Source organism: Gigantopelta aegis, chromosome 5 (genome assembly GCF_016097555.1).
Source record: "Gigantopelta aegis isolate Gae_Host chromosome 5, Gae_host_genome, whole genome shotgun sequence".
NCBI classification, from domain to species: Eukaryota; Metazoa; Mollusca; class Gastropoda; order Neomphalida; family Peltospiridae; genus Gigantopelta; species Gigantopelta aegis.
This window is the reverse complement of record NC_054703.1, coordinates 25,259,740-25,331,828: the sequence shown is the minus strand read 5'-3', so window position 1 is coordinate 25,331,828 and position 72,089 is coordinate 25,259,740. Positions and strand designations below refer to the sequence as shown.

The 72,089-nt window shown below is 39.9% G+C and overlaps 1 protein-coding gene across 3 annotated transcripts; it reads left to right on the top strand.

The window, feature by feature from the left end:
- Positions 1-23,311: 23,311 nt before the first annotated feature.
- Positions 23,312-52,600, top strand: LOC121373567 (galactoside alpha-(1,2)-fucosyltransferase 2-like). Of its 3 annotated transcripts, none has more exons than XM_041500250.1 (2): positions 23,312-23,754; positions 50,592-52,600. In XM_041500250.1, exon 2 carries the CDS (start codon positions 51,051-51,053, stop codon positions 52,449-52,451), a length of 1,401 nt encoding a protein of 466 aa, XP_041356184.1. In that variant the 5' UTR covers positions 23,312-23,754; positions 50,592-51,050; the 3' UTR covers positions 52,452-52,600. The 3 variants fall into 3 exon arrangements, with proteins under 3 accessions (XP_041356184.1, XP_041356182.1, XP_041356185.1); XM_041500248.1 differs by lacking the exon at positions 23,312-23,754 and adding an exon at positions 39,373-39,598; XM_041500251.1 differs by lacking the exon at positions 23,312-23,754 and adding an exon at positions 39,837-39,848.
- The last annotated feature ends 19,489 nt before the right edge of the window (positions 52,601-72,089 follow it).

The window sequence follows — 72,089 nt, the reverse complement described above, 5'->3', positions numbered from 1 at the left end:
TCATTACTGTTACAATATGTGAAGGACTGTTTTACTTATGTCGCTTTACCCCCCTATCCCTCTCCAAAACAAAATATTTGTAGACATTTATAAGTAACTTTTGAGCAAAACTGTCAAGAACTGTCAAGAGTTTCTGATCTAGTATACCGGTATTAAAGGTGCTATTTCAAAGTTGCATAATGACAGCTATTGCAAATCATGTTTTTATAAAATTTTGCTTTAACATTTAAAGACTACACCTTTAACTATATGCCCATAAATGATTATAGGAAATAATTTTATTTACTAGTAGAAAATACGTTTTTATTGAAGAATTTTTATCACAAACAGATGCAGACATATAACTTCTAATATAGCACCTTTAAGTGTTACAAGATAGTGTAAATTTCTAATGTACTTATATTGAATTTATATTCACTAAATATGCTGGTCATAATTAATAATTTATGCTGCAATTCAAAATAATCAGTTAACTTGCAGTTTTAAATTAAAAGTTTGTTTAAAGGTAAATGAAACTGACATATCATCAAAATTTGTTATAGTCTGTTCCAATAAAGGTCACAAATCACCTGTTTACTGACATTTTTCTTTCAATTTCAAGAGTACACCACCATGTACATCAATGAGAGCCCAAACAAGTAAATGCTAAATTAGGTAGACTATCATTAAATAGGTATTTACAAAATATTTACTTGTCAGTTTAATATGAAAGAAGACAATTTATGAACATCATTTTTATTCTATTTTCCGGACACTACTTTAGTGTAATACTGGCGTGACGTGAGAGTGACGTAGACCACTTGCTGGCCCAGTTTGTAAACAGATAATGTGTATAGGTCTCGACATCTGCTTACTGATAACTGCGTTGCGGCTTGTTTGTAATACATAAAATACATGTGTACTGATCTAGCTTGCCTTTCATATCAAAAAAGAAAGAAATGTTTCATTTAACGACGCACTCAACACATTTTATTTACGGTAATATGGCGTCAGACATATGGTTAAGGACCACACAGATTTTGAGAGGAAACCCGCTGTCGCCACTACATGGGCTACTCTTTCCGATTAGCAGCAAGGGATCTTTTATTTGCGCTTCCCACAGGCAGGATAGCACAAACCATGGCCTTTGTTGAACCAGTTATGGATCACTGGTCAGTGCAAGCGGTTTACACCTACCCATTGAGCCTTGCAGAGCACTCACTCAGGTTTGGAGTCGTATCTGGATTAAAAATCCCATGCCTCGACTGGGACCGAACCCAGTACCTGCCAGCCTGTAGACCGATGTCCTAACCACGACGCCGCCGAGGCAGTTGTTGTTGGTGTCTGAGATTCTAATAGACCAAATCCTATTGCCGATAATGCTAACGTTTACAAATGAAACTGATATAAGCAGCGTATCAACACACCCAGGAAGTACAGCAATAAAATGTGTGGCACCTCACATCTAATCTATCTGCAGGAAAATGGGGGGGGGGGGGGGGGGGTGTGTGTGTGTGTGTGGGGGGGTGTGTCACATACCATTTAAGAGATTTAATTAATGTGTTTAATAGCAACCGTCATTTATGCTGAAAATTGCAGTTCCATTTTTGGTGGTACCCCTCATTAGTTTCAACCTCTGGTATATATTGCATAACAACTGTATAACAAATAAAAGTGTATTTCGCTCGTCATATACCAAAACTGTTCACTCATTTCATAAAACTGGTATGACAGGCAAGCTCGTTTAGTATTCTATATTTATCACTTTAACTATCATCCTGCATTAACCGATCTCTAATTGTATTAGCCGTAGCCCAGTGGTAAAGCGCTCGCGTGATGCGCAGTCGGACTGGTATCGGTGGGCCCATTAGGCTGTTTCTTACTCTGGCCAGTGCACCACGACTGGTATATCAGAGGCCGTGGTATGTGCTATTCCTATCCGCCTGCTACCGATTCAATCGGACTGCTGGTGCTCCCTTGCACCTGCCAGTGCAGACGGTCCCTCCTCCTTCCCCCCCCCCCACCTTTCCTGTCTTGGCACCTGTGCCCACGACAGGCGTGCGCTACAACAGCTTGCTCTGAACGTGCACGTAAAACCCTTTGACCTTGACCTTGACCTTGCTATTCCTATCTGTGGGATGGTGCATATAAAAGGACAATATTAGGAACAATGAAGCGAGTTTCCTCTGATGACTATGTGTCAGAATTACCAAATGTTTGACACCCAATAGACGATGATTAGTAGATCAATGTGCTCTAGTGGTGTCGTTAAACAAAACAAATTTATTTTTTGTGCCATAGTAAGACTAATCAGACTACACGAACAAAGACGACGATTACGAACCAAGGGCTTTCCTATGCCGTTAATTAACACGGCATTAAACCGCTTATAATCAATACCCATTTATGAATTATTGCTTTTATTATATAACATAATTAATTGGTATATAACATAAATTGTAAATAGTACACTGCAGCTATATATATATATATATATAATATATATATATATATAATATATATATATATATATATATATATATATATATATATATATATATATATATATATCTGTTTCGTAAACCACCTCAGTGTATCACCGTGTGGTGATCTGAGACAATAAAGTTCTGTTTTTGGAAATAGTACTTCCAAATTAAACAATAAAAGAAAGAAAGAAATGTTTTATTTAACGACACACTCAACACATTTTATTTACGGTTATATGGCGCCAGACATATGGTTAAGGACCACACATGAGTTTGTCAGTGACCCTTTGTTTCAAAGTCATTAATATACACGGAGAATAAAAGAAGGGCTAAATCGTCACCTTGCAACACGCCAACAGACATGAGTTTGTCAGTGACCCTTTGTTTCAAAGTCATTAATATACACGGAGAATAAAAGAAGGGCTAAATCGTCACCTTGCAACACGCCAACAGACACGACACAGGCTTTGAAATTTAAATAAAGACTTTTGTTTATTCTTTAAATTCTTCCATCCAAGAACCGGCCTCGGTGGCGTCGTGGTAGGCCATCGGTCTACAGACTGGTAGGTACTGGGTTCGGATCCCAGTCGAGGCATGGGATTTTTAATCCAGATACCGACTCCAAACCCTGAGTGAGTGCTCCGCAAGGCTCAGTGGGTAGGTGTAAATGACTTGCACCGACCAGTGATCCATAACTGGTTCAACAAAGGCCATGGTTTGTGCTATCCTGCCTGTGGAAAGCGCAAATAAAAGATCCCTTGCTGCTAATCGGAAGAGTAGCCCATGTAGTGGCGACAGCGGGTTTCCTCTCAAAATCTGTGTGGTCCTTAACCATATGTCTGACGCCATATAACCGTAAATAAAATGTATTGAGTGCGTCGTTAAATAAAACATTTCTTTCTTTCTTTCTTCCATCCATACCAGATTTAGAGTGACATTCCTGAGTTTGCTGCACGTATTAAGATGTTACCGACTAACAAAGACTTTTTAACGATTGTAATTACATATCAAATATATTTTTCTGCATAAAATATTAGTGGCTGTATACTAAACATGTTTCTGATCGTGCTAATATTTGTACTAGGTTAAATTTCATTGTATTTCCAAAAATATAATATTTTCGTACGTACGAAATTATTTGAAGACAAATCCAGTTTGGGCTTCTTACAAATATTAAGACGACAAAAAACACGTTGAATATACAGACACTGATATTCTAAACAACAAAATCTATTTAATATGTAAGTTTAATCGGAAACATCTTACAAAAAGTAAAGTTTGTTTTACGAAGAGCACATTGATGCTTATCATCGCTATTGGACGTCAAACATATGGTCATTCTGACACTGTTTTTAGAGGAAACCCGCTGTCGCCACATAGGCTACTTTTTTACGACAGGCAGTTTTTATTTGCGCTTCCCACAAGGATAACAAACCATAACCAGTTATGGATCACTGGTCCAAGTGGTTTACATACCCATTGTTGCGGAAAGGTTTTCTCGATTAAAAATCCCATGCGTGTACCTACCAGCCTGTAGACCGATGGCCTGCCACGTACCGAGGCCGGTAGAAACATCTTACAATGCAGCAAACTCAGGGATGTCCTTTTAATCAGTTTTGACCATAAACTAAGTGTGCCCATACTGTTAAAGGCACGTGTGTAATCAATGAAACAGCAGCATGCACGTATCTTGTTGGAGATTAGGATAGATATTATTCCATGTAGAGCAAATATTGCATCACGTGTCCCCCTTCCGGGTTTGAAACCAAACTGTGCGTCTTGCCCAGTTCATGAGTCTTTTATTCATTATTGACGCAAATAATTTGGCAAAGTTGCTAACAAGAGATACACCTCTATATTTCATTTCATTCCAACTTATGTTCGTGCTTATAGCCAATTAAGGTTCAAGCACGCTGTCCAGGACAGTGTGTTAGTTGTTAGTTGGTTAGTGGTTAGTGAGAGAGAAGATGATGTAGTGGCCTTACACCTACCCATTGAGCTCTTAAGAACTCGCTTTGGGTTTGAGCCGGTACCGGGCTGCGAACCCTGTACCTACCAGCCTGTTGTCCACTGCGTCACCGAGTCCGGATAAATGTATGGTGATACCTGTAAACAAAAGTACTCACATTCTGTACGAAATTAGGGGTGTTGTGAAAACATCTTGTTATACCAAAAATTATTCATGAAAGGTACCATTTTCTTCAGTTAATACTTTGAGGTTGGGGTTGTATTACTGATATTTATGGGTCATAGTTTGGTTGATATATTGCATATAGTGGTTCTTAAACGCGAACATTAACATTTTATTTTGTATAGTGCAACCTGAAAAGATCGTATATCCGATATTGCTGCATGCGTGCAGTCATTTGAAAAAAACATAATCGTACTTACAATATGTCCACGTGCAGACAGCGAGTTTGATACAAACACGTGACAGGTGTGTTTGTATAGATGCTTATCTTTTTATTATTATTAAAAAAATTTTAATTCATATTACAATACTATCAGATGCAGGTTGTATAATAAAACATGTTATTACTGCAGTCCATTCTTATATAAGCTACTACAATCATTATTCGGCAGTACTATTGCTAGCAGCTGTTGACATTGTCCCAGTACAAATATTAGAACGATCAGACACATGTTTAATATACAGCCACTAATACGTTATGCAGAAAAAAATATATTTGATATTGAATTGCAATCGTTAAAAAGTCTCTGTTAGTTGATAACATCTTAAAGGCATATTCTCACAGACCACTGACCTATTACATGGCTTAACGAAGTCTTACCTGAACAAAAATAATTCGATTTGTCCCTAAGTGTACTTTATTCAACTATCTTCATAACCACCATACTCCATTTATTAATGATATTTTGTAAAAATAATTGAATTATGGCAATGGTCCATAATTCAAAAACTAAAATTGCCGAGAGGGATGACATGGATTTCACTCCATCATGGTTCAGTTAAGGTGATGCAATAGCTAGATTTGGTTTCCAACAACTGATTTTTATTTATTATCCATTTTTAGAGAAATAAGGTCCGTGACAGTATGCATTTAAACATTGCAGCAAACTCAGGAATGTCCCTTTAAGGACATAATAGACATGCATTAAGACTCATCTAGATTGCATGCGGCGCGTGCGTGCGGGTCTGGGAAAATGTTTTGAAAAGCATCAGTTTCAGTCAGAGCGTCTATTCTGAATGTATGCGATGAAAATGAATAAATGAATGAATGTTTAACGACACCCCAGCACGAAAAATACATCGGCTATTGGGTGTCAGACTATGGTAGATGGTGTGTGATGCGTGCGTCTGCATGGCGCATGCGGCCAGCCGCAATGAAATAATCGTATGTGGCCTCGGTGGCGTAGTGGTTAAGCCATCGGTCTACATGCTGGTAGGTACAAGGTTCGCAGCCCGGTACCGGCTTCAACCCAGAGCGAGTTCTTAAGGGCTCAATGGGTAGTGGTACGGCTACTGCACCTCTTCTCTCTCACTAACCAACTAACAACTAACCCACTGTCCTGGACATACAGCCCAGATAGCTGAGGTGTGTGCCCAGGACAGCGTGCTTGAACCGTAATTGGATATAAGCACGAACATAAGTTGAAATGAAATGAATGTGGAGTATATGCCCCAAAACGCTAGCCGCAGATGCATATGACGCAATAGTCAGATCGCACGAACGCGCCGCATGCAGCCTTATCTACATTCTTACAATGGTACCTAGGAGACAAACGTAAAGTTTCTAGAGCGCATTGATTTTTATCTTATCATCGACTTTTGGAACGAAGGAGGAAGAAGGCTTTTCTTTTATTTAACGACGCACTCAACACATTTTATTTACGGTTATATGGTGTCAGACATATGGTTAAGGACCACTCAGATATAGACAGAGGAAACCCGCTGTCGCCACTTCATGGGCTACTCTTTTCGATTAGCAGCAAGGGATCTTTTATATGCACCATCCCACAGACAGGATAGTACATCCCACGGCCTTTGTTACACCAGTTGTGGAGCACTGGTTGGAACGAGAAATAGCCCAATGGGGCCACCGACGGGGATCGATCCTAAACCGACCGCGCATCAAGCGAGCGCTCTACCACTGGGCTACGTCCCGCCCAGGCTGTTGGACGTCAGACATATGATCATTCTGATATATTTCTTTAGAGGAAACCCGCTACCGCCACATAGGGAGACAGGATTTTTGTACATTTATTTTTAACTGATTTGTCATACCTTCATGCGGTGGTTGGTAGGTGGGCGTAAAACCAGTGGTAAAGCGCTCGCATGGTGCGCGGTCGGTCTAGGATCGATTACCGTCGGTGGGCCCGTTGGGGTATTACTCAATCTAGCCAGTGCAGCACGACTGGTATATCAAAGGCCGTGGTATTTTTTCGTCCTGTCTGTGGAATGGGGCATATAAAAGATCCCTTGCTGCTGAAGGAAAAATGTTGTGAGTTTCCTCTCTAAGACTATCTCAAATAGCCGATGATTAATAAAGAAGAGTGCTCTAGCAGTGTCGTTAAATATAACAAACTTTAACTTTAAGTTTCCTCTCTACGACTAAGAGTGAAAATGTTTTACATCCAATAGCCGATGATTAATAAATCAGAGTGCTCTAGTGGTGTCGTTAAACAAAACAAACTTTAACTTTGAATTACCTCTGTAGGTAGTACTAAACCAAATAACTTCCGGCTGGGTCAAAGTTCGAGGTGCACCCAACTTTTGATAGATAAGTGAACACCACAAGTCCTGTGATTGGTTATAAATGTGAGTGTGTTGGTTGTAAAAAAAATAAGCAATTTTATTTCATCTAGTACCAATGTGTCAAGTTGCCTTGTGCTTGAAACATGTATGGGGTACCTGTGAAAAAAAGTACTCGAATTTTGTGCGGAACTAGGGTAGTCATAGACGCTACCCGTTATCTCAGAAACGAGCAGCTTGGCCCCCATTTTTTTCTGATTCACTTTAAGTGTGAGGGGTGGTAGTATTTATATCCGTGGCGTTTATGTCGGTTGATACGTTGCAGGTAGGAGTTTTAGCCACATATGTTACTATTGTCGTCTATGGGATTTGATTTGGTACTATACCCCTGTAAGACCAAAAGTAAAAAATCACCAAATGTTTAACATCCAATAGCCGATAATTAATAAATCAGTTTTAACTATAACTTTGAGAATTCGCCTTCAAGAACATTAGCGTCGTGGTTAGGCCATCGCTCAACAGGCTGGTAGGTACTGGGTTCGGATGGCAGTCGAGGCATGGGATTTTAAATCCAGAAACCGACTCAAAACCCTGAGTGAGTGCTCCACAAGGCTCAATGTGTAGGTGTAAACCACTTACACCGACCAGTGATCTATAACTGGTTCAACAAAGGCCATGGTTTGTGCTATCCTGCCTGTGGGAAGCGCAAATAAAAGATCCCTTGCTGCTAATCGGAAAGAGTAGCCCATGAAGTGGGGACAGCGGGTTTCCTCTCAAAATATGTGTAGTTCTTAACCATATGTCTGACGCCATATAACCGTAAATAAAATGTGTTGAGTGCGTCGTTAAATAAAAACATTTCTTTCTTTCTTTCTGTAGAGTAAAACTTCATTCATTCATTTATTTCAACTTATTTTTGTGCTTATATCCAATTACGGTTCAAGCACGCTGGTCTGGGCACACACTTCACCTATCTGGGTTGTCTGTCCAGGACAGTGGGTTAGTTGTTAGTGTTTAGTCAGAGAGAAGAGGGTGTAGTGGTCTTACACCTACCCATTGAGTCGTTAAAACAAGCTCTGCGAACCCTGTACCTACCAGCCTTATGTCCGATTGACCATAGTTTAACACCCAATAGCCGATGTATTTTTCGTGCTGGGGTGTCGTTAAACATCTATTCTATTCTATTCTATTCTATTCTATTCTATTCTATGTCCGATGGCTTAACCACGATACCATCATTTTTGCTTTTCTTTTTTTAAATCTTTAAAATTTCATATCCTTTTTTAGCTCCGTTATGACGTTAGTCAGCGCAGCTTTTCTAATGCCGATTTGTGGGGCATCCGTCCGTCAACTTTTCCTTTGAAAACAAAGAGTTTGTTTTGTTTAACGACACCACTGGAGCACATCGATTAATTAATCATCGGCTATTGACGTCCAATAGCCGATGATAAGATAAAAAAAAATCAATGTGCTCTAGTGGCGTCGTTAAATAAAACAAACTTTACTTTTTTCATCGGCTATTGGGTGTCAAACATTTGGTATTTCTGACTCGTAGTCATCAGAGGAAACCCGCTGCATTTTCTCAAATGAAGCAAAGGATCTTTTATATGCACTTTCCCAGAGACAGGAAAACACATACCACGACCTTTGTCCAGTTGTGATGCACTGGTTGGAACGAGAAAAAAACCCCAATCAGCTGAATGGATCCACAGAGGTGGTTCGATCCTGCGACGCAAGCACCTCAAGCGAGCACTCAACTGACTGAGCTAAATCCCGCCCCCTTTTTTTCCTTTGAAGTCTAACCTTTGTACAGTTTGAATTTAATATTTCTGAAACTTGATACAATGACCCTTTTTTTTATTAAATATAATTTTTTTTTTTAAATCTTGTTAACACAAACTGTCGAATAATAACAATTTTCACGTTTGGTTTTGATTTCCACCTAAAATAAACGGTCAACGTGGTTCTCAAAGCTCAACCATGTGTAAATATGGTTTTAAACTCAAGAAAAACTACAATTATTGTTGTGTTATATATTATGGCCCTATTATACACACTGTTTTGTCCATAATCAGGGGCGTAGCGTGAGCTGGACCTGGGGGGGGGGGGGGGGGTCGAATATGAACCAAGTGGACCTTTTCTATTTTGTTTTTGCACCACCAGAAACTCCATATGCATAAACCTGTATGTTTTAGTTATGAAAGCGGACCATTTTCTTCAGCGGGGGGTGGGGCGGGGGTGTGGGTGGGGGTGTGGGGGTGGACCCTCTCCCTACGCCCCGCTGTTCTCTCCTCAGAATTCACAGACCGACCCATATTCCATTCGTCTACGACGCGAAATCACTGATATTAATTCCTGTAGCTGGCCATTTTAACGATGACGTCACGTCGAGACTGTTTTATTTACCCGCACACGGCCAACAAAAGTCTGCCGTGTGCGGTAGTTCACCAAGGTAAACATCTACGGTCCGGTTTTTTAACATTTTGACATTTATTGGACCGATGTTTACAACTTGAACAGCAAAAACAAGCGTGCAGTTTCCGCCCAGATTTCAGGCGGAATCGATACAACCATGGAATTAATTATTTCGTGGCGAAATATGAGATGTACCAATAAATATAAACACTTACTGTATAAACAAAAATTCCCGAGTCACGTTTTACGCATAAATAGAAAGTTTGTCCAAATAGTAATCCTGCATTAATCCAATTTTCAGTTACGAACAAAATCTCGAATATTCCCGCCGGCCATTGTGAGCATATTTAAAATGTGATTGAAAACTGTTGGTGGAATCGGATTATTTTTATTATTATTCGTCTCGGGTTCACGAGTTTATTCCACGATAATGAATAATATTGTTTAAAAATCAGTTAATTGATAATAAATTAATAATAACAATTAAATTTAACTGAATAAAACTCCTAAAATAACTAATGACCAGTAATTATAGCTAAAAAAAATAAATGAAATTAAAACAAAAAAGAAGAGAAAAAAAAAGAAAAAACCCTTTGAAACACATGTAAGCAATGGCCTGTAATAATAATATTTAAAAACAATTACTAAAGGAAATAATAATTTTGGAAAAAGTAAATAAATGAAGGCCTTAAAATAAGTAATGACCTGTACTAACAATCATTATTTTTTTAATAATAATAAAAAAGAATAATACACCCCAAAACTTTAATGTGATAATATTATTAACAATGCATATAATGCAACCCACACAAAGCACATATGTAGAAACAAAAATAACAAAATAAATAAATTTAATAATCAATTCCATTCAGTTCCGCAATATTTCTTTTTACTGGGTGTACGTAAAATGCTTGATACGAATAATTCTCGTTCCGCAAAATTTTCATTCCGCATTTTCGATGTGCCAGGATAAAAATAGCTTTCAAATGTTTAAATGTGTCATCTTCAAACATCTAATCCTGGAAAGGTTACCAAAGGTATTGTACTTAATATTTTTGTCTAAAATTTATTAAAATATGTTGTTGTACGTGTTGAGGCTCTTAAATAAAGCACATCTGGCTGATTTTATTAAATCGTGATTGCAAATGGAAAATTCGATCCAATGGATAAACGTTACGGCACAGCAATAAACATCACAATAATAAATATCGTGCCGGAGACGTTTATCTTGATGAACTACCGTGTGCGGGTACAATAATTAGTATAAACCAGTTTGATAACAATGTTGGCAACAACTGTCGGCCGTGTGCGCTAGGCATCCATAAACCACTTGCATCGACTAGTGATCCATGTCTCTATGGTTATGGCCCGGGAAGTAGATAAACTGGTATAAATGGTCCCGTGTACTCGTAGGGTTAAATTATCCCTCTCTAACAATGGGACGTGAGATATATAATTTATGTGCATTTATTTTTTAACTCGGGGTGAGTCAGATTGCATCTATGCATATATAGGGTGAAACGATGCTAAAAGAAGGCTTAGATTTTCATACCCGACTGCCTTCCATCCCCTTTCTCGAGTAAAAGGGGCTTAGGGCCCGCCACTATTTATGTGCTCCGTGCTTATATCCAATTTAAAGGGACATTCCCGAGTTTGCTGCATTGTAAGATGTTTCCGACTAATCAAATATTTCTTCGACTAAACTTTTATATTAAATATATTTTCTTGTTTAGAATATCAGTGTCTGTATATTTAATGCGTTTCTGTTCGTCTTAATATTTGTAGGAAGCCCAAATAAATTCGTACGTACGAAAACATGATGTTTGAGGAAATAAAATGAAATTTAGCCTAGTACAAATATTAGAACGATCAGAAACACGTTTAGTATACAGTCACTAATGTTTTATGCAGAATTTTTTTTATTTGATATGTAATTATAATCGTTAAAAAGTCTGTTAGTCGATAACATCTTAAAATTGCAGCAAACTCAGGAATATCCCTTTAAGCTTCAAGCACACTGTCCTGGGCACACACCTCAGCTATTTGGACCGTCTGTCCAGGACAGTGGTTAGGTGTCTAGCTATTTGTGGTTCGTGTGTTTCTATTTTTTTTAGCGCATCTACCGGAAATGTGTTACATCCTGATGAAATCCCCCCCCCCCCCCCCCCCCCCCCCCGAGTTTATAGGTCACACTGTTCCGCATATACAATAGGTCTGTATGTTATTAGTATAGGTAATACTAAACCAAATAACTTCCGGCTGGGTCAAAATTCTAGGTGCAGCGAACTTTTGATAGAGAAGTGAACACCACAAGTCCTGTGATTGATGACAAATATGAGTCTGTTAGTTATAAAAAGAATTAGTTTCATCTGGTACCACTGTGTCAAGTAGCCTTGTGCTTGAAACATGCAAGGGGTACCTGTAAAAAAATAAAATCAAAAAAAATCAAATTTTGTGCGGAACTAGGGTAGTCATAGACGCAACACGTTATCTCTGAAATAAGTAGCTTCACCCCCCATTTTATTTTTTTGATTCACTTTAAGAGTGACGGGTGATTATATCAGTTGTGTTTATGTTGATTGAATCGCTGCAGGTAGGAGTTTTAGCCACATATGTTACTATTGTTGTCTATGGGATTTGATTTGGTGGTATATACCCTTTAGATCTAATGTTGATCCTTCCTCGGAAGGAGGAAATGGTTTATTTAACGACGTACTCCTCACATCTTATTTACGGTTATATGGCGTCTTACATACGGTTAAGGACCACACAGATATTGAGGGAAGAAACCCGCTGTCGCCACTTCTTGGGCTACTCTTTTCGATTAGCAGCAAGGGATCTTTTATATGCACCATCCCATAGAAAGGATAGCACATACCACGGCCTTTGATGTACCAGTCGTGGTGCACTGGACCACACATATTTTGAGAGCAAATCTGCTGTCGCCACTACATGGGCTACTCTTTCTGATTAGCAGCAAGGGATCTTTTATTTGCTCTTCCCACAGGCAGGACAGCGCAAACCATGGCCTTTGTTGAACCAGTTATTGATCACTGCTTGGTGCAAGTGGTTTACACCTACCCATTGAGCCTTGCGGAGCACTCACTCAGGGTTTGGAGTCTGTATCTGGATTAAAAGTCGCATGCTTCGACTGGGATCCGAACCCAGTACCTACCAGCCTGTAGACCGATGGCCTAACCACGACGCCACCGAGGCCGGTCGTCTTCATAAAAGGGCGAGACGTGGCTCAGTGGTAAAGCGCTCTCTTGATGCGCGGTCGTTTTGGGATCGATCCCCGTCGGTGGGCCCATTGGGCTATTTCTCGCTCCAGACAGTGCACCACGACTGGTACAGCAAAGGCCGTGGCATGTGCTATCCTGTGTATGGGATGGTGCATATAAAAGATCCCATGCTACTATGGAAAATACGAGCTACTCTCGATTCACTAATATCAAAACCTATATTAGCTCGGCCATTTAACTTTCGACCGACCGTTCAAAATTGCGCCAAATTCCCTCGATCAAAATTGCGCACCCTTTTCTCTTTGGCATTTAATTGCTCCATTCAAATTCCATAGCACCACCACCACCCCCACCCGCCTGCTACCGATTTGATCGGGCTGCTGGTGCTCCCTTGCACCTGCCAGTGCAGGCGGTCCCTCCTCTCCCCTCCCCCACCTTTCCTGTCATGGACGGAGGAGCCGGCCAAGGCCGGCTCTTGTGCCCACGACAGGGCGTGCGCTACAACAGCGTGTTCTGAATGTGCACGTAAAACCCTATGACATGACATGACAATGGAAAAAATTTAGCGGGTTTCGTTAAACAAAACAAAGTTTTAAGCTAAGTTAGTTAATAGTCACACAGAAATGTACGGGTTTCCTCTCTAAGACTATGTTAATATTACCAAATGTATGACATCCAACAGCTAACGATTAGTAAACCAATGTGTTGTTACAGTAGTAGTATATTTATGTAATATGGTATTTGTATATATTAATTAACTTTTGAACTGGGGCAATGTATTATTGGGGCATTGTTGGCCTGGACCCCCTTCTCCCCGTCTGTCGTCTGTTCGCTCACAAATGGCTCACTTTCGCAGAACTTTCATCGTCACCCATTATATTGTCGTAAAAGCGAAATCGATGGACGAACATGAAAACCCACTTCCACGTCAAATCGACGTACAGGCAGCCACACTTAATTAACTGGTTGTGTCGGTTGCAATTAATGACAAGTTAAAGTTGGAGTAATGTTTTTTTAACGACACTTTCAGAGCACATTGATTCCTTAATCATTGGCTATTCCGCAAATGCTGTACTGTTCTGTACTGCACTGCACTCTTCTATTTTGTACCGTACTGTACTGTACTGTACTGTACTGTACTGTTCTGTACTGCACTGCACTCTTCTATAATGTACTGTACTGTACTGTACTGTACTGTACTGTACTGTACTGTAATGTTCTGTTCTGTACTAATCTGTTCTGTTCTGTTGTGTTCTGCACTGTACTTTACTAATCTGTTCTGTTGTACTGTACTGTTCTGTTATTTCCTGTTCTGTACTGCACTGCACTGCCTGCACTGTACTGTACTGTTCTGTTCTGTACTAATCTGTTCTGTTGTGTTGTGTTCTGTACTGTACTTTACTAATCTGTTCTGTTGTACTGTACTGTTCTGTTATTTCCTGTTCTGTTCTGTTCTGGACTGCACTGCACTGCACTGCACTGCACTGCACTGTACTGTTCTGTTCTGTTCATTTCTGTTCTGTACTGTACTGTACTGTACTGTACTGTACTGTACTGTACTGTACTGTACTGTACTGTTCTGTACTGTACTGTGCTGTTCTATACTATACTATACTGTACTTCACTGTACTGTACTGTTCTGTTCTGTACTGTACTGTTCTGTACTGTACTGTTCTATACTATACTATACTATACTGTACTATACTATACTGTACTTCACTGTACTGTACTGTTCTGTTCTGTACTGCACTGTTCTATACTATACTGTACTGTACTCTACTTAACTATTCTGTTCTGTACTGTACTTTTCTTTACTGTATTGTACTGTTCTGTACTGCTCTGTTCTGTCCTTTACTGTACTGTACTGTACTTTTCTGTACTGTACTGTGCTGTTCTATACTATACTATACTGTACTTCACTGTACTGTACAGTTCTGTTCTGTACTGTACTGTTCTGTACTGTACTGTACTGTTCTATACTATACTATACTGTACTGTTCTGTTCTGTACTGTGCTGTTCTATATTATACTATACTGTACTTCACTGTACTGTACTGTTCTGTCCTGTACTGTTCTATACTATACTATACTGTACTTCACTGTACTATACTGTACTGTTCTGTTCTGTACTGTTCTATAATATACTGTACTGAACAATACTGTACTGTTCTGTTCTGTACTGCACTGTTATATACTATACTGTACTGTTCTGTCTTTTACTGTACTGTACTTTTCTTTACTGTATTGTACTGTTCTGTACTGCTCTGTTCTGTCCTTTACTGTACTGTACTGTACTGTACTTTTCTGTACTATACTGTGCTGTTCTATACTATACTATACTGTACTTCACTGTACTGTAATGTTCTGTTCTATTCTGTTCTGTACTGTTCTGTACTGCACTGTTCTACACTATACTGTACTGTACTTAACTGTTCTGTTCTGTACTGTTCTGTCTTTTACTGTACTGTACTTTTCTTTACTGTACTGTAGTGTACTGTACTGTACTGTACTGTACTGTGCTGTTCTATACTATACTATACTACACTGTACTGTACTGTACTGTTCTGTTCTGTTCTGTTCTGTACTGTACTGTTCTATACTATACTGTACTGCACTGTACTTATTTGTACTGTACTGTACTGTTCTGTTCTGTTCTGTACTGCACTGTTCTATACTGTACTGTACTTAACTGTTCTGTTCTGTTATGTACTGTTCTGTCCTTTACTGTACTGTACTTTTCTTTACTGTTCTGTACTGCTCTGTTCTGTCCTTTACTGTACTGTACTGTACTGTACTGTACTGTAATGTACTGTACTGTACTGTACTTTTCTGTTCTGTTCTGTTCTGTTCTGATATAAAATATTTGGTAACTCTTACACGTGGTCTTCAGAGGAGTTTGCTTGTTTTGTTTAACGACACCACTAGAGCACATTGATTTATTAATCATCAGCGATTGGATGTCAAACAGTTTTCGTAATTTTGACATATAGTTTCAGAAAGGAAACCCGCTACATTTTTTTTTCCATACGTATCAAGGGATCTTTTATATATGCACATACCACGGTCTTTGATATACCAGTCGTGGTGCATTGGCTGGAGCAAGAAATAGCCCAATGGGCCCAACGACGGGGATCGATCCGAAACCGACTGCGCATCAGGCGAGCGCTTCACCACTGGGCTACGTCCCGCCTCTTCTTCAGAGCAAACCCACTTCATTTTCCATTAATGGCAAGGAATCTTATTTGCTATTTCCCACATACAGGACAATACATACCACGGCGTATGATATACTAGTCGTGTGTCACTGGTAGGAACTTTATTAGCCCGAGCACTCTGCCATTCGAGGGCTACACGGACATTTGGACGGTTATGATCGCTCTCTCTCTCAGTCAGAGATAACTGTAGAGCTAGTCCGAGTACTCTGCCATTCGAGAGCTACACGGACATCTGGACGGTTATGATCGCTCTCTCTCAGTCAGAGATAACTGTATAGCTAGCCTGAATACTCTGCCATTCGAGAGCTAGACGGACATTTGGACGGTTATGGTCGCTCTCTCTCAGCCAGAGATAACTGTATAGCTAGCCTGAATACTCTGCCATTCGAGAGCTAGACGGACATTTGGACGGTTATGGTCGCTCTCTCAGTCAGAGATAACTGTATAGCTAGCCCGAGTACTCTGCCATTCGAGAGCTACACGGACATCTGGACGGTTATGATCGCTCTCTCAGTCAGAGATAACTGTAGAGCTAGACCGAGTACTCTGCCGTTCGAGAGCTACACGGACATCTGGACGGTTATGGTCGCTCTCTCAGTCAGAGATAACTGTAGAGCTAGACCGAGTACTCCGCCATTCGAGAGCTACACGGACATCTGGACGGTTATGATCGCTCTCTCAGTCAGAGATAACTGTAGAGCTAGACCGAGTACTCTGCCATTCGAGAGCTACACGGACATCTGGACGGTTATGATCGCTCTCTCAGTCAGAGATAACTGTAGAGCTAGTCCGAGTACTCTGCCATTCGAGAGCTACACGGACATCTGGACGGTTATGATCGCTCTCTCAGTCAGAGATAACTGTAGAGCTAGACCGAGTACTCTGCCATTCGAGAGCTACACGGACATCTGGACGGTTATGATCTCTCTCTCAGTCAGAGATAACTGTAGAGCTAGACCGAGCACTCTGCCATTCGAGAGCTACACGGACATCTGGACGGTTATGATGGCTCTCTCTCTCAGTCAGAGATAACTGTAGAGCTAGACCGAGCACTCTGCCATTCGAGAGCTACACGGACATCTGGACGGTTATGGTCGCTCTCTCAGTCAGAGATAACTGTATAGGTAGCCCGAGTACTCTGCCATTCGAGAGCTACACGGACATCTGGACGGTTATGGTCGCTCTCTCTCTCAGTCAGAGATAACTGTAGAGCTAGACCGAGTACTCTGCCATTCGAGAGCTACACGGACATCTGGACGGTTATGATCGCTCTCTCAGCAAGAAAAATCCTATATGTTTGACGCTCAGTACCTTTACACTGATAATTTTCGAGTTCGCCGATTAACAAATGTTAACCACTAATACACACACTACAGGGAGAAACCCGTCAGCACCTAAGTATTTAACCTGAACATTATTGAAATAACGTGTTGTCGGGTTTCTTCCTGTAGTTGTATCCGATGCGTTTGTCGCTTGTGTTTTAGGCACATACATCATTACATATACGATTTTTTTTTTTTAAAGTAAAGGTTTTTTTATTTAACGACGCCACTAGAGCACATTCATTTTTTATCTTATCATCGGCTATTGGACGTCAAACATATGGTCATTCTGACACTGTTTTTTTTTATAGAGGAAACCCGCTGTCGCTACATGGGCTACTCTTTTACGACAGGCAGCAAGGGATCTTTTATTTGCGCTTCCCACAGGCAGGATAGCACAAAACATGGCCTTTGTTAAACCAGTTATGGATCACTGGTCGGTGCAACTGGTTTACACCTACCCACTGAGCCTTGCGGAACACTCACTCAGGGTTTGGAGTCGATATCTGGATTAAAAATCCCATGCCTCGCCTGGGGTCCGAACCCACTACCTACCAGCCTGTAGACCGATGGCCTAGCCATGACGCCACCGAGGCCGGTACGATTATTTCATTGCGACTGACCGCATGCGGTTTGCAGACGCAAGCATCCAGTCCAGATGCTCTCCTTGATACTAATGTATTTCAATTTATTTATTTTTTACCCACGTCACACGCACGCGCCGCATCCAGTCTATATGAGCACCAGACGCTCTCACATAATTATGTGCCTCTGTGGCGCAGTGGTTAAGCCATCGGACTACAGGCTGGTAGGTACGGGGTTCGCAGCCCAGATCGAGTTCTTAAGGGCTCAGTGGGTAGATGTAAGGCCACTATACTCTCACTAACCACTAACAATTAACAACTAACCCACTGTCCTGGACAGACAGCCCAGATAGCTGAGGTGTGTGCCCAGGACAACGTGCTTGAACCTTAACTGGTTGGAACGTCATGTACGCGTGTGTCGGCTTATGTCAAGGACAGGACAAAACATCATGCAACGGCGTCGGTTTGTATTTGTCATACTTTTTTTTTCTTTTTCTTTTTTATTGTCCCAGATCACAAACATAGCAGTGTCAGGGATGGGAGCCCCAAATCACTGCTGTACATATAATAAATATACAACACATATATCCATACACAAACAAATACGTACACACGTACCCGGATGTCCTCCGATACACACACATATGTACATACATAGATTCACACATACATACACATACATATATGCAAAAAGGCATCAATGTAAGTGGGTACAAAAGTAGTAAATATACATGCATGTAATTGGTTTAATCTGGGATATTATAAAGAGAAGAGAGAGGATAAGAAAGAGGAGAAAGAGATAGAAGACGAGATAAGGTTATACGTGAGGTGTGTGTTTATTTTTGCTTGTTTTCCGCTATCTCCAAACAAGCCATAGACAAAAACAAACTTAAGCTAACATCATATATTTCATTTAATCGTTATCATTAAATAAATTAGCCCATGGAGCCCATTGTTTATTAAACATTTCGTATTTGCAATTTTTATATAAAATAAATCTTTCTATTTCAAACTTTTGCTTCAACAGATTTTTAACAACTTTGATTTCTAAATATTGTTTTTGTATCTTAGTTCCATAAACATAATATTTTATGTTAATAATTAACATTTGTGTCATACTTAAAACTACATTGCCTGGAATATTTTTATTATTTAAGCATATAGAACAGAAAATCCAATTACGTTTGGTGCATATATGACGCCGCACTCCACATTGGTTTCACTACGCTGGATTATCCAGGTCAAAAACAAAGCCAGTATTTTGAAAGTGGAACACTTTTGACGGGCTCGTACCGATCTCGGTTTTTATTGGCTTATCACAAGTATAGAATTCCCCAACAAGATATCACGTGAGATTTCGCAATTTTTGAACAAATTTAACTGTCTTGATTGAGGGGTCGTCTCATATCTCCAAAACATATTTATATCCATAGAGGTATGGTACAACGCCTTTCCAGGGGTCGGTGAGTGGGGAATTTGCCTTGAAATTTTGACAGTGGCCAGCTGTTGGCATGCGCGGTACATGTAAGGGGGTGTTACTAATTACGTAACGCTCTAGGGTTAGAGGAAGAGGGTACTGTGTTCGATTTACGTAATATTTTTCAAGACTAAATGTTATTTTTATTCATTACTTAGACCTAAAAAGGTGTTTTTTTTCAAATGCGCGGTCAGTCTAGGATCGATCGCCATCGGTGGGTATACAAAAAGACCATGGTATGTGATATCCTGTCTGTGGGATGGTACATATAAACAATCCCTTGCTAAAAAAACATGTAGCGGGTTTCCAAGGCGCGTGTGCAGGGATTTCAGCGGGGTTGGGGTTAAAGACTGTGTTAAGCGAAGTTTATATGGGGGCCATGCTCCCACAAAAAATACATTTCAATTTTTTTTAAGCTTGGGCAAGTAAGGGTTTCGACCTCCCATACCTTCCCCCTGCACATGCACCCGATTTCTCTCTAAGATTATATGTCAAAATTACCAAATGTTAAACATCCAACAGCAGATGGAAGGAAGGATAGGATATGTTTTATTTAACGACGCACTCAACACATTTTATTTACGGTTGTATGGGGTCGGATGATTATTAAATCAATATGCTTTATCTTTGATGTCGTTAAACACACACCCACCCACCCACCCAAACTTTACCCTTTCCAAACGAAATAATATTTAGTTGAATTTGTCGATTTCAATACGTAAAATTAAGAAGTGAAAACGTTCATTGTCTACTTTAGTATATTTTATTTTAAAAATATATACAAAAAAAATGATTAGTGTGTTACTAGTATTCAAACTAAACTTTGAAAGTTCTACTAACACTTTATAAAATATCAATTCTGAAATAGGAAGGTACGACCATGAGCGTATGGGGACTCTTTGATTTAGGGGGGCTGGAGGGGCAATTGCCCCCCTGCCCTCCCCAGGTCGTACGCCCATGGGTACGACTGTCGATAATACGTTGTCAAGATCAACCCGGCTTTAACTAAAGACTCTAGTACCGTATCCTCAACCGAACGTTCTTCGTACAGCGCAAGATTTCTCTTTTAATTTTTTGAGACGAACCCTACAATTTGAAATCGGCAAACGCACGTGTTAACTGAAACTGACAACATGCTGTCGTTTGTGCGACGAATCAAGCGTATACGTTTGACGATATCCGTTCATAGCGAACACACACGACTTTTTGAAAAGTGTGTTTGAGCTTGTATTTCACATTTGTACATGATGTAACCAGAGAATGTAACTTTTACACTTGGGTAGCCATCTGTTACATTCTGCAATACGCAGCATTTGACCCAAATTCACAAATCCCTGCTAAGCCAAGTTGTTTGTTAAAACTGCTCTCTAACTCCATAATATTGTTGCTAACAAGGAAGGGAAATTAATGTTTTATTTAACGACGCACTCAACACATTTTATTTACGGTTATATGGCGTCGGACATATGGTTAAGGACCATAAAGATATTGAGAGGAAACCCGCTGCGCCACTTCATGGGCTACTCTTTTTCGATTAGCAGCGATGGATCTTTTATATGCACCATCCCACAGCCAGGATAGTACATACCACGGCCTTTGTATCACCAGTTCTTGAGCACTGGCTGGAACGAGAAATAGCCCAATGGGTCCACCGACGGGGATCGATCCCAGACCGACCGCGCATCGAGCGGGAGCTTTACCACTGGGCTACGTCCCGTCCCTATTGTTGCTAAGTGATATTTATAAAACTATTCTAATCACATCACGCTTCTAAGTTGTTTGCTAAATGTAAGAGTTGATCGGGGGTGATCTCCAAATCACAAATTAAATTGCTAATTAAAGGCATATTGTCACATACCACTGACCTATTTAATGGTCTAACAAAGTATTACCTGAACAAAAATAATTTGATTTGTCCCTAAATGTACTTTATTCAACCATCTTCATAACCGCCATACTCCATTTATTAATGACATTTTGTAAAAATAATTGAATTATGGCAGTGGTCCATAATTCAAAAACTAAAATTGCCGAGAGGGATGACATGGATTTCACTCCATCATGGTTCAGTTAAGCTAGATTTGGTTTCCAACAATTAATGTTGCTCTAGTGGTGTCGTTAAATAAAACAAACTTTATTTCCAGCCCCCTAAAAGTGACTGGCACGGAGAATACAGGGGCGGATTATGCTTTAGGTAAGGGGGGGTAGGGGGAAAGAGAGAGAGAGAGAGAGAGAGAGAGAGAGAGAGAGAGAGAGAGAGAGAGAGATGCATATATATATAAATGTTTATAATTTGAAATTATAAATTTTACGTGGACATCAATTTAGATCTACGTGGTCAAGATGTTTTTTTAAGCCGGGGGTGGGAGGTGGGTGGTCCGTGCAACTGGGAAGCCCCCCATAATCCGCCCCTGGAATATGACACTAGTTACAAACATGCCGGTTTACTAGTCCCCTAATTTTGTGTATAGCTTTATCATGTATTGTTACAGATCAAGTTTAACTTTCGTGGCCAATTACGCATTTTTGACGGAGTTATGGCCCCTGGACTTTTTATTTCAGATGGCTTTGAGATATTAACTTGAAATTTTGCACATACGCTTTATCATGTACCGTTACAGATTAAGTTTGACTTTTATGGCGAATGACCCATTTTTGACGGAGTTTATAAGGGGTGAAAACAAATATGCTTGAGCTGAAGGGGGTGCACACGCGCCTTGTGGGAGCTCGCCTCCTTTGTCCTCCGGCAAACTCAAACATTCCCATTGGCGTAGTAATTTCAGATATTTTGCTTTATATTTGCTTTATAATAGTGTAAAAGTGTGTAAACATAGAAGTGTGTCTCCCCCCCCGCCCCACCCCCCCACCACGCCCCACCCCCACCCCCCACCCCCACACGTTTCGGCATCTTCCTACGCCACTGATTCCCTTTTTGGAATTGTATGACCCACCCGTCCGTGCAGGATATACTGGGGATATATCTAATGTAACCCAATCAGCCTACTTACCGAGGCTGTATATCAGCTATGGAAAGCAGTTTGTTTATATTCATCAAGGTTGGTTCAAAATACTTCCGAGCGAAGAGGTCAACACTTGTAACCGGCGACCTGGTTACCCCTGGCAACCCAGGAGCGAAACGTAGCCCAGTGTATTAAATAGTACGATCCTCTCTTCTTTCTCTTATTTAATTTTGGACTGTCCTTCTAAAATGCTCCAAATTATATAAATATTCGGCCGAGCAGTCAATTCTTTTTTATTTTTGGCTTGTAACCTTTTTATTTATTTTATTTATTCTATTAACTTTTTTACTAATTGCTATTTTCAAAATTAGCAGTAAGGGATCTTCTGTATGTACCATCCCACAGGCAGGATAACACATACCACGTCCTTGATATACTAGTCGTGGTGCACTGGCTGGAACGAGAAATAGCCCAATGAGCCCACCAACGGGGATCGATCCCAGACCGACCGCGTATCAAGCCGGGGGGGGGGGGATATATATATATATATATATATATATATATATATATATATATAAAGGTCACGTTTAACCCGTGGCCCCTCCATTTTGCCCCCACCCCCAGTTTCCGACGCCTATGGTCTCGGGTAATAAATAGTATGTGGTCAACAGCGTCTTAAATACATGTCAAAAAAATTTGTAATGCCAATAGCCGTTGAATAACATACACAAAATCCCATGTGCTCTCCTGGTGTCGTTAAACAAACCAACTTTTCAATGTTCTCAGCGTCAGAAAAACGACCCCTGCAGATTTGTGTCTTTCATCTCGCCAGGATGTCCTTAATGTCACGCCTTTAGCAAACGTGACCTACTTACCAGACAATTAATACTTAGATATTTAATGTCTCATCACACATGCTCGAACACGACTGAACATAGATATCTGCTATGCAGCCGTGTGTACACAAACATACCACGACCCATACGTCTCGCAAAAGGCGTCGGTCCCGGGGACAAGATGAGGAAATTGATAATATTTGTTTGAATATGAGAAAGTTAAAAGTAGGACTGATTCTAGAAGTCGTGTACATTGGAGCGTATCATACTATTAAATATCTGTCATCTACCCTGCGACGCAGGGATAATAAAAAAAAATTTCTTCAAAAAAGAGAATGTGGAAAGTGCGATTGGTTCTAAATATCGAATAACTTGGACGTATCACACTAGCAGTCATCTTTCAGCTAACCTGTGACGCAGGGATATTTTTCGAAGCGAAGAGTAGGACTGGTTCTAAACAAAGTATAACTGGGAACGTACCACACTAGTAAATACCTGTCATCTACCCTGTGACACAACTAAAGGTAAGTCCGACCAGTAAAAATGTTTTGTTTTTATTAAAGGGACAGACCCTAGTTTCAACCCGTCAAAATTAACACTAAGTTTAGTTAATTTACAAATCTGTAACATATTTGGATAAAGTTACAATTTAGTGACTGTGACTTTGAAATGATGAAATACCCTCTTAACATAGATTAAAACTCGACTCCATAACTGTTACTTCTCAGACGCACGTGCGTTTTTAGAAATATGAGAAATTAATTTTGTGATATTGAAAACACCAGGATGACTAAACACATTTGGAATGTACGGAAATGGATAATCTAAACAATAAAATCTAAGTAAAGTATGATTTCAGTTATCAAAAACGGCTGTAATAGTAAAAAAAAAATATGCCTTAGTGTTTAAAAATTAGGGTGTGTCCTTTTAATAGTCCGATTGTAAAAGTTAAAGTTGCCTTGTTTAACGACACCACTAGAGCACATTGGTAATTCTTACATATAGTCTTAGAGAGGAAACCCGCTAAAAAAAAAATCCATTAATAGCGAGGGGTAGTTTATATGCACCATCCCTCCGACAGAATAACATATACCACCGCCTTTGATATATCAGTTGTGGTGCACTGGTTGGAATGGGAAATATCCCAATGGGCCCACCGACGGGGATCAATGAATCTTGCTAAACCTACCGCGCATCAGACGAGCGTCTCACCACTGGGCTACGTCCCGTCCCGATTGTAAGTTTAAATTCGCAGATCCTACTTTTTAGTCCCTGAAAATTAACGCTAAGTATGGCTACTCTATTAAACCTGTAATTCAATTGCATAGTCGTAATAGAGAGAAACAAGAGTGCGTGACGTTGACATCGGGAAATATCCTCTAAAATAGACTGGGGCTCGTCTCTTTAACCGTCGGACCGGCCTCGGTGGCGTCGTGGTTAGCCATCGGTCTACAGGCTGGTAGGTACTGGGTTCGGATCCCAGTCGAGGCATGGGTTTTTTAATCCAGATACCGACTCCAAACCCTGAGTGAGTACTCCGCAAGGCTCAATGGGTAGGTGTAAAGCGTGATGTATTAATTATCCACTTAAAAACATTCTGAACTTAAAAGCTTTGACCTACCGACTCCAAACCCTGAGTGAGTGCTCCGCAAGGCTCAATGGGTAGGTGTAAACCACTTGCACCGACCAGTGATCCATAACTGGTTCAACAAAGGCCATGGTTTGTGCTATCCTGCCTGTGGGAAGCGCAAATAAAAGATCCCTTGCTGCCTGTCGTAAAAGAGGAGCCTATGTGGCGACAGCGGGTTTCCTTTCCAAATCTGTGTGGTCTTTAACCATATGTCTGACGCCATATAACCGTAAATAAAATGTGTTGAGTGCGTCGTTAAATAAAACATTTCTTTCTTTCTTTCTTTAACCGTCGCTTCTCAGACAAACGTGCGTGGGTTTTTTAAATTATGAAAAATGAAATTCGTGACATTACAAACACTAGGATGACTATAAACAGTGTCTGATTTCAGTTGATTAAAGGGACATGCACTAGTTTTTAAACACCCTAAGGTATATTTTTGACTATTATAGCCGGGTTTTTTTTGATAACTGAAATAATACTTTACTTAGATTTTATTATTTAGGTTATCTATTTCCGTACATTCGAAGAATCTTTGGTCATCCTGGTGTTTTTAATATCACAAAATAAATTTCTTATATTTTTAAAAACGCACGGTCGTCTGAGAAGTAACAATTATGGAGTCGAGTTTTAACCTGTTTGTAGGGAGTGTATTTCACCATTTCAAAGTCACAGACTCCTGTTTCACTCAATTGTAACTTTATCTAAATGTTTATAGATTAACTGAACTTCGTGTTAATTTTCACGGGAAGAATCTTTGGTCATCCTGGTGTTTTTAATATCACAAAATAAATTTCTTATATTTTTAAAAACGCACGGTCGTCTGAGAAGTAACAATTATGGAGTCGAGTTTTAACCTGTTTGTAGGGAGTGTATTTCACCATTTCAAAGTCACAGACTCATGTTTCACTCAATTGTAACTTTATCTAAATGTTTATAGATTAACTGAACTTCGTGTTAATTTTCACGGGTTGAAACTAGGGTCTATCCCCTTCAAACAACGGCTCTAGTGGTGCTTCAAAACTAGGCCTTGTTACTTTAAAATATGTTGTTTAACGACACCAGAAGAGCGCATATTCGCATAAAAACATAACTAAACTATAAAATAAAGCCCTTTTTATTTTTTATTTTTCAAATTATTGCTTTTTATTATTATTATAATAGTCTGACGATAAACATTTATTTTGGCAGCCCGTCAAAATTGCTCTAAAACATCCTAAAAAGATTTGACTGAGCAATCGATTTTTTTTTATTTTTTTTTTGACTTTAATTTTTAGTCGGGACATGTTTTAACTTGTATAATTTACTACAAATGCATAGGAAATTACGCCCAATTCAATAATAATTATTCAATTCAATTCTTTATTACCGTAATCTACAGCTTATTGGTACACGCTATATATAATGTATGGAACAATATAATTAAGTAAGTAAGTAAGTAAAGCGTGATGTATTAATTATCCACTTAAAAACATTCTGGCTTTAACCAAATACTTTCCCAGATTACAAAGCTTCTTTTACATTTGAACAGTTAAAGGGACAGACCCTAGTTTCAACCCGTGAAAATTAACACTAAGTTTAATTCCGTGAAACATGAGTTTGTGATTTTGAAATGGTGAAATACACTCTTAAAATAGACTAAAACTCGACTCCATAACTATTACTTCTCAGACGCATGTGCAGGTTTTTTTTAAATATGAGAAATGCATTTTGTGATATTAAAAACACCAGGATGACAAAAACACTTCGAATGTACGGAAATGAATAATCTAAACGATAAAATGTAAGTAAAGTATGATTTCAGTTGTCAAACACGGATCTAATAGTAATTTTTTTCTTTTTTAAATGCTTTAGTGTTTAAAGACAAACGGCATGTTTCTTTAAGCAACTCTATAAATTTAAACTTAGAAAGAAAGAAAGAAATGTTTTATTTAACGACGCACTCAACACATTTTATTTACGGTTATATGGCGTCAGACATATGGTTAAGGACCACACAAATTTTGAGAGGAAACCCGCTGTCGCCACTACATTAGCTACTCTTTCCGATTAGCAGCAAGGGATCTTTTATTTGCGCTTCCCACAGGCAGGATAGCACAAACCATGGCCTTTGTTGAAACCAGTTATGGATCACTGGTCGGTGCAAGTGGTTTACACCTACCCATTGAGCCTTGCGGAGCACTCACTCACTCAGGGTTTGGAGTCGGTATCTGGATTAAAAATCCCATGCCCCGACCGGGATCCGAACCCAGTACCTACCAGCCTGTAGACCGATGGCTTAACCACGACGCCACCGAGCCCCGTAAATAATAGCGTAATATTAGCGTAATCACTAAATGCAGGATAACATAACACAAAATGAAATTCATCTTCAATATTTCCGCTATTACATAATATACAAATTCACTCAGATCTCAAGGCCGTAGCTAGTGGGGCGGGGGAGGGGGGGTCAAGGGGGAAGTCTCCCACCTCCCCGAAAAAAATCCGGAAACAATTATAAAAACTTAAAAAAAATTATCTTCTTAACCGTTCAAGGAGTTTTATAGACTATTAACTACTCAGTTGCCCCCCCCCCCCCCCCCCCCCCCCCACACAAACACAAACATACTAGCTACGGCCCTGGATCTATCAACATTTCTATATCAGCCAGTTTCAATAGCTAACTTATGTACACATAGTCTGAAAGGGACATTCCTGACTTTGTTGCGATGCTATTAAGTTTCCGGCTAATAAAACCTTTTTTAATTGTTAGAATGACAATTTACTTACATTTCCTTGTCCAGAATATCTATATCTGTATATCCAATGTGTTTTTGGTCCCCCAAATGTTCGTAGTAGCTCAATATGCATTTTTCCAAATATTTTTTCGTACGTATCAATTTATTTTTCCCTTCAACCGTCAAATGAAGTCTATTTTTAGACGGCGGATTCCCTTCGATTTGAAGCGCATCACGTGACCTTTTTGTGACGTAGAGCACACGTAAATACCATGCTGCCTGGTCATTTCGTACCCTAGTCATTTCGTACCATGGCAAAAAGTCATTTCGTACTTTTTCAGTTACCAGCTGAAATGGTCGAATATTACTTATTATTACTTATTATCTTATTTGTTTAAGAAATAAACAATAACAACCACTGAAAACATTGACTACCCTATCGATTACCAAATCAGCCAGTTGCTCATGTTTATTACTTATACACAATGACAATATTTAAAAAAAAAAATTTGATGATCAGAAACGCCCTTAAATTAACAACAAATTTGTTTCAGTGTATGGTACGAAATGACTTGATCTGTTTTTTAGGGACAAAATTAAATATTTAATAATTTAAAAAGTCAGTTGCAGGTGGTGTTTGCATCTTATATACGTAATTAGATTGGGTACGGTATGACTTTCAATTTTGCAATGGTACGAAAGGACCAAATTAGGTACGAAATGACTATGGTACAAAAGAACCAAGCTACGAAATGACTATGGTACGAAAGGACCAAGGTACGAAGTGACTAGCAACAGGCCGAAACGACCAGATATCCATAAAATTGCACCATCACAGTATTATGAGTATAATGCTTGGGTTGGGGCGAGTTGACTAACGGACAAAGTTCCGATCTTTCCAACATCTATAGATCTCTATAGCTATAAGTACAAGTGACCCTAAATGCTAGAACGATCAGAAGGTTTGCCAAGCCGAAGGCAATAGAAAAGAGACAAGATCAAAAAGTTGTTGAAGTTGAAAAAAAAGAAGAAAAAAAAGAACATTATTATGAAATCTTGGAATTGTTATCGGCATCATTTCTACTTGTTTCTTTTTAAATGCGTCCATTCGTATCGCTTAGTTTAACGACATTTTTTTGTGTAATACTACTGACTTGTAGGAAACAAATGGAAAGTCGTTGGTAATCAATGCAAAACGTCAATATTAAAAAATAAATAACATTAAAAACGTGCTTTCCATACGGTTCGTCCACTGGACGATTCGTCCACGGACGATTGGTCCACTCGATGACTGCATTTTTTTCATACATATTAATAGTTATTTCTTTGACATTGTAATCGTTTCTTAAAATTATTTTGTGGTATACTATAACCAAAAAAGTAAAATAGAGTTAGAATTCAACATTAATATCCATTTTTTATTAACTGTTTGTATTCATTATCATGCCCCGGACGATTCGTCCACTGACGATTCGTCCACTCGCTCGTACATTTTCTCGCATGTCACGATGTGGTAAATAGGTAATGCAAGCCTCCGCGTCGGAAGACTTTATTACCCCCCCCCCCCCCCACGTCATGTTCTCCTTCAATGGCGTACATTATATCCACTGTACCCTCCCTCATCACATGTTATCCCCATATGCCTAATAACCTCGAAATAAAATAAAAACTCGTTGTCTTCAATTCCAGTATAATTAAATGTACATTAAAAAACAATTCAACAAAACAACAAATGTCATTCAAACAAAGCGTGTTGTTTTAGACGCGACTTGATTCAACTTTCCGGATCTCGTTTCACGGACTGCGATTTTGTGTTTCCGTTGACTGGTGATCGCATTGAGTCAGTTTTGTCGGAATGGAACGAAAGGATCGGCGATCTCCGTAACCCCCCCCCCCCCCCCCCCCCCCCCCAAACCCCCCCCCCCTACACAAAAAAACAACCCCCAAAACCCCCCAAAAAACCGCGCACTTACTGAAATGTGCATCTGCTAGATCGGGGAACTTTCTCGGATTGAATCATTGCTAAAACTAGGTTGTAGAATCGAACTTTTTGTTGAACTTTGGAGTAATCATCTATCAACAATCGGAGAAGTTGGGTCATAACCCCTACCCACCCCCCTATGAAAATCTCAACGGATTTACACGATTTGGAAAAACGACCCTTAGAGACCCAGAAAAATCGGAAAATCCGGCATATGCCGGAAAACTTTCACCCATGGAAATGCACTGGGGAAATAAAAACCCAGTGGACGAATCGTCCGGAACTGATTTTTTGTAGTGGACAAATCGTCTCGAGTTCCTCAGTGGACGAATTTTCAGTGGACGAATCGTCCGTGGACAAATTGTCCAGTGGCGAATCGACTGCATCCCAAAAACGTGTACTCACCGAAGCCATGTTGAATATTGCATTGTGGGAAATTTGTGTTCTCGTCATCACTGCGACCTCTGACCTTCACCTTTCCGCGAGGATTTCAAATAATCGTATCATGGCGAATCCCGAAAGTATTGTTCTATGTAAGTATTTCAATTTCGCACTTTTCACTGCGGTGAAGATATAGAAATTGTGGACTCTTTTGATAGATTTATTCAAGAAATGTATGTTATTCTCTCAGTTTAATTTATAAGCACTTAACTAATAATCACTGTCTTCAGTACTATTTTGTTTTTAAAACCCCTTTCTTTTGCATTTAGACGTTACATACCGGCCTCAGTGGCGTCGTGGTTAGGCCATCGGTCTACAGGCAGGTAGGTACTGGGTTCAGATCCCAGTCGAGGCATGGGATTTTTAATCCAGATACCGACTCCAAACCCTGAGTGAGTGCTCCGTAAGGCTCAATGGGTAGGTGTAAACCGCTTGCACCGACCAGTGATCCATAACTGGTTCAACAAAGACCATGGTTTGTGTTATCCTGCCTGTGGGAAGCGCAAATAAAAGATCCTTTGCTGCTAATCGGAAAGAGTAGCCCATGTAGTGGCGACAGCGGGTTTCCTCTCAAAATCTGTGTGGTCCTTAACCATATGTCTGACGCCATATAACCGTAAATAAAATTTAAAAAAATTGTGACACGGTTTCTTCCATGTGATGTCATTAATTAATTAAGCGGCCATATGCAAATTGAAACATGGCATTGTTAAATGAGGAATATTCATTACTAATGAATCTTCTTCAGAAAAAAACAACAACAACATTTGATCAAATCGAGATTTGAACTATCACTTACTGGGGCGTAGCGTGAGTTGGACCTGGGGGAGGGGGAGTGTTCGAATATGAACCAAGTGGACGTTTTCTATTTTGTTTTTTGCACCACCAGAAACTCCATATGTATAAACCTGTATGTGTTAGTTCTGAAAGCGGACCATTTGCATCAGCGGGGGCCGGAGTGGTGGGGGGGGGGGGGGGGGGGGGGGGGGAGGGGTGGTCGGACGAACCCCGACCCCCCCCCCCCCCAGCCTACGCCCCTGACTTAGGTCCTTCCCACAGGGAAAGCTATTTATTTCTGAGCCGATCGTTTTTTAAATTGGACACAAAATAGTTGTTTTTTATTATAGGGCTATTTCAAAACACTTAGGCCTACTTTTCTTCTTACATCAAACCAAACTGAAATTAATTTTACCCACCCCACAAACCCCCCCCCCCCCCCAATAAAAAAACAACCCACAAAAAAAACAAAAAAAACACACCACCCAAACAAACATTTTTGTAGGAGGATGGGACGAACTATTAGATACGAGAGCTAACACATGTAAAAAAAAGAAAGAAATGTTTTATTTAACGACGCACTCAACACATTTTATTTATTGTTATATGGCGTCAGACATATGGTTAAGGACCACACAGATTTTGAGAGGAAACCCGCTGTCGGTATCTGGATTAAAAATCCCATGCCTCGACTGGGATCCGAACCCAGTACCTACCAGCCTGTAGACCGATGGCCTACCACGACGCCACCGAGGCCGGTTCACATGTAAAAGGACATACATATTTTGAGAACATAAAATAATGAGGAACCGATTATGTTTTACTGCCACCACAGGTCAGTAGGCAGGGATGGTTTAGAGGGACCGAACAACCCACCTTATCGTAAAAATTACTTTAAAAGCAAAATAGTTTACCTCCTAAAAGAACATTAATTCTTGCTATAAAAGGTCTTTTTATTCTTTGTTACTAAAGCGATTACCAAGTCAGTTAAAATTCCAATTGGCTCATGTGTGAACTTCCCTCGCCCATTGCACGAAGAATGCTAAAAATACCTACTCCGAAAACTTGAAAATTAAATAACGCTATAAAACAGACAAACAGACAAGTCCGGGAGATGGGTCATCATGGGTAATACCTCCAAAATGACGTCATTTTAATGATTTCCCATGCGGATCGAGCGCACGTCTGGAACAAAAATCGATAGGCCTACTTGATCGACTTTTTTTTTTTTTTTGCTGCATGGCTGGCACCCGTGTCAATGGAAAGACGTCGATGCAAATCAACGCATTCGATTTTTACCACGGTCCTGGACAGATAGCTGAGGTGTGTGCCCAGGACAGCGTGCTTGAACCTTAAGTTTGGATATAAGCACGAAAATAAGTTGAAATGACTAAGAACACGTGATCTCGTGGTGAGGAATCATTTGTTTATTTGTTGTTACGTTTTACTGTTATATTGTTATTACTTACCAGTTGGGCTGTCTGAGAAGATAAAGTGTTAATAATGAATACTTTTAAACTATCGATTATTTCTATTTCTTTTCTTTTTCCTTTTTCTGTCCTTTCAGTTTTATTCAATTGTTTTTCACAAATGGTTTCAGGGGCGTAGGCTAGGGGGGTTCGGACGACCGACGACACCCCTACCCCCCCCCCCCACCCCCCCAGCTGAAGCCAAATGGTCCGCTTTCAGAACTAAAACATTCAGGTTTATACATATGGAGTTTCTGGTGGTGCAAAAACAAAATAGAAAAAGGTTCCCCCCCCCCAGGTCCAGATCACGCTACGCCCCTGGGTTTAGTAATTATGCAGTGCACGAGTATTATGAAAAAAATCAATTGACTTTTATTATATTGGTCTTTTCTGTTGCAATGTATTCTAGGTTAGGCTTTATTTGCTCTGGACCACCGAGCTTTTCACAACTCTTAGTAGTGGCAGATCTAAGGGGGGGGGGGGCGGCGGCAGGGGCCCGAGACCACCCTAAATTTTGCGACAGTTATATGATTTTATTATATATCAATTTTCATCCCCCTCCAAACCTCCCCCAAAGTTCCCTTGGCATTCCGCCTCATGTCATTGCCCCACCCCCACCCCCACCCCACCCAAAATGGATCTTATGGATCCGCCACTGCATAGATACATTAACATAAATGTCGACATTGATTACACGGCAGTATTGAGTTGAGCGAGACAATACGCTATAGAATACAGCATATAAATGCACACATATACATATTAATAATGCATTATTCATTCAGATATTGTGTTGACTCATGTTAATGAGTGCAGCCGTATTTGAATAATTAATATTCATTCAGATTGTGTTGACTCGTGTTAATGAGTGCAGCCGTATTTGAATAATGAATATTCATTCAGATTGTGTTGACTCGTGTTAATGAGTGCAGCCGTATTTGGGGGGGGGGGGGGGGGGGGGGGGGCGGGCGGCTCCTACGGGCCTGCATAATAAAATTTAATGTAAATTGTAAATTGCTATTTTAGAGTAGACTTATCAAATAGATGTTGCCTTTCAACATAATAAATAGGACAGTCTAAAATAAAATGTTTTTCATCTTCCACAGCTTGAGAATTACAAACAAAATAAGTCCTCTGTTCAGTTATTGTCCGAACCAAATTGTTAACAACTACAAAAATGTACTCTCCTACCTTTAATTGCCGTTAGATTTACTTTAAAGTTTGTCCAGACACAAATCGCAAAAAAACCACTACAAATATAGAGATTCCACACACGACACTGCAACGATGTTGCCGATATCATCTTTGCTGAGATTGCATAGGAAACAATACATGCAGTTTTCTGCCATCTGCCATGTTGCTTGTTTATGGAATACTCTTCAAGAGGGGTAAAAGCCTCCAAAGTAAGTGACATAATTAATATGAAATCAATGATCTCTAATGGTATCATTAAAATAATAATAATAAAAAATAATAATAAATAATATGACATCATCACGTTTGCTTAGATTAAGTCCTATCTCTTCACCGCTCTTGAAGAATATTCCAAAAAAAGTCAAAATGGCAGCTGGCACAAAATTACATGCTTTTTGCCTTATGCACTCTCAGCGAAGTCGATATAGGTAACATAGTTATCATCTGGTATGTGGAATCTGTGTCATTGTAATGTTTTTTTCAAGATTTCTGTCTGGACAAACTTTGGAGGAAATCTAACAGCAATTAAAGGTAGGAGAGTAATTGTTCGTAGTTGTTAACAATTTGGTTCGGACAATATTTTTTTTTTTAGGTTTACAGAATCTTCAGTTTAGTACAGGTGATGCGCCAGTTCCGGATCACTTCAAACAAAATTGTGAATTCTGTCAACATGCGCGCGTATGACTTTAAAAGAAATTCTTGGTAATAAAGATAATCAACCATATAAATAAACAGTGATATAAAATGTAAATTTAGGTAAACATTTGGCACCAAAAACAGTGTTGTTCTAGCCAGTTGCGGATCACGTTGTCCAGTTCCGGATCACTTTCGAAAAATAGAGGCTTACCCCTTCAAAAACACTATTTCACACATGTTAGCACTTTCAGCACGTTCGTGGATCCTGCCGGACATATTTTATGATCATTTGCAACTCCATAGGGTTCCCACCCCCCTGATTACGCCCCTAATTATCAATTTTTAAAATCGATTGAAAATCAACGATGGCGTCCCATGACGTCAGATATACGGGGCGTGTGTCAAAAGTAAAGGTGCGCGATCCTTATTATTTTCGTTGAATTATATTTGATTTCTGGCATTCTAGTATATAATAATAATAATTAATATTATTATTACTAATAATAAATAATTGTTTTCATTTATTATCGTATATATCAATAATAATATTATTATTATTATTATTATTATTATATTGATGACTTTTTTTTCAATCAATCAATCAAGCAAGCAATGGGGTGGACGGCTCTCACACTGAGGGGGGCGGGCAACATTACTGAATAGTCTTATGGGGCAAATACAAGACACGTGTGCAGCGATTTTAGCGATTCTAGACTGGCGATCTAACAGGTCATACGGGCTCCTATTTTTGTAAGGGGCATGCAAGACTGATTTTTGCCCGAATTAAACGAAAATGGAATTTTAAAAAACTACATTTTATTTACATTAGCCATATTTGTGAATGACTGCGGCTGGTATTTGTACGAATGGCTAATTACATGTAGGCCTACAAATATAATGTGAGAGACAAGTGGACGAACACTTAAAATCGTAGTTTCAGTTTATAAAATACGTGTACATTATGTACATATTGTCATTACCTGTAGAAAACAAAAATAATACAAGAAAAATAGGTGGAACTACAACGATTAATATAATATTTTGTAGAGGATGACTGGCCATGGGACGAACAGTCTAGGGCTATTATGACATGGGCCCCGAAACATACAGAGTCGAATTATTATGAACTAGTGGTTAAAATGACGAATCAAGAGAGGTTTAAGAAGAAAATAATAATAATAATAATAAAAATAATAATAGTAATAATAATAATTATTATTATTATCATCATTATTATTGTTATAAAGAAAGGGGGAAAAGTGGGAGAAAAAAATTCCACCGTGTTCAACGTTTTTGAGTCTTGAGATAAACCCTGCGTTCACCGCCCCATCTAGCGGCAGTTACAACGTAAATACTTCCGTTTTGTGAGTGATCCGCAACTGGCATATCAAGTGTGTCCCCTTTGAGGAGTTACAGTAAGTCGTTTGCAGCATCACTTTTCATAAAACTAGTCATGCACAATCTATATATGGCCTCAAACCACAATTGATTTCGCTATATGTTTCTATATAGCCTTAGTGGCTATAACATTTTTATTAATATCAGAAGGCCCGTGAAGTTTTGTATGTACCTTTGCCTGCATGGGGGACACATACCCTGAAAAGGACAACCTCTGTTGTCCAGCTCTTTCTCCCAGCATATTGGTTTAAACAGACACACCCTCTAAACCAGGCCGGAGTACACCCATTTTACACAAAAAGCACTACTTTTGCATGGGCCGGAATTACCACAAACAAGTTTTCAATGTCAACAAGTTACACATGTTTACAAACTACATGCTATCCCCTGTCACTTCAGTCAAACAGTTGCCACTTCATAGCTGTCTGCCATGAAATAATCACAGTCAAACAGCAGACTACTTGCGCGGTCAAACTTCCGGATTTTCGACAACCAAATGGGAAGATAACTGTAATCTGAGGCCATATGTTTCCCCTACTCGTACTATAAAATTTCAAAGGATATAAAAAGAAAAACATCAAAAACTTCATCTCTCTTTTTAAACGTCTTCTTTTTTTCATGTCGTCTGCTTGTATAAACTGTAAAGTGGTTATGTGTATCGCCGTCCAAAATAAAACAAAGACTATATACTGTTAGTTATTTTACGTACATTTTCAAGAAACATGTATTATTTGTTTGTTAGAATATTTGTTTAATGAAATTTACATAGAAATTACTACAAAATTGAATATACCGACAGACTAATCGGTAACTACAGGTGATCTGGAAGTGATCCGGAACTGGCACATCACCTGTACGAAGATTGTGTGCACTGATTCTCATTACCGTAATTTCACTTGAAATCCACATTTCGAAAAAGGTACCATTTTTTTAATTACAAGATTTTCTTCAAACACATTCAGATGCATTAGTAATGTTCAAACAAAACATTTTCAATAGCAATTTTGCAATGGAATTTTTCCAGCATTTTTAAAAAGGAATCGTCATGTACCCAGTTTATGGTTATTGCAAAGATGCAAAGTGACGTCATTGGAATACTGACGTCATTTAAATTAGCTATATTATTACAATGCTTCGCCACATTAGAATAAAAACTGGTCTATTAACGTCGACCCCTGTCACATTTCTACGCTGTTTACAGGTATGTATTTTTTAATTTTTCATAATTCTGGACAAAATATTAATTTCAAGTTTTAAAAGATGAAAGAAATAAAAAGTACCTTTTGTCAAATATATCATATAAAAAAAAAAAATACCGTTGGATATGTTTTATTTATTGTGTACGAAGCCAAAACAAGGCTCCGAAAAAATGACTGTCGTCGACCTTAATGTCCGAACCCAAATGTTAACAACTACAAGAAATTGCTCTCCTACCTTTATTTTTCGTTAGATTTTATCCACTTTTGTCCAGACTGAAATCTTGAAAAAAAAGCAACATCACAATGACACAGAGTCCACATACTAGATGATAACCATGTCACCTATATCTACTTCGTTGAGATCGCATAGGGCAAAAAGCATGTAATTTTGTGCCGGCTGCCATTTTGAATTTTTATGCAATATTCTCCAAGAGGGGTGAAAGGATATGACTTAATCTAACAACGTCATAACATGTTATGATATAAAAGCAAACGTGATGATGTCATATTAATGTTATTAATATTATTATTTTAATGATACCACTAGAGATCATTGATTTTGTATTAATTATGTCAGATACTTTGGAGGCTTTCACCCCTCTTGAAGAGTATTCCATAAAAAAAATTTTTTTAAATAATAATAATAATAATAATAATAAATGGCAGACGTCAGAAAACTGCATGCATTTTGCCCTATGCTATCTCAGCGAATGAATGAATGAATGTTTAACGACACCCCAGCATGAAAAATACATCGGCTATTGGGTGTCAAACTATGGTAATTCAAACAAAGAAAGTGATGATCAACATCGATATAAAAATTCAAGATTTAAATAAAAACACAGTGTGTAAGAACGGTGCAGAAATACAAATATCACAGATACTGACTTTTATTCAAAATTTTAATTGCATCCCGAAGAAAACAAGGGGATTTGTGCTGTATTGGCCATTCTCAAAGATAATGTTGCACCCTTGCACCACGGTGAGGTTACAGCACGCGCAGGGGCTATCTCAGTGAAGTCAACATTGGCAACATCGTTACAGTCTCATATGTGGAATCTGTGTCACTGTAATGGGTTTTTTCACAACTTGTGTCAGGGCAAAATTTGGGGGAAATGTAACAGTAATTAAAGGTAGGAGAGTAATTTATTGTAGTTGTTAACAATTTGGTTTGGACTTTAGGTTTTGTTTTGTATAACGATGCCACTAGAGCACGTTGATTTATTAATCATCGACTATTGGTTGTCAATTATACTATACTCGTTCCTGCGTCATTTGAAAAGAAAAAAAAAACCTCATCCAAAATTAAAATGAGTTTTCCTTGACCCCTGTCAAAATAATTCCAAGCTCTCCATTGGGCAGACAATGCCGTTTACTTTAGTAACATCGACGTAATCAAACGGTTGATTTTACGATGGTGTGTTTCGGAAATCACCATGATCCCAATTTCACAAAACATCGTAAGCCTAGTTTTGCACGTCAACGCAAATCTACGACTAATCCACAATAATATTCTTATTACATTATAGTACAACAAATATACAGGGCCGTAGCTAGGATATTTTGTTTGGGGGGGGGGGGGGGCAACTGAGTAGTTAATAGTCTAAAACTCCTTAAACAGTTAAGAAAAGAATTTTCTTTAAGTTTCCCTTGCTCCCCCCCTCCTCCCCCCCTCCCCCCCGCTAGCTACGGCCCTGATATATATCCGTGTTTAATATAAAGTACATTTATTTCATGTTCCCTTGTCTTTAAAATGCTCCATTTTCCGTAATGATGTAATATCACGCGTCTATGTCAAACACATGTAAATGAATGTCCGATATAACTGCTACCCCTCCGTCTCCCCCCCCCCCCCACCTCTCTCTCTCTTCTCCCCTCTACTCCCCCTCCGTCTCTCTCCTCCCCCACTCCCTCTCTCTCCTCCCCCTCTCCTCCCCCTATACTCGCCCTCCGTCTCTCTCCTCCCCCTCTACTCCCCCTCCGTCTCTCCCCCCTCTACTACCCCTCCGTCTCTCTACTCCCCCTCTACTCCCCCTCCGTCTCTCTCCCCCCCCCTACTACTACCCCTCCGTCTCTCTCCTCCCCCTCTACTACCCTCCGTCTCTCTCCTCCCCCCTCTACTACCCCTCCGTCCTCTCTCCCCCCTCTACTCCCCCTCTCTCTCTCCCGCCCTCTCTCTCCCCCCTCTCACTCCCCCTCCGTCTCTCCCTCCCCCTCTACTACCCCTCCGTCTCTCTCCTCCCCCTCTACTACCCCTCCGTCTCTCTACTCCCCCTCCGTCTCTCTCTCCCCCCTCTACTACCCCTCCGTCTCTCTCTCCTCCCCCTCTACTACCCCTCCGTCTCTCTCCCCTCTACTCCCCCTCCGTCTCTCCTCTACTCCCCCTCCGTCTCTACTCCCCCTCTCCCCCTCTCTCTCCTCTCTCTCTCCCCTCTCTCTCTCCCCCCTCTCTCTCTCTCTCTCTCTCTCTCTCTCTCTCTCAGTCTCTCTCTCTCTCTCTCTCTCTCTCTCTCTTGTTTTGGACCTTTAGGAATGGGATGGGATGGGAACTTTATTAACGTGTCCATATCCACAGAGGTTCAGGCGCGCCCACCTCGGATTTAGCCTCTGACTTCGCCAGTGACTAATTCCGGGGCAGGAATGTATTATGTTCATTGACTGTACTACTTAAAGTAGACTGCTGGCAACATGCTCCGGTAGTTTTGAACAAATACTTTCTATATGTATATCGCTGGCACGGATCATGTTGTTAGCCTGGGTCTGTTCCGGATCACGCTTCTGGCCATCAAGAGACGGGGTCCGGGACAGACATGCTCGAAACCGTAGTGGTATTAGGAGCATGTTTGAACTATATCGGACTCTTGTTAGTCTGGGGACGGTTAGGCGGAGTGGTGGATAAATCCACTACAAGTCGGTGCGTTTGTGGGTAAGTCAACCATTTTATGTATTTTCTGCCATTAAAGGGACACACCCTAGTTACGGCTAGTTGTTGACCATTACGGCGCTGTTTTTGGCTATTAAACCCATTTTTTTCACAAATAAAATTGCACTTTACTTACCGTTTATTATTTAGAATATACATTTCCATTCACCTGAAATGTTTTTTGGTAATCCTGGGTTTTGTAATACCACAAAATGCATTTTTCTTATTTTCAGCAACAATAAAGTTCAGACAAGTAAGTGTCTCAATACAAAACGTTACAAACCCTTAAAACCAATAATTTTGCTTAGTCTTACGATATCTGGAGAGGGGATACAACCAGGACAGAACAGTTGGAACATGTCCAGGAGAGGTGAAAAGAACGCACCCCAAGTCTGTGCGCACTCTGTGAAATTTGTCGTGACGTAAGCATTGTTGTGCTTCGAGCGACATCTAACGGTGACATCAGAATACAAACTTTCAAAATTATTTCAAGCAATTGGGACATGGGGATTCCCATGGTATTTATCGATATAAAGCCTGCCTTTTCACTCCATTTGATAAAAACGTGATCTAAGTGTGTTACAGGTTTGTAGATTAACCAAATTATAATTTATTTTCGCTGGATGGAACTAGGGTGTGCGGCTTTAATGAAAGCCCGTATATTTCGTCAGACGAAGCAAAATTTATTAAGTATATCAAATAATTAATTCACCGAAGTGTTGTGTATTTTACAGAAGCATGTTGTAGACATTCATTCAGTCATGGGGGGGGGGGGGGGGGGGGGGGGGGGACGTAGCCCAGTGGTAAAGTACTCGCTTGATGCGCGGTCGGATTGGGATCGATCCCCGTCAGTGGGCCCATTGGGTTATTTCTCGTTCCAGCCAGTGCACCACGCCTGGAATATCAAAGGCAGTGGTATGCGTTATCCTGTCTGTGGGATGATGCATATAAAAGATCCCTTGCTACTAATGGAAAAATGTAGCGGGTTTCCTCTCTTAAGACTATATGTCAAAATTACGAAATGTTTGACATCCAGTAGCCGATGATTAATATTCAATGTGATTTAGTGGTGTCGTTAATCAAAACAAAACTTTTTTTTTGTTCATTTAGTCATTTCAACTTATTTTCGAGCTTATATCTAGTTACGGTTCAAGCACGCTGTCCTGGACATATATATATATATATATTTAGATAAATTTTAATTTCCCTTGATAAACGATATATACGATATTAGGTGACTAATGGAAATACCTCAAGCTTTAATCATTTTCGTAGTACAAAGAATCCGCATAACTTTTATGTTTTGCATCATATTGAACAAAGCTAAGTAGCAACATTATTTACTTTACTGAAGTCACGTGATGCATGTAAAACATAAATGTTAATCATTAACCTTGACCTTAAATGCGAACTGCATTTAAATTAAAGTGCCAAGAACAATTTCCTTTTTTATTTTTTATTTAGTATTGTTTGTTTGTTTTTGTTTGTTTTTTGTGGGTTTTTGGTGAGAAAAGAATGTGTATAATAATCTTTATTGATAAAAAAAAAATATTATTAATATCTAAAATATCAGATGGTATAAATAGTACAAAAAAGGTTCTGTTTATAATCGAGTTAAATTAATTCTATACTTTTTTTTAATTATGAACTTAGTACTCAGAAGGTTCATATTACTATTTTTACTGAATAAAAATAGATACATTTGATGTTAGAATGAATGCATGAAACAGTTACAAAAACATATGGTTTAAATAATTCACGTGTAGGTATATCAATAAATAATTAATAAGTTTTGTAATTTTAAGTTTTTTTATTCCCTCCTCTGTGGTTTTGAGAGAATCTTGTCAATAAATCCCAGTAATGGGAAATTAGGTGATAGCATCACTTCAGCTTTGACAGGAATACAGAATTTTGGGGCAAAATACAGGAAAATATCAACTATTTCACAGTAAAAATTTACACAGGGTAAGCAGCCCTGTATGATCCACTACGGGCGTAGGAAGGTGCCAAAAATATATAAAAACCATCGCTGCTGCTATAAAGTGTGTGTGTATGTTGGGGGGGGGGGGCCATATGCCCTCTTCACCCCCCCCCCCCCCCCCCCCCCCCCCCGGCTTCCTACGCCAGCATTCACCCACACCCACACCCTCACCTTGCAAACGTCCCTGCATATACCCGTGAATGATGACCCATATTGACTATATAATGTTATTTACCAATCGACGTCGCTGGGCGCGGTGTCTATGTCACAGGGTCACGGGTCGGCGTAAAGTTAACACGTTATGTCATAACGCATTGATTACTCTTGGTTATGGAAATGCACACCCAGAGACACACAGATTCACAGGTTGCCTGGAACCAAATAGATTCTCACGGGCAATAGAGGTTTATTTTTTAAAACCTTCAATATCGCTTCTCAATCTTGTAATTCCGGTTTGCTAAAAATAGAATATACGAACATGATTATTGGTTCAGTAATTTAGTAACGTGTGCGTGTTCGCTGTCAGTGGGTATCGTTAATTGTCAGGCGCGGATTCAAGGTAGGGGTTCTATGTTTCTCATTCACCCCTGGGACGGATCTAGAGGGGGGTCCAAGGTGTCCGGACCCCCCCCCCCCCCTCAAATTTGAGAAGTGCCCCTTTTATTTAGGATTTTTAGGTTTTTTACAAATTTATTTATTCTGTCAATGTATAGAACACTGTAGAATACGTCTGCCAGCGTCCCTGTTGTAGCACTATTATATTATGGTCCATGTGAACCGTGTGTAATTTTTCAATAGTGCCTTTTCATAATGTTATGGTGCCCTTTTTGTCTTGGACCCCCCCTCATCAGAAAAGCTGGATCCGCCCCAGCACCCCCGAAGTTTTCAAAAGTGCTCGAAAATTCAGAATTTAACTGTTGATTAAAGGGACAGAGCCTAGTTTTTAAACACTACAGCATATTTATTGTTCACTATTAGAGCCGTTTACGATCACTGAAATCAAACATTACTTATGTTTTATTCTTTAGATAATCCATTTCCGTAAAACTGAAGTGTTTCTGGTCATCCTGGTGTTTGTAGTACCAAAAATAGCATTTTTCATATTTTTTAAGACGCACGTGCGTCTGAGAAGTAGCGATTTATTGATTCAAGTTCTAGTCTATTTTTAAGGATATTTCCTGTTTTAAGGAAGGAAATGTTTTATTTAACGACGCACTCAACACATTTTAATTACGGTTATATGGCGTCGGACATATTATTAAGGACCACACAGATATTGAGAGAGGAAACCCGCTGTCGCCACTTCATGGGCAACTCTTTTCTGTTAGCAGCAAGGGATCTTTTATATGCACCATCCCACAGACAGGATAGCACATGCCACGGCCTTTAATATATCAGTCGTGGTTCACTGGCTGGAGCGAGAAATAGCCCATTGGGTCCACCGACGGGGATTGGTCCCCGACCGACCGCGCATCAAGTGAATGCTTTACCACTGGGCTACGTCCAGCCCCTCCTGTTGTGACGTCACAGACTCTTCTTTCAGTCTACTGTAACTTTATCCCAGTGAGAAAGAAAAAAGAAAGAAATGTTTTATTTAACGACGCACTCAACACATTTTATTTACGGTTATATGGCATAGACATATGGTTAAGGACTACACATATTTTGAGAGGAAACCCGCTGTCGCCACATAGGCTACTCTTTTACTACAGGCAGCAAGGGATCTTTTATTTGCACTTCCCACAGGCAGGATAGCACAAACCATGGCCTTTGTTGAATCAGTTATGGATCATTGGTCGGTGCAAGTGGTTTACACCCACCCATTGAGCCTTGCGGAGCACTCACTCAGGGTTTGGAGTCGGTATCTGGATTAAAAATACCATGCATCGACTGGGATTCGAACCCAGTACCTACCAACCTGTAGACCGATGGCCTAACCACGACGCCACCGAGGCCGGTAAATAGTTGAACAATTAGAGTCCGTTTGCATGAACAGGAAACCGATGAATTTGCATATATCTCTATAATGAACAATGTTAAAGGGACATACCCTAGTTTTTAAACACTAAGGCATATTTTTTACTATTAGAGCCGTTTTTGGATAACGGAAATCATACTTTACGTAGATTTTATTGTTTAGATTATCCATTTCCGTACATTCGAAGTGTTTTTGGTCATCTTGGTGTTTTTAATATCACAAACTGGGGTTTTTTCTTCATATTTTTAAAAACGCACGTGCGTCTGAGAAGTAACAGTTATGGAGTCTAGTTTTGGTCTAGTTATAGAATGTATTTCACCATTTCAAAGTCACAGACTCATCTTTCACTCAACTGTAACTTTATCCAAATGTGTTACAGGTTTGTAGATTAAATAAACTTAGTGTTAATTTTCACTGGTTGGTGTGTCCCTTTAAAATTTTTATAAAACATATTATTAAATTTTAATCCACACCAACTCATTACAATATTTTGAAGAAAAAAAATTCATTGTAAATAAAATAGTCATCAAACTGTATATGTTAAATCTAATGCAGGTGTGAAGGCAACTGGTGGAACAGCCAACGCAAAGCACACACGGTTCTACGTTTAGTCTATGTACTGCATTATCGATTACTTCGATAACAATACAGCTAAGGCTGTTGTTAGCATTTTGTCTTCACACCTGTATTAAAACTGTGATGTCAATTTGTTAAGAAACTTTTTTATTACACAGAAATATTTTGTTAATTTTGTTAATTTTTTTATTTGGTATGGTTTATATGTTTTAACATTATTTATTATAGCACGGCAGCTAAGGCTGTTTGAGCATTTTATCTTCACCGCTGTATTAAAAATGAGATTAATCTATATAATCAGATGGTAATTTGCTGAGAAACTTTTTAATTTACATAAAACGTTTTAGTAAAACATGTTGTTTTAGTTGGTATGGGTCTAAAGCTCAGTAATATGTTTTAAAATAAGTTTTAATATCTAGCATAGGCTTGTTGTTGTATTAGAGCGGGAATCTTTGACTATCATAGAGAGAGGAAGAGAGAGAGAGAGAGAGAGAGAGAGAGAGAGAGAGAGAGAGAGAGGAGAGAGAGAGAGAGGGGGGAGGGGGGAGGGGAGGGGGAGGCGAGACAGAAGAGAGAGAGGGAGACAGACAGAGAGAGAGAAGGGGGAGAGAGGGAGACAGAGAGAGAGAGAGAGTGTGTGTGTGTGAGGGAGAGTGAGGGGGAGAGAGAGAGAGAGAGAGAGAGAGAGAGAGAGAGAGAGAGTGAGTGAGTGAGAGTGAGTGAATGTGAGAGTGAGAGTGTGTGTTTTGGGGTTTTTTTGTTTTTTTTTCTCTCAGAGTGCCTTGCTCTGTTACGGTCAGAGTATTGGCATTTTCGTAGAAACATATCGCTAATGTAAAACCTCTGTATCTCATCTGACTGTTTGAAGGTAACGAGACGCTTGATGCGCGGTCGGTTTGGGATCGATCCCCGTCGGTGGTCCCATTGAGTTATTTCTCGTTCCAGCCAGTGCACCACGATTGGTATATCAAAGGCCGTGGTGTGTGCTATCCTGCCTTTGGAATGGTGCATATAAAATATATCTTGCTGCTAATCGAAAAGAGTAGTCCATGAAGTGGCGACAGCGGGTTTCCTCCCTCAATATCTGTGTGGTCCTTAACCATATGTCCGACGCCATATAACCGTAAATAAAATGTGTTGAGTGCGTCGTTAAATAAAACATGTCCTTCCTTCCTGACTGTTTAAAAAAAAAAAAAAAAGGTTATTACTTATTATTAGTTTCTTTTATATATTATTTTCATTTCACGCTGTCCTGGGCACACACCTCAACTATCTGGGTTGTCTGTCCAGGGCAGTGGGTTAGTTGTTGGTGGTTAATGGCGGAGAAGAGGGTGAAGTGGTCTCACACTTGCCCATCCAGTCGTTAAAACTCGCTCTGGGTGGGAGCTGGTACCAGGCTGCGAACCCTGTACCTACCGGCCTTATGTTCGATGGCTTTGACCACGACACCGCTGAGACCGGTTTATATATATATATATATATTATTGTGTAAATTGCTAGTCAGTCTAAATGAGGAATAACCGCGCCTATCGGATTAGCTTAGTAAACGAAAAGTTGTCTCCCTTCCTATAGACCGATTGTGGGCATAATATTGATAGGCGCTTAGGCGTAGGCGGTTTCGGCCGTAAGGAGTTAGGTCTGTCCGGGGATTTCCTTGCCTCCCCCCCCCCCCCCCCCCAACCCCCACCCCTCTTTCCCCGGGGCTGCCGGTCACGCCAATGTTCCCGATACGATTGATGCCCCTCTCTTTTTTTCCTCCAACAAATAACAGAACTTCCTGGGCGTGGGCCAAACCCTTTCCTATACAATCTCCCCCTTTTCTCTTTTTTGGGTCTTTAAAGGGACATTCCTGAGTTTGCTGCAATTTATAAGATGTTATCGACTAACAGAGACTTTTTAACGATTGTAATTACATATCAAATATATTTTTCTGCATAAAATAGTAGTGGCTGTGTATTTAACGTGTTTCTGGTCGTTCTAATGTTTGTACTAGGTTAAATTTCATTTTATTTCTTAACATATTTGTTTAAGACAAAATCCAGTTTGGGCTTCTTACACATATTAAAACGATCAGAAACACATTGAATATATAGACACTGATATTCTAAACAAGAAAATATATTTAATATGTAAGTTTATTTGTCGGAAACATCTTACAATGCAGCAAACTTAGGAATGTCCCTTTAAATGGTAAATTTTAAAATAAAATATACATTTTAATTTTAGATAGCCCTATCTTTTGTGCGACAAAAAAAAAAAATATATATATATATATATTATTGAGTTCTGTATTATTTTATTATTTTTGGAATGCGCTTTAAAAAAATCTATAATTGTCCCACTTTTCATTTAGATCATTAATGTCAAAATTGCCCGGTAAATTATCTGTCCCGAGTGAAGCCCCTGGCTATCCAGACAGGACTCTAGATAGACATGCTCGAAATCTTCGTGGTATATGAGCATGTTCAAATTAGCCAGTCAGCCAGCCATTATATTGCCACGTATTTAAAGTTTAAAGTAAAAATAAATAATTGTTTAACGACACCACTAGAGTATATTGATTTATTAATCATCGGCTATTGGATGTCAAACATTTGGTCATTTTGACATATAGTCTAAGAGAGGAAACCCGCTACATATTTTTCCAATAGTAGCAAGGAATCTTTTATTTGCACCATCACACAGACAGGATGGCATATACTACGGCCTTTGATATACCAGTCGTGGTGCAGTGGTTGGAACGAGAAATAACCCCAAAAAGCCCACCGAGTGGATCATTCCCAGAGCGACCACGCTTCATGCGAGCGCTTTAACACTGAGCTACGTTCCGCCCCCTGCCAGGTATTTAACCTACTTCTATTTTTATTGGGTCTCAACGCCTAGTGGCGTATACCAGGAGCGGATCTAGAAATAATACTAGAGGGGTGAATAAGGGGGAAAAGGGCACAAAGACCAACTCGTGAAAATGGCAATCCAGAGAAAAAAGAGGCACTTAAATATATTTGGGGGAGGGCGGGTCCGCTGGTTCCCCCCTTGGAACCATCTCAGGCGACCTATTATTTGGCTGCATATTTCTCGATTGCCAGTTCAGTTCCGAGAAAGTTAAGATCAGGTCAGGTCATAGGGCTTTACGTGCACATTCAGAGCAAGCTGTTGTAGCGCACGCCTCTCCTGGGCACAAGAGCCGGCCTCGGCTGGCTCCTCCGTCCAGGACAGGAAAGGTGGGGGAGGGGGAGAGGAGGGACCGCCTGCACTGGCAGGTGCAAGGGAGCACCAGCAGCCCGACCGTGGTCGGTAGCAGGCGAAGGCGGGGGGGGGGGGGGGGGGGGCAGATGGTGCTATTGAATTTGAAGGAACTTAAGGAAGGAATGTTTTATTTAACGACGCACTCAACACATTTTTTAGGGGGCGGCACGTAGCCCAGTGGTACAGCGCTGGCTTGATGCGCAGTCGGTTTGGGATCGAAGCGCGTCGGTGGGCCCATTAGGCTATTTCTCGTACCAGCTAGTGCACCACGACTGGTATATCAAAAGCCGTGTTATGTGTTATACTGTCTGTGGTGATCACTTGCTACTAATGGAAAAAAAAAGACTATGTCAAAATTACCAAATGTTTGACATCCAATAGCCGATGATTAATAACAGAAATGTTGCAAGATTTAGCTGCATGCTTCATCGTTTGGACAAACGTTGCAGCTTGTCCCCACTTGTAACCAATCAGACACTTTAGATGTGTCATGTGACCAAGGTTCTTTCATTTCCTTTCAACTTATTTGGGTGCTTATATCCAATTAAGGTTTAAGTACGCTTTCCTAGGCACACACACACACACACACACACACTCAGCTATCTGGCCTGTCTGTCCAGGACAGTGGGTTAGTTGTTAATGGTTAGTGAGAGAGAGAGAGAGAGAGAGAGAGAGAGAGAGAGAGAGAGAGAGAGAGAGAGAGAGAGAGAGAGAGGGAGACAGACAGAGAGAGAGAGAAGTGGCTTAATTGTTAATGGTTAGTGAGAGAGAGGGAGACAGACAGAGAGACAGACAGAGACAGAGACAGAGAGAGAGAAGAGGGTGTAGTGGTCTTAATTAAACCTACCCATTGAGTCCTTAAAACTCAACGTATTCCCAGGTATAACTTGTTAGTCGCAGACGTAAACTTACGATGTATTGTAAAACTGGCCCCTGAGCTTATAAAACATTAGTCTAGACTCTAATGAAGTTGCACGCGTTGCCATGGCGTTAGAGTCTCAGAATCTATTAAGGTTATGAGTCTAGACTCTAAAAGCACCAGTCCAGCCAGATTAGATGACTTTTCATTAAAAAAAAATACACCCAAATGTCATCCTTTGATGAAATGTAGAAAATGATATCAATTGTGTCTGCTAAAATTAAAGGGACATACCCTAGTTTTTAAACACTACAGCATATTTTTTACTATTGGAGCCGTTTATGATCACTTGAATCAAACATTATTTAGAATATCCATTTCCCTAGAACCGAAGTGTTTCTGGTCATCCTGTTGTTTTTAATACCACAAAATGCATTTTTTAAAATTATTTTTAAAAACGTACGTGCGTCTGAGAAATAGAGGTTATTGATTCGAGTTCTGGTCTATTTTGTAAAGATATTTCGCGGTTTTAACGTCACAAACTCTTCTTTCACTGTGTTGTAACTTTATCCAAATTTGTTGCAGGTTTGTAGGTTAACTAAACTAAGTGTCCAATTTTACGAGTTGAAACTAGGGTATGCGCCTTTAATGTGTTGTGTTTTTGTAACAATGAGAATTACTTTTTGTCATTTGTTTTCGTGAATTTATCTATGCGTACGTACGCGATTTCTGTACGCTCTGTGACTTGTATACATAGATCACTTCACAAAAGTGAGAAACAGTTATAAAACTTATTCAATAAAATGATCCTATGAAACTGACAATATTTACTAACATAAACAACAGATTTATAATAAACATTATATGCTGCTAATTGGTTAAAGACATAGATTTAAGGATTTAAAGATTTAAGGACCTTATTTCTCTAAAAATGGATAATAAATAAAAATTACATTAATTGTTGGAAAACAAATCTAGCTATCTCATCACCTTAACTGAACCATGATGGAGTGAAATCCATGTCATCCCTCTCAGCAATTTTAGTTTTTGAATTATGGACCATTGCCATAATTCAATTACTTTTTACAAAATTACATTAATAAATGGAGTATGGTAGTTATGAAGATCGTTGAATAAAGTACATTTAGGGACAAATCAAATTATTTTTGTTCAGGTAATACTCTGTTAGACCATTAAATAGGTCAGTGGTCTGTAACAATATGCCTTTAAATGTTTATATGTAGGTTTCGTAGCCCAGTGGTAAAGCGCTCGCGTGATATGAGGTCGGTCTAGGATCGATACCTGTCGGTGGGCTATTTCTTGTTCCAACCAGTGCACCACGACTGGTATATCAAAGGCCGTGGTATGTGCTTTCCTGTCTGTCTTGCTACTAATGAAAAAAATATAGCGGGTTTTCTCTCTAAGATTATATAGAATTGTCAAATGTTTGACATCCAATAGCCGATGATTAATAAATCAATGTGGTCTGGTGTTGTCGTTAAACAAAACAAACTTTATATGAAGGTTTCTTTATCATTATATCGTATGTATTTAGTTGTGGGTGACCGGCCTCGGTGGCGTCGTGGTAGGCCATCGGTCTACAGGCTGGTAGGTACTGGGTTCGGATCCCAGTCGAGGCATGAGATTTTTAATCCAGATACCGACTCCAAACCCTGAGTGAGTGCTCCGCAAGGCTCAATGGGTAGGTTTAAACCACTTGCACCGACCAGTGATCCATAACTGGTTCAACAAAGACCATGGTGTGTGCTGTCCTGCCTGTGGCAAGCGCAAATAAAAGATCCCTTGCTGCTAATCGGAAGAGAAGCCCATGTAGTGGCGATAGCGGGTTTCCTCTCAAAATCTGTGTGGTCCTTAACCATATGTCTGACGCCATATAACCGTAAATAAAATGTGTTGAGTGCGTCGTTAAATAAAACATTTCTTTCTTTCTTTTTTTCTTTTTTTTTTAGTTGTAGTTGTGGCGTGATTTAGCTCAGTCAGTTGAGTGCTCGCTTGATGTGCTTGCGTCGCAGGATCGAACCACCTCGGAAGATCCATTCGCCTGATTTAAAAAAAACAAAAACATTTTGCTCGTTCCACCCTGTGCACCACAACTGGTCAAAAGCCGTGGTAGGTGCGTTCCTGTTTGTGAGAAAGTGCATATAAAAGATCACTTTCTGCATTGGGAAAAATGTAGCAGGTTTCCTCTGATGACTACGTGTCAGAATTACCAAATGTTTGACATTCAATAGCCGATAATTAATACGTCGTGTGCTCTAGTGGTTGTGTTAAACTAAACCAACTTCATTGCTGATATTTACGTGTTATCTGTATATTTCCATTCGTGTACTTGCAGGGTTGATCCTGAAAGGTAGAAACGGCACCGATGACATTCCCTTCCAGACACTGTGATGTAACAGAGATCACGGTTTGAAAGCAACTCTCAGTTCATGGTCTGTTTCTGGAGGTCAAGGTCACAGGCTTCACGTGGAATGCGCGCTCCCGGGATCAGAAGCAACATGAGGAGGTCATGGGCAGTCTAGGTCAATTCGTTAATACCACGGTCAAGATCACGGTCACAAATATCACTTGCAATGCACGTGGCCGGATTCAAAATTGAGCCTGAATTGTGTATTTGTGCTGGAAGCCTCCAGTTGTCTACATATGTTCTGAGGGTCAAGGTCAAGGTCACGTGGAATGAGCGGTGTCAGATTCGGTAGCAAGCTACTGTGTGTGTGTTCCCTATAGTGTTCGCGGTGTCTCAACGTTCACGGTGTCTGCTGTCTAGGCATATTTCTAAGGGTCAAGGTCACAGATGTCACGTGGGATGCGTTGTATCAGACTCTGGAAAAAGCTGCTGTTTGTGCTCCTTATAGCGTTCGCGGTGTGTCAACTCCTGCTGTCTCGATCCATGGGTCTGTCCTCCGAGGTATACGTGAACGACGAAGTTGGAGTTGCTGCAAGGCATGACGGACAGATCAGAAACGAATCTAAACTGCGTAGTAAAGTTCACGGTCAGGGTCGAGGTCAAGGTCAAGAGGCAGTTGGTCAAACGACAGTTATTATACGTTCTAACAACTCCAAAAACTTGAGCGTAGGTCATAATCGGAGTTCAGGTCCTAATGACACAAAGAGCGTTCATCACAACTCCTCAGGCTTGATCGCTGGCGGTGCAGTGGGGAAGGCGTCTTCGGAAATATCTGCAGTTGAACGCAGAGATCAGGCGCCAACGAAATCTGACCAGCGTTTGAACGAGCTATGGAATTCGCTTGGTTGTGCTCCGAGAATTGAATATCCAAAAGGCTACATTAGTAGAACTTCCAATGCAAGCGACAGAATTATGATAATGGTCGGTCCGGGGCGCCTCGGTAACAAAATGTTTCAGTATGCGTCTCTCGTCGGCATCGCCCGCCAAACCGGCTACGTACCTTACGTCCAGAATACAGACTATCTATTGACTGTATTCCAAGTTTCGCATGTAATTTCTAAGAAACCTGGCATTCTTCCGCAACTCGGCGAACACAGCTCGTCCGTGTACGATTCGTGTCTGGAGGTTTTCCCCCGCAATCAGAGTTATCTCCTCACCGGATATTACCAGTCATGGCGGTATTTCAAAAATGTGGAATCGGAAGTGAAAAGAGAATTCCGGTTCAAGGATGCTACAATGCGACTGGTTCGTGAGTTCTTCGGCAGTGCTCGGTTTAAAAACGGAACTACTACGATCGGTGTCCACGTACGCAGGGGAGATATGGCGTTGTCCTACTCTAGAAATAAGGGATATACGATGGCGCCGAAGGAATACTTGCTCCGAGCAATGGCGCACTTCAGAAACAGGTATTCCAGGGCTATTTTCGTGGCTTGTTCTGACGACATGAGTTGGACGAGGAATAACATTGTCGGCAATGATGTCGTTCACTTTTCCAGAAACATCGAGACCGATATGGCGGTGCTGGCAAACTGCCAACATAGTATAATATCGACTGGCTCTTTCGGTTGGTGGGCCGCCTGGTTGGCGGGAGGGGAGACAATCTATTATAGTAATTTTCCCGCCAAAAATACTTGGTTAGCAACACAGTACAAGAAGGAAGATTACTTCCCGCCATCTTGGATTGGAATGGGTGATGAACAACAAACTACGACGACGACGACATCGAACATCAACTACGTTAACGACAAAACAAAAACAAACCAACAACAAACACGGTCAAAGATATGATTTCGCGAAACTTAGGGACTTATTTTTTTCCTCTAACAGTTTTCTACTGGGATGTATGCGGCCATTGGAACTGATTGAACGCTGAACGCTTCTCGTTTCGACAGCCTGCACCACCAGGTTGGATTCTTTTTTAGCGAGATTCCTTGCCTCCACGTCATTTCTCCGTCTGACTGTCGACTTGTTGTTTGTTTCGTGACTCGTATGACGACCATTCTGCAGAACGCCACGGTTGTTCGCGTTTAGTCTCTACATGTCCGAGCCTGTCCTAGCAGCACTGGAAGATTGACCGCCCCACTCTAAGAAGAAATAGGAAGCGGGGTCGGCCCCTACTACTCTTTTTCTAGACTTTACCTTGCTTTATAGTGATACCATCTCGTATCCTCCAGAGTCGGGCCCGTCTGCACCACTATACCAACCCATGACGACTGGACTATACCCTAGTCTGATACTCTCTCTCTCGTTCAGACGGATCCGGCTTCTCAAGATCTGTATTTCAGCACAGCACTACACCTTCAACGTCTATCGACTGTCAATCTAGGGGTTTTCTTGACGGAATGCAACCCATCTCGTCCCTTTAAGCTGTGCACCCAAACGGCCTTAACGAGGCCACTCGCGTGGACATATCGATCGGACTTTAAACTTTTAGATCTGCGTTCAAAATTTTATGTCGAAATTACTTCTTTTTTTTAAATATTATTAAATAGTCCGATCCTCTCTTCTTTCTCTTATTTAATTTTGGACTGTCCTTCTAAAATGCTCCAAATTATATAAATATTCGGCCGAGCAGTCGATTCTTTTTTATTTTTGGCTTGTAACCTTTTTTTATTTATTTATTTAATCTATTAACTTCTTTACTAATTGCTATTTTCAAAATTCTGCCCATTTTCACCCCCCCTCCATCCCGAGTCATGCCACCGATCTTATCGGAGGTCGGACTCGGGATGGGCGTGTTCGAAACCCTAGTGGTATATGGGCACGTTAAACTAGTCATCATCATCACCAAACCCTGAGTGAGTGCTCCGCAAGGCTCAGTGGGTAGGTGTAAACCACTTGCACCGACCAGTGATCCATAACTGGTTCAACAAAGGCCATGGTTTGTGCTATCCTGCCTGTGGGAAGCCCAAATAAAAGATCCCTTGCTGCTAATCGGAAGAGTAGCTGTCACGGGGATCCTATAATACCCGTAACTGAATGAAACACGATTATCCAAATATCTCTCCTAACTGTATATCTATTAAATCTCTCTGTAACGGGCAGTTATACCCGCGTGGCTCGTCTAGGTATGATCAGAGATAAGATCTTATATAAAGTATATGTAATATAGCACGTTTAGTTCACTTGAAAACACAACAAAACACAATACACTTTGGAATCTGTATTAATACTATGCTGACAAATGTACTACCGCAGTAGTTAATTAACAACAACAAATAATAACAACCTAGAACTGATCACTTAGTTAATCTCTAGGTGTCTACATTACACAACCGTGACACAACACCCACACGTGTGATAATTGAGAAACGCTTCCAGGGGAACTTAATTAATAAAGGAATTACAACTCTATTCGTAACTGGTTAATTTTTAATTAACCCTTAACTACTCATTCAGTAACCTTGTAATACAGACTTAATACTGGTACCTATCACAATAAAGACAATAACCTACAGTTTACCTAGGTCCTCTAGGATGACTGGTTAAGCTATATATATATTAGAACAGTGAGCCTACAGTTTACTGCGTCAGATTACCGGCAGCACCGTCTAAATAATATTGGTATAATACAGTATTAAAATATTTAAAGTCACATCAGTCACATCAAGGTTATACACAGAGCAGAAATAAAATATTTACCAGTCCGGACGGACAACGATCCCCTGGAGCCTTCCTTTTGTTTCTCCCTGATATCTCTAAAACCCTAGCTATTTATCATAAACCCGAATATCGCCTGGGGGTACAACGCGATCCTCCCCCTATCAAGTGATATTTCCACAGCGACCAAGCCGGCATATTTTTCTTAGATGGCCAGACTTGCTGACGCCCAGTCGCCAAAATCACGGTCGTCAAAAGCGCACTCGCGGAGGTATTACGTAACTACTGGCCACATGGCCTCTGCACCTCATCTGGGTGTGTATTGAAAACAGCACGACCACCGTCGCGCAGAGGTATTACGTAACAAAGTGCCCACCTGGGCTTAAGTGCATATTGGGGCTTTACACAGCCCTCTAAAACAATTAATATCGCCACAGGCGAAAACAAATTAAGAGCATGTTCCGTCAAAGTAGCCCATATAGTGGCGATATCGGGTTTCCTCTCAAAATCTGTGTGGTCCTTAACCATATCTCTGACGCCATATAACCGTAAATAAAATGTGTTGAGTGCGTCGTTAAATAAAACATTTTCTTTCTTTCTTTCAAGTGAACAAACATTGTGGGCAGATTTTCACACTTGTGGCGACCACGGTATCTTATTGAATTTTTACTATTCACAAACGTTGGTTTGGGACCTTTTTTTTTTTCCTTTTTTTTTTCTTTTTTTGTTTTGTTGGGGTTTTTTTGGTTGGGTTTTTTTTGTGCACATGACGTTTTGCCAGAGAGTATATATTTGTATAAGTAATTGTTGTGTGTTTACAAATAAAGTATTACACATTTCTATATTATTATTATTGTTTTTATTATTATTATATATATCTAGTGAAACCCCTCTAAACCGGACACCGATTTTAAGATTGATCCGGTTTAGAGAGGTTACGTTATGTCCTCATTAACAGAGGGTCCGGTTTTCAAAAGTTCCACTGTGTATGTGTGTGTGTGTGTATGTGTGTGTATATATATCAGTAGTTTAATAACATGTTTCGGCATTTTTGCTGGTAATCGAAAAGAGTTTTCTCTCTCAATATCTGTATGGTCCTTAACCATATGTCTAACGCCATATAATTACAAACTTTCCGAATTTATACGATTTACTGTATTCTGATTGGCTGACGTCACTAAAAAACCAAGCGTTATCCTTCCATAAACCTCATAAAAATACGTCATCACGGAAGACCAAGATCGATTGGAACTATTTTTAGCTGGATGGGCGAGAAGACCAATGACCCAGTTCGGTGATCATTTTAAAAATAGAACAAGGAAGTGACCTGTTTTCTCGATTAAAAAATAAGGGAAACTGGATGAGATATTCATGTTATAAATAAAAAAAAAAAAAAAACATCCAATAGTATGTATACATGTATTCCTACGCTTATTTACAGAACATGGTTGACGGTAAGAACGAAAGAAATTATTTTTGAGCGTTTTAAGGTACACTTCTTGTACTGTTTGTAATTATACGCGATTTTATACCATTTGTGACTTTTATACATCGATAAATTCCTAAAAAAATGACAAACAATTCTTATATAACCGTAAATAAAATGTGTTTAGTGCGTCGTTAAATAAAAAAAAAAACATCGCCTTCCTTTGTTTCGGCATTTTTGCCTTTTTCAAATTAACTTTGTGTGTTTGTGTTTGTTTGTGTGTTGTTTTAGTGTGCGTTTGTGTGTATTGTAATGTACTATTTTTATTTGCTTCAAAGAAAAAGAATAAAAATATAAACAAAAAACAACAACATTGAACAAAAACATGTTTTAACTTTTATTGTCCCAGAAAATTAAACAAAGTCCAAGATGGAGCCCTGCACCTTTACTGTACACTGTACATCCCGCCCCCAGATAATTGGATGGAAGGAAGGAAATATTTTATTTAACGACGCACTCAACACATTTTATATGGCGTCGGGCATATGGTAAAGTAAAGTTTGTTTTATTTAACGACGCCGCAAGAGCACATGTATTTTTAATCTTATCATGGGCTATTGGACGTCAAACATATGGTCGTTCTGACACTGGGTTTTTTTTTTTAGAGTAAACCCGCTGTCGCCACATAGGCTACTCTTTTACGACAGGCAGCAAGGGATCTTTTATTTGCGCTTCCCACAGGCAGGATAGCACAAACCATGGCCTTTGTTGAACCAGTTATGGATCACTGGTGGGTGCAAGTCAGCAGCACTCATGGTTTGGAGTCGGTATCTGGATTAAAAATCCCATGCCTCGACTGGGATCCGAACCCAGTACCTACCAGCCTGTAGACCGATGGCCTAACCACGACGCCACCGAGGCCGATGGCATATGGTAAAGGACTACACAAATGTGGAGAGAGGAAACCCGCTGTCGCCACTTCTTGGGCTACTCTTTTCGATTAGCAGCAAGGGATCTTTTATATGCACCATCCCACAGACAGGGTAGTATATACCACGTACTTTGATATGCCAGTCGTGGTGCACTGGCTGGAACGAGAAATAGCCTAATGGACCCACCAACGGGGATCGATCCCAGACCGATCGAGCGGGCGCTTTACCGCTGGGCCATGTCCCGCCCCATCATGCCAGTATGATGACAGATACACACACCGACACACAGAAATAACAAATCTACGAGGGTTGACTGATGGGTTCTGAGCCTCACATAGAAGGAATTGCGAAATAGTGAAATCGTTTGTTGTTGACATTCATTGATATCCTGGATATATGGGGCGTAGCCAGAGAGGAAAAAACGCCGAGGAAAACCCAGACCAGTGTCATGGGAAAAAACATAAAATAAATCTGGGGGAATTCCAAGCGCCTCGTCTGCCTCATGCTGGCTACGCCATTGATATCATAGAGGTACATCCACAGAAACTTGAGTCAGTTGGGAACAGTGTTTCGCTGTTACAAGACAGTAAAACAAGTAAGGGTCTGATACCTTTGGAAGATGGACGAACTTGGGGAACGTGCAGTGATCAAGTACGTGCGGAAAAAAACACCGAAAGCCTTCCTACATTAATTAAAGGGACACCCTAGGTTTTTAAACACAGGCATATTTTTCACTATTAGAGCCGTTTATAATCACTGAAATCAAACATTATTTATATGTTATTGTTTAGATTATCCATTTTCGTGCAACCGAAGTGTTTCTGGTCATCCTGGTGTTTCTAATAACACAAAATGCATTTTTCATATTTTTTAAAAAGCACGTGCGTCTGAGAAGTAATCATTATTGAATCGCGTTTTAGTCTATTTTTAAGTGCATTTCAACGTTACAGACTCTTGTTTCACTCTGTTGTATCCAAATTTGTTATAGGTTTGTAAATTAACCAAACTTAGTGTCCATATTTAAGGTTTGAAATTAGGGTCTAGGTGAAAAATATGCCTTAGTGTTTAAAAAGTAGGGCCTGTCCCTTTAATAAAAAGGTAGACTGTACCGAGAAAAGAAAGACTGACTGACTGAAACCTTTTTCTACGTGTCCACATACCACAAAGGTTTCGAACACGCCTGTCCCGGGCTTAACCTCTGACATCGCCAGTGACTAAGTCCGGGCCAGGAAGGGAGGAGCGAAGTTTGAGGTGGGCGGAATTTGAAATACAAATTTAGAAGTTTGGTCAGAGACCTAAGACCAAAAGCAACTGATTCACTTACTCTACTCATGTCTGGAAAATATTAAAGTCGAAACGTAAAATTTAAAAAAAAATCTCAGCCGAAACTGTTCTAAGGTGGTTTGAGCAATTTAGGCGGGCTACCAAAATAAAGTCCGTCGGACTTTTTGCAAAAGAAAATAAACATAAAATGTTGAACATCGGCCAAAAATTTTAAAGTCCGCCTAAGCCCTTACCTGGATGCGAAGGTTTCTTGAAGAGGTTGACTACGGGACTCATGGCGTGGTGAAGGTCTGCTCGGCTCTCGCAGGTTAAGATAAAACGTTGAGAAAGAAAGAAATGTTTTATTTAACGACGATCTCAACACAGTTCATTTACGATTATATGCCGTCGGACATATGGTTAAGGATCACACAGATATTGAGAGAAGAAACCCGCTGTCGCCACTTCATGGGCTACTCGTTTCGATTAGCAGCAAGGGATCTTTTATATGCACCATCCTACAGACATGGTAGTAGATACCACGGCCTTTGGCTGGAACGAGAAATAGCCTAATGGGCCCACCGACAGGGATCGATCCCAGACCGACCGCGCATCGACCGAGCGCTTTACCACTGGGCTACGTCCCGCCCCTTGTTTACATGTTGAGACGACTTCACTGTAATCTTGCTGAAGGGTCAGCTTGAGTACGCGGTGTAAAATTGCGTTACCCATCTCTGGCTTGAGTGCAGCTTGCCGATACAGCCCGTCCCGCGTGCAGGTCACGAAGAGGTTCTGGCTGATGTTGCTGCCCATTATCTGGTACCTCACTGTGCCTGAATGGAATGGGAACTGTATTAACGTGCCCATATCCCTAGGGTTCAGGCACGCCTACCCCGGACTCAGTCTCTGACTTCGGCAGTGGCTGATTTCGGGGCAGGGAGGGCTGTGCCTGATGTTAGTGGTCTCCAGGAAGTTTCCTTAATGGGTATCGCCCTCTGGGCCGGATCCGTGAAATCTCCCCCTGGACAGCGTTCGGGTGCTGGCGCGACAGCTTACCACACACGATCGCCCAAGGAGAGAGTGTTGGTTTCAGCGACTCCTTTTCTGTCACCTTCCTCTTCTTGGTCTCACGGTGCGCATCAGCTGCCGGATCCGCAACAACAACGGGTGAAGACGCTGGTGGACGGTCAGCATTCGAGTTAGTGATCTGTGTCCATCTGCGTTGGTGCTGCAGCAGAAAGGACCGCCACTGTCAGTGGAGCTGATAGCTTTGGTCCCCTCTGGGCCGCTCCTAGTGTGGTCTGCATTCGAGTGGTGGTGTGGAGGGGGGGGGGGGGGGGGGCGTGGAAGCAGAAGGGAGCGCTGCCGGCAGTTGAGCCACCGGTTTTGGTCCCTCCCCCTCCCTGAGTCGCCCTTGTCCGTTTCGCCTTCTTGTTGGAAGCAGGTGGGACCGCCCCTGGCGGTTGAGCCGCCGGGTTTTGTCTCCCCCTGTGCTGCCTTGGGCCGCCTACTGGTGGATCGACGCGGACCATTGTCACCGTATATAAGGGTAACAATGGCCGCGTTACCATCGTGCTGAACACGGTACTCAACCAAACGGCCAAGCACGTTGATCACAGCCCCCATGGTGGGTGGAAGGGGTGGGGGGGGGGGGGGGGGGGGGGGGGGGGGGGGGAGGGCCAGCAATTACAACGTTCTCACTAATCAACTTCATCGTTCGGAAGCTCGAGTAGTACTGAGAAACGAAAGAGAGATTTACGAATACATGTTCTACTCCACTCCATGTTCAAAAGAGAAAGAGTTTCTTCTTAACTCTCTTCTTCTTTTTTTTGGGGGTGGGGGGTGGGGGGTGGGTGGGGGCGGGACGTGCCCAGGGTAAAGCGTTCGCTAGCCGGTCAGTCCAGGATCGATCCCCGTCGCTGTACCCACTGGCCTATATCTCGTTCCAGCCAGTGCTCCACAACTGGTGTAAAAAAAAGAAAGAAAAAAGGCCGTGGTATGTACTATCCTATCTGTGGGATGGTGCATATAAAAGATCCCTTGCTGCTAATCGAAAAGAGTAGCCCATGAAGTGGAGACAGCAGGTTTCCTCTCTCAATATATGTGTGGTCCTTAACCATATGTATAACGTCATATAATTGTAAACAAAATGTGTTGAGTGCGTCGTTAAATAAAACATTCCCTTCCTTTTTGTTTATTTCGTCCTAATAGAATTAACGAACTGCTACGTATTTACTTTAAGTACTTTAAACCACGGGTGGTCCAATGGTAAAGCGCTCGCTTGATGCGCGGTCGGTCTAGGATCGATCCTCGTCGGTGGCCCCATTGGGCTATTTCTTTTTTCCAGCCAGTCAAAGGCCGTGGCATGTGCTAGTCTGTCTGTAGGATGGTGCATATAAAATATCTCTTGCTACTAATTGAAGCAATGTAGCGGGTTTCTTCTCTAAGACTATATGTCAAAATTAGCAAATATTTGACATCCAGTGTTATTCCTTTTCTTAAAGGGACATTCCTGAGTTTGCTGCATTGTAAGATGTTTCCGACCAATAAAATAGTTCTACGATTAAACTTACATATTAAATATATTCTCTTGTTTAGAATATCAATTTCTGTATATTCAATGTGTTTCTGGTCGTCTTAATATTTGTAAGAAGACCAAACAGAATTTTGTTTTCAAATAATTTCGTACGTACGTAAAAATGTATTTTAGGAAATAAGATGAAATTTAACCTAGTACAAATATTAGAACGATCACAAACACGTTTAATATACAGCCACTAATATATTACGCAGAAAAATATATTTGACATATGTAATTACAATCGTTAAAAAGTCTTTGTTGGTCGATAATATCTTGAAAATTGCAGCAAACTCAGGAATGTCTCTTTATTATAATCTTGAATAGAACGGCTTTCTGGCAGTAGTTGTATTACTATTGTACCAAACTCTTTACTTATTTTATGTTTGTGTTTTTGTAAAATCAATAACCAAACATATAAAACATTTTTTTCCAAAAATTACTTATATCTGTGACAGCTTGAGAAAGTACAGGAAAGAAGGAAATATTTTATATAACGACGCACTCAACACATTTTATTTACAGTTATATGGCTAAGGACTATACAGAGAGAGAGAATACATTAAGAGAGAAAACCCGCTGTCGCCACTTCATAGCCTAATCTTTTCGATTAGCAGCAAGGGATATTTTATATGCACCATCCCAAAGACAGGATAGTACATACCACGGCCTTTGTTACACCAGTTGTGGAGCACTGGCTGGAACGAGAAATAGCCCAATGGGTCCACCGACGAGGATCGATCCTAGACCGATCGCGCATCAAGCGAACGCTTTACCACTGGGCTACGTCCTGCCCCAAAACAGTACAGGAAGGAACAGGAGGGATAAAACATCCTGGTATGAATCTCCTAGGGGAGTGGCAGGTCTCCTACAGGTGGCACAGGGTGTATGAGACTCCTAGTGGAGTGGCAGGTCTCCTACAGGCCGTATGAAACATTTTACGGATCTCCTAGGGAGTGGCTGTCCTTCTATAGGCTGTACAGGAGGTATGAAGCATCCTGTTGCGGATCTCCTAGGGTGTGGCGGTCCTCCTGCATGCGGTGCAGGAGGCATGAAGCATCTTGTTACGGATCTCCTAGGAAGTGGCTGTCCTTCTATAGGTTGTACAGGAGGTATGAAGCATCCTGTTGCGGATCTCCTAGGAAGTGGCGGTCCTCCTGCATGCGGTGCAGGAGGCATGAAACATCTTGTTACGGATCTTCTAGGGGTGTGGCGGTCCTACTGCTGGCAATGTAGGTGTAAAACATGTTAGGGAGTGGCAGAGCAGGAGGGATGAAACATGTTACGGATCTCCTATGGAGTGGCGGTCCTCTTACAAGCGGTAAGGGTATGAAACATCTCGTTATGAATCTCCTAGTGGACTATCAGACCTACAGGTGGTGCGGGAGTGATGAAACATCCTGTTACGAATGTCCTAGGGGGAGTAACAGTCATCCTACAAGCGGTGTAGCAAGGATGAAACATGTTACGAATTTTCTAGGGAGTGGCGGCCCTCTTGCATGCGGTACAGGAGGTATGAGAATCATGTGACGGATCTCTTATGGAGTGGCGGTCCTCTTACAGGAGGTATGAGACGTCCTAGTGAATTAACGGTCCGACCGGCGGTATGAAGCATGTTACGGATGTCCTGTGGAGTGGCTCTCTTCCTACAGGCGGTGTGTGAGGTATGAGATGTCCTAGTGAATTAACGGTCCGACCGGCGGTATGAAGCATGTTATGGATGTCCTGTGGAGTGGCTCTCTTCCTACAGGCGGTGTGTGAGGTATGAGACGTCCTAGTGAATTAACGGTCCGACCGGCGGTATGAAGCATGTTATGGATGTCCTGTGGAGTGGCTCTCTTCCTACAGGCGGTGTGTGAGGTATGAGACGTCCTAGTGAATTAACGGTCCGACCGGCGGTATGAAGCATGTTATGGATGTCCTGTGGAGTGGCTCTCTTCCTACAGGCGGTGTGTGAGGTATGAGACGTCCTAGTGAATTAACGGTCCGACCGGCGGTATGAAGCATGTTATGGATGTCCTGTGGAGTGGCTCTCTTCCTACAGGCGGTGTGTGAGGTATGAGACGTCCTAGTGAATTAACGGTCCGACCGGCGGTATGAAGCATGTTATGGATGTCCTGTGGAGTGGCTCTCTTCCTACATGAGGTATGAGATGTCCTAGTGGACTGGCGATCCTCCTACAGGCGATATGAAACATACTACGGATCTCTTAAGGAGTGGCTGTCCTAACAGGCGGTGCGTGAGGTATAAGAAGTCTAGTGGAGTGGCGGTCCTCCTGCAGGCGGTATGAAACATGCTTCGGATGTCCTATGAGAGTGGCAGTCTTCCTACGGGCGGTACAGGAAGGGTGAAACTCCCTGTTATGGACCTCCCTGGAGAGTGGCGGGCCTTCCAAGGACAGCCACCTGACTGTGGATCATTAAATATTATACATTCGCTTACGGGTGCGGTGCACCTCCTGCATTTTCCACGGCGCACCCCCTCCACCCTCCACATGGACCCGAGCCTGTGAAACGAGTGATTACCGCCAGAAGTATTGTTATCGGATTATGTTGGATTCCCGGCATTAAGGAAGTAACATGGAGTAACAACGAAATGGATAAAGAAATAATTGAGGCGTTGGCGTCATGGCAAGCGAGCGACAGGGTGCCTGACACGTATTCGATGCTCCTACGCTTTTCTTAAAGAGGCGGGATTTAACTCAGGCGATAGAGTGATCGTACGAGGTCGTAGGATCGAATCCTCTCAGTGGAATAATTTTCTGATTGGTGTCCTTTTTTGCTTTTTTGGGGGGTTTCATGGGGGTTTTTTTTTTTGTTCGTGTTGGGTTTCTTTGGCGGGGTTATGGGGTAGGTGGGTTTTTTATTTTTGTTGGTGTTGTTTGGTTTTGTTCGTGTTTGTTTGTTGTTGTTTGTTGTTGTTTTTTGTGTGGTTTTTTATTATTGTTGTTTCGTTGTTGTGTTTGTTGTTTCTTTTTTCTTTGGTGTTTGTTTGTTTGTTTGTTTTTGTTTTTGTTTGTTTGTAGTTTTTTTGTGGTTTTTGGGGGGGTTTTGGTGGGGCCATGTTTTGTTATTGTTGTTTTTGTTTCTGTTTTTTTTTTGGGGGGGGGGGGGGAGGAAGGTTGTTGTTGTTTTTTTGTTTTTGTTTAGGGGATTTTCCATCCAGTTCTCCACGACAGTTATATCAAATGTCGTGGTGTGTGCTTCAACGTAACAAACTCTTGTTTCACTCTGTTGTAATTTTATCCAAATGTGTTACATGTTTGTAGATTAACTAAACTTTGTGTCCATTTTTACTGGTTAAAAGTATGATCTACGACTTTAATTTTAATTTTGTTTAACGACATCACTACCGCGTCCAGTCATGGGCGTCGATCGGTGGGGGACAGGGGGGACAGGGGGGACGCGTCCCCCTCACTTTTCAACGCCGGGGGACAATCTATATAAATGTCCCCCCCCCCCCCCCCCCCCCCCCCCCCCCCACACACACACTTTTTTCGTTTAGCAAAAGCAACAACACCACCACCAACAACAACAACAGCCACAACAAAAAACACAAACAAAACACAAACAAAAAATAAACAAACAAAACAAAACAAAAACCTAATTTAAGTACTGTATTAATTATTTATTTAAAATGGCAACTAGTCATCCCTGTTATCATAGTTTTGTACGAACGCCATTGTTGACGTAATTCGACGTAAGAAACACACACAAACACTAACACGTCCCCCCCCCCCCCCCCCCCACACACACATACACACGTTTAAAGCCGGATTGATGCCCATGCGTCCACTCTATATGAGCCACAATTGAACATTAACTAGATTTATCCTATAACTCACTAATGATATCCATGTCATAAACCTATATGATAATTTAGTGTATTAACCCGTGTAATAATGGTGTGCAAATTTCAAAGTATATGCAAATTTGCAAGGTCCCTAGGTAATAATGTGTTGCTGTCAATGGCGTAGGCGGTTCGGCCTTAGGTTTTGTGTAGGGCCGGCCTCCCCTCCCTCCCGACCCTCACCTGGTCAAATCAATGTTTAAAATATGATTGGCAGCCCCTTTCCTCTTAACCTCCCATGGGCTTAATAAATATTGGTTAATAATTATTATTAATTTTAAACCAGCCCATCTAAATTTGCTCCGAAAATATATTATATTAATAATTTATATAAATTAGGAATGTTGATATTTTTCTTTAAGGGCGCAGCCAAAACTTTTTCACTCCAACTCTCCCCTTTTTATACTTTTGGCGTTAATATTCAAAATGTCCCCTATTTGTTAGGTTATCCCTGTCCCGAGTCAGACCCCCGATCCTATCGGAGGCCGGACTCGGGATAGGCGTGTTCGAAACCCTAGTGGTATATGGAGACGTTAAACCAGTTACTAAGCTAAGCTGTCAATGGGTCATAGGTTTACAAGCCAACCAGAACTGTATTCCTGAGCGTAACGTTTTCATAAGACTTAGTTAAAGGGACATTCCTGAGTTTTCTGCAATATTAGTGGCTGTATATTAAATGTGTTTTTGATCGTTCTAGTATTTGTACTAGGTTAAATTTCATTTTATTTCCTAAAAAATATTTTTTTTTGTACATAGGCTAAGAATTATTTCAAGACAAAATCCAGTTTGGGCTTCTTACAAATATTAAGACGACCAAAAACACACTGAATATACAGCCACTGATATTCTAAAGAAGAAAATATATTTAATATGTAAGTTTAATCATAGAAATATTTTATTAGTGGAAACATCTTACACTGCTGCAAACTCGGGAATGTCCCTTTAAAATGCGTGACGTTAAACGAATTTGTGCTAATCGTTATGACGTCATATTACCGATGGCGACGACTTTAGTACTGTTATTTACTAAAAATGGAATGAAAATATTATTTTAGGATAAAGAGAATTCGCCACTCATTTTTGTTTTTAACATGAAAATATCAATCAGGGCAGAGTTTCGGCAAATACTGATTAACAAGGGGCTTGATGCACGGTCGGTGGGCCCATTGGGCTATTTCTGTTTCAGCCAATGCACCACGACTGGTATATCAAAGGCCGTGGTATGTGCTATTCTGTCTGTTGGATGGTGCATATAAAAGATCTCTTGCTGCTAATCGAAAAGAGTAGCCCATTGAGTGGCGGCAGCGGGTTTCGTCTCTCATCTGTGTGGTACCGTAACCATATGTTCAACGCCATGTAACTGTAAATAAACTGAGTTGAGTGCGTCGTTAAAGGGACATTCCCGAATTTGCTGCATTCTAAAATGTTTCCGACTAATAAAATATTTCTACGATTAAACTGACATATTAAATATATTTTCTTGTTTAGAATATCACTGTCTGTATATTCAATGCGCTTCTGGTCGTCTTAATATTTGTAAGAAGCCCAAACTGGATTTTGTCTTCAAATAATTTCGTACATACCAAAAAAATAATAGAACGATCAAAAACACGTTTAATATACAGCCACTTATATTGTATGCAGAAAAATATACGGTATTTGATATGTAGTTACAATCGTTAAAAAGTATCTGTTAGTCGATAACATCTTAAAAATTGCAGCAAATGTCATGTCATGTCATAGGGTTTTACGTGCACATTCAGAACAAGCTGTTGTAGCGCAGCAAACTCAGGAATGTCCCTTTAATAGTTTAGATAAATTTTCAATTCTTAGAGACTTGCAATGGGCCACCCGACGAGGATCGATCCTAGACTGACCGCGCATCAAGCGAGCGCTTTAAATGTCCCTTTAAATAAAACATTTCTATCTTTCTAATCGTTTATGTTTATATACACATCGAGCCGCACGCACGCGCCGGGTTCAGTCTATAGGATGAGCCACAACAGAACATTAACTAGATATAGCCGTCATGATAAATGAACATGAAAAGGCTTTGTATGGTGGGGGAAAGACTAAAACTATAAACGTGTTGACTCATTGGGCGATTGCGTGTGCGACCACGGCGGGTTTGTGGTCAGTTAATTGGATTGGGCGTCCAATGTCTTACGTCGGTTCGCGAAGGACCATTTTCGTTTTGTTTCAGTGCTGATCAATAACACTTCTTGATGATCTTTCTCGCTGAACGACGGCATGCGTGGGGTGTTGCCTTCTCTGCCGTTGTTGTTGACGATGTCTCGGTGTACATGTACGAAGATCAAACACGTGGAACTCCAACTGAACTCTGAAGTCTGAAGAGGAAATAAAAAGGTTTTAAAAAGTGGATTTTGTTTAACGACACCACTAGAGCACGCTGATTTATTAATCATCGGCTATTTGATGTCAAACATTTGGTAATTTTGACATATAGTGTCAGAGGAAACCCGCTACATTTTTCCATTAGTAGCAAAGGGTCTTTTATACGCACCATCCTATAGACAGGATAGCACATACCACGGCCTTTGATATATCAGTCGTGGTACACTGGCTAGAACGAGAAATAGCCCATTAAGCCCACCGACGGGGATCGATCCCAGACCGACCAGGCATCGAGAGTACCGACTGTGATTTTATCGTACATGATAGACTACCAGAATTTGCAGACCTGATAATAATTTTACAACGCATAACAGTGAAGACAAAATCGTAAATCAATTTGGTAGGAAACTTGTATATCTATGTAAAACCAGCGGACTATGGATCTTAAATGGTAGACATCCTGGAGACCCAAATGGTAATATCAAGTTTTTTAATGCGAATGGCACTAGCCTCATGTACTTGTTAAAGGGACATTCCTGAGTTTGCTACATTGTAAGATGTTTCTCTTAAAGGGTCATTCATGAGTTTGCTGCATTGTAAGATGTTTCCGACTAATAAAATATTTCTACGATTAAACTTACATATTAAATATATTTTCTTGTTTAGAATATCAGTGTGTTTCTGGTCGTCTTAATATTTGTAAGAAGCCCAAACTGGATTTTGTCTTCAAATAATTTCGTACGTACGAAAAAATAGTTTTTAGGAAATAAAATGAAATTTAACCTTTTACAAATATTAGAACGATTAGAAACACGTTTTATATACAGACACTAATATTTTAGCAGAAAAATATATTTGATATGTAATTACAGTCGTGAAAAAGTCTCTGTTAGTCGATAACATCTTAAAACTTGCAGAAAACTCAGGAATGTCCCTTTAAAGGTACATTCCTGAGTTTGCTGCACTGTTTTAAAATGTTATCGACTAATAAAATATTTCTACGATCAAACTTACATATTAAATATATTTTCTTGTTTAGACTATCAGTGGCTGTATATTAAACGTGTTTCTGATCGTTCTAATATTTATACTAGGTTGATTTTCATTATATTTCCTAAGAAATATTTTTTCGTACGTACGAAATTATTTGAAAACAAAATCCAGTTTGGGCTTCTTACAAATATTAAGACGACCAGAAACACATTGAATATACAGAGACTAATATTCTAAACAAGAACATATATTTAATATGTAAGTTTAATCGTAGAAATATTTTATTAGTCAGAAACATTTTACAATGCAGCAAACTCGGGAATGTCCCTTTAATACCCTTATTATACCATATTGTCTTGTTGCCTCTTATAGAACTAGAAGAAAAAAACCCAGGATAAGTCTATGTGTGATGATAAACCTTGGTTTAATGAATTATGTAAACAACGGTATAAAGAATACAAATAAGCAACACACATTTTTAATGCTGACAAAACCAATCGCACTGAACTAGTCGGTTTAAAAATATATATATATAAGCGCTTACATTACAAATTAAAAAGGGAATACAAGGGCCAACAAGGTAACATGTTAAACTATTTACGAAAATATAATCCGAAAATGTTTTATAAACATTTTCAGAAACGAAAAAAAATCTACGAACTTGGAATTAAAATCATTTTCGTAACCTTGCTATGGACGATCCAAATAATAACCATGACGTAGAAGATTGTTTGTTTGTTTTTGTTGTAAACTATGACCAACATAGCAGCGATCCAAAAGTTAACGAACTAAACAAAGATATAACCTCTAAGGAAATATCCTAAGTATTACACAAGTTAAAGAAAAATAAGGCATGTGGTTGCGATAATGTTTTAAATGAATATTTTATCAACTGTGGGGATGTCTTGATGTCGTGTTTATTACACAAGTTAAAGAAAAATAAGGCATGTGGTTACGATAATGTTTTAAATGAATATTTTATCAACTGTGGGGATGTCTTGATGTCATGTTTATTACACAAGTTAAAGAAAAATAAGGCATGTGTTACGATAATGTTTTAAATGAATATTTTATCAACTGTGGGGATGTCTTGATGTCATGTTTATTACACAAGTTAAAGAAAAATAAGGCATGTGTTACGATAATGTTTTAAATGAATATTTTATCAACTGTGGGGATGTCTTGATGTCATGTTTATTGCTATTATGTAATACTGTTTTTAAGTCGGGTCATTTCCCACATAGTTGGTCGGTTGGTTGCATTATTCCTTTTTTATATTTTAAAGGAATTATTAATGATGTAGATAACTACAGGGGGGATCACTCTGGTCAGCAGCCTGGGGAAACTTTTTTCCTCGGTTTTAAATGAACGAATATTAAAGTTCGATCAAGAAATGGCATCATCACAGACGCACAGTTTGATTTTAGAAAAAATATATGTCTACTAATGATGATGCTTTTATTCTGCAATCTTTTTTTTCTCTTTTTTTCTAAACCTTTATTACCCCCAGATCACTGGCAATGTCAAGGTTGGGGTGCCTTGAATCATCGTCTTACAATATGCAACAATAATAAGATTATAACATGAGTATGTGTACCTGTATAACGGTACGGTAAAGGTTTTATTTTTCATAGTATGTATATAAACAATATGTGATATGTATGGGAGTTATATTCATTACATTTCTTATCATATACTGCATAACCGTATTCATATACATACATATACATACATACATACATACATACATACATACATACATACATACATACATACATACATACCTGCATACCTACATACGCATTTTAAAATGATCTGAGGGTCAAGAATGATAGGTGAAACGAAACGAGCTTTGATAAATAGGACATTGAAGAATAGAAAACGCTTATATTGTTATTTTATAGATTACAAAAAAAGCTTTCGATTTTACTACTAGACAGAACTTATGGTATAAAATGATGCAACAGGGCGTTGAGGGTAACATGATGACCATTATACAATCCTTATATGAAAGTATTAAATGTTGCATAAAATATGACAATGAAATGTCAGGGTTTTTTTGCTTGTAAGAACGGATTATTTCAGGGTGAAGTTTTATCACCAATGTTGTTCGTTGTGTATGTTAACGATTGTGAAATGTATTTGTCATCAGAAGATTGCCCTTGTATTGAAAGAAAAAAGAAAGAAATGTTTTATTTAACGATACACTCAACACATTTTATTTACGGTTATATGGCGTCAGACATATGGTTAAGGACCACACAGATATATATAGAGAGGAAACCCGCTGTCGCCACTTCATGGGCTACTCTTTTCGATTAGCAGCAAGGGATCTTTTATATGCACCATCCCACAGACAGGGTAGTATATATCACGGCCTTTGATATACCAGTCGTGGTGCACTGGTTTTCTGCATAAAATAGCAAAAGTTAAAAGTTTGTTTTGTCTAACAGCACCACTAGAGCACATTGATTTCTTAATCATTGATTACTGGATATCAAACGTTTTAGAGAGGAAACCTGCTACGTGTTTTCCATTAGCAGCAAGTTATCTTTTTATAGAACGAGAAATAGCCCAATGGGCGCACCGACGGGGATCGATCCCATACCGACCGAGCATCGAGCAATCGCTGTACCATTGGGCTACTACCCGCCCCAAGCTGCTGAACAAGGACGCAAAGCCCTGTTTTCGATGTCAAATGTGTGTAATAAGAAATTTTTAAAATATTGAAACAAAGTTATCCATTTTCGACACGTATGTTAATAGTGTTCTTAGTTATGGGGCTGAAATCTGGGGTTTTCATTCTGGCCAAGATATCAGAAAAAAATCATATTCAATTTTGTAAAAGAAATACTTGGGGTACGTACACAAAGGAACTTGTAATAAGTTCGTATGTAGCGAATCAGGACGGTTTGCTCTGCAGATTACAAGAAAAGTAAAAATCGTCAAACATTGGATTAAGATGCGAAATTCGAATAATTGAATTTTAAGAGCTCTGTATGAGGTAATGAATAAATATGAAGATAATTGTTTAATGAATATTAAACAGGAACTAAATGAGCTTGGTTTAAATTATATATGGGATTTAACACATGTTAATAATATTTATAACATAATTAAGGAAAGGATATGTGACACATTTAAACAACTTTGTTACAGCCGAATAACAGCAACACCAAAGGGGAATCTCTACCAATATCTGTTAAATGAATTTAAATTACAAATGTACCTATCATTTAAAGGTAATATTAAAAATTGGAATATCTTCTCACAAACTAAATATAGAATCTAGCTGATATAGAGGTATTGATAGACAAGAAAGAGTGTGTACATTTTGCAATAATAATGAGATAGAAGATGAGTATCATTTTATTATTCAGTGTCCAATATACAATGTTTTAAGAAAAAAGATCACAAAGGTTTACTATTATAGACACCCTAGTGTTTTTAAACTTATTCAGCTTCTATCCACAGAAAATAACAAAGAACTCAACAACATTGGAAACTTTTTATTAAGAGCAAATAGAATCAGGGATCAACTATTGCAATAATATTGTAAACTAACACTTGTCGGTTAGTCTGTCTCAATCGGTTCAAATGTAAATGTATCTTATATATATAGGTATATTTATTTTGTACACTTACATAACGTGTTATGTAATAATAGTAATAATAATAAATAAAAAAATAATATAGCTTATATATTTGTTTCTCATTATTAATTTTTTATTATCATTTTATTTATTTATTTATTTATTTATTTATTTATTTATTTATTTATTTATTTATTTTATTTATTTATTTATCTATTTATTTATCTATTTATTTATCTATCTATTTATTTATCTATTTTATTTATTTATTTATTTATTTATTTATCTATTTATTTATCTATTTATTTATTTATCTATTTTATTTATTTATTTATGATTTTATTATTGTTAGTTTTTAAAAAGTTTATTTTACTTTTTTTTTTCTTTTTTTTTTCTTTTTTTTTTTTAAATTTATGTTGTATGTGTGTCTTTAGTTTCATTACGCACGTGATGTGTTTATATTTAATATCTTCTATATTACTACTCACGCAATTATTTATCATGCACTATTATATGTAGGGTTTATTTCGTTTAGTTTAGACTTTTTCATGCATGAATGTGTTTTAGATAGTGATATAGCGCTCCCCACCATTATCAGATATTGTAAATATGTATTTAGTATATTTTGCTGTTTTTAGTATAAAGCTTATAAGTTGTATAAATTAAAGCAATAAAGAACTTGAACTTGGGGAGCGCGTTACCACTGGGCTAAGCTCCCCCCCCCCTCCCCCCCCCACCTCCCTAAGATAAAAAACGCCGCCAGCCTCGGAGGTTTTAAAGTCATTTTGCTTTTCTTAAAGGGACATTCCTGAGTTTGCTGCACGTTTTAAGATGTTA

Coding starts and splice junctions, on each gene's coding strand:
- LOC121373567 (XM_041500250.1), top strand. CDS start 51,051: ATGTCACGTGGGATGCGTTGTATCAGACTCTGGAAAAAGCTGCTGTTT.